The following is a 58725-nucleotide window of genomic DNA, read 5'->3' on the forward strand; positions in this document are numbered from 1 at the left end:
CATACGTGATAACCGCTATTCCACGGCAACTGAAATGACCGTGCCGAAATATCTATGTACATCTAGGTAGTAAGTGTTAGGTTATTTTCGTTACGGAATTTCTGGATTCGGTCTCCACGCTCAAGGCCCGCGATAGAAGCTATGCAATAGCTTAAAAAATGTCTTTCTCACAGGTGTTATTACAACTTAAAACTTCAGAGTTCATATTGTATTTACAGTGGTGTCAGCGATATAGTAAATATTTTGCATATTCTTGGTTTATTCTCAGATATAACTTTATACCAAGTTTATTTGTAAGGACGTAGCAGTAAATGAAAGATACACTGACAATATCAACATATTTTTTCATTTACATTACTTTTATTCCTGCCAAAGTATTTTTTTATTGGCGACTGAATCAAAATAAGTGTCTATCTAAAAAGTAACTGCCACGTCTGTCGCCGGTGATTATATTAATCGCCGTTGTTATTTTTACGATTGTGTAAATATTTATGACTTTGACAGTATATTTCAGACTTTATTTCAGCAAATATAAAAATCACTGTTTCATATTAGGTAATATTATTTATTTTAGAGTTAATCATTGCTCAAATGCAATCACAGAATGAAATACTTATTCACGTACAAGAAATAAACAATGCCCAATCTATTTTCAAATGTTGTGAATAAAAAAAAACTGTAAACAATCGTCTGTTTACTAAAAAAAATTAAATCAATTTGCATGAGGATAAAACTAATGATACGGTATTTGCGACAGCTCAAATAGCTACAATTTAACATTTGACAACACTGCTTGTAACAAAAATCCCAAAAGAACAACCAAGCACCGCTATTACCCGCTCTATGGTGCTTCAGTGGCTAGGAATCATATTGAAAATGAAAAATGCTTTACATTTTCGTTTCATTCTGCAATATAGGATACCGAAAGACCTTTTATAATTCCCCTATTCTTGTTGCTATTTCTAGCTTCTGTTAATACTGTAAATCTGCGTTATTTTAATAAGCAAAACTGTGTTAATATTTTCAATGGAGACTTGACTGCACTTCTTATAAATATTGTATAAAACCGCTATCGTATCTATTGTACTCCAGTTGAACTTATGCCTTCCCAAAGGCTCCTGAGTATATATTACTTTGAAGCCTACAGGTTTCCCATCCATGAGTCGTGCGAGGAGTTTGGTAACAGACAGCGCGACACGAGAATTTTATATTTAAGAAGTCAAAGTCGAATAAACATTATTCAAATAATTAGGCTTTAACTAAGGTCTTTTGTTTCGTCAATACATAGAATAATATTTAATTTAAATTACTGATTCTACCATACGTTCGAAAAAGCTCATGAGAAGAACATACGATAAACTCAACGGCCACTCGTTTAAATCTATGGACATTTTCGAAAAAGTAGAGCTGCTCGAATTGTTGGGGACCCAGTGCTCTGTGAACGGCTGGATCACTTGGCGCTGCGTAGAGACGTCGCTTCATTGTGTGTCCTCTACCGCATTTATCACGGGGAGTGTCCCGAAGAGATGTTTAATCTGATTTCTGCCGCCGAATTCCACCTTCGCATGACACGCCACAAGTTAGGATATCATCCCCACCATCTGGATGTGTGGCGGTCCTCGACAGTGCGGTTTTCAAGGAGCTTTCTTCCACGTTCTACAAAGCTGTGGAATGAACTTTCTTGTGCGGTGTTTCCGGGACGATACGACATGGGTACCTTCAAAAAAAGCGCGTACACCTTCCTTAAAGGCCGGCAACGCTCCTGTGATTCCTCTGGTGTTGCAAGAGATTGTGGGCGGCGGTGAACACTTAACAACAGGTGAAAAAGTATAGTTGAAATATACTTCTTCCACAACAAATTAGTTACTGAAGTGCTGGCAATATAATAATTATGTTCAAAGTTATAAAGTGTTTTATTCATCAAATATAACATAAAATGTAATAAAAAATAAACTGTATAAATATAAATTATTGTATATTGGATTCATCAGCATGGAGTAAAATATTTGAATTGCCTCTAAGTTGTACAACTTTAGATTTTTGTTTTAGGAAAGAACTTACTGTAGACCTCGACTGCACCTGAGTAGGTACAAAAGACATTTTGCTAGCATAGCAGCTGTCGCACCGACATCTGCAGCAAATACTTATATAGATGTATGAGTTACGTGTATTTTGTGTAAATATATTAAAATAAATAAGATTAAGTTGTAAATAGCACTAAGTACTTATATCAAATAATTTAAGTAATTATATTTGTGTATGTCCTTTATAGTCCTAACAGCATGTTTATTTGTTTCAGGTATAAGAAAATAAAACTTGTTTCAATCTTAAGCACCGATCACTACCATTAAAATTAGTAAAAGAATACTCTAAGCTTGGTGGTCTACCTTAACGTGGCAATTGGCAACCATTGGCAAACTTGTGGTATACCTTCCACAGGAGCCATAGTACTTAGGAAGAATAGAATATGAGTTACGTGGCCATTTCTTGTTAAGTGTTTTGAAATGGCATAGTAGGTACTGGATCGGTATTATTTCGTGTTCCTGTGGTATCTTCGTTTCCCATGGGCTCTTCTCCAAAGCACCTCTTCCGCAATAACGGAGTTTCAGATATTATCAGTAATGTGTTTCTTATAACAACAATACGTAAATTAATACTACTCGGAAATGCTCTAATAAGAACATTTTAATAAGTTTTATAATAATCTAGACTATTTAAAATAGTTTTTCTCAAGCGTTTAGTTTGAGCGCATTTCCGGGCAGAATTGCACTTGATGCTATATTTCAATAATAAAAGCTTTTCCGTTAAAGCGAGTAGTTTTGAGAAAGCCATTTCTGTTTTCACAATAGAATCTATAAGCGGCGCTTTATTATTTTTGTATGACTCGCTTTCTTATAATAGAAGAAAGTCGGAGCTGTACTATATTTTATAAAAGGTACTTATATATATATATAGATTTAACTTAGCCGCAATATTTAATTAAAAATATAAGTACACAAAGAACTAAAGGTAATTTTTGTTTTCGTAGAAAAAGTCAGTTAAGGTTATGCCGTGTATAATATGCAGCTTCAAAATACATAATATTTGGAATGTATGCTACTAGGGGCGAGCTGTCGCTAAGCCTCTAATATAGTTTATGAGTTCTGAATAATTGTCAGTGGAATTATTAAGAATGGCAATGTGTCTATTCGAAACATACTCATGACTGTGTTTTTAATTTGATAAGCACCTATATATATAACCTATAACCTGTACAGTATGAAGAGGAATGGCTTTTGCACAGGATGCCGGCTAAATTTTGCGTACAAGAACGGCGCCTATCTCTGCCTTGAAGCAGTAATGTGTAAGCGCCATAGCTAGTGAAATTACTGGGCAAATGAGACTTAACATCTTATGTCTCAAGGTAACAAACGCAATTGTAGTGCCGCTCAGAATTTTTGTTTTTTTTTTAGAAACCTGAGCGGCACTGTATAGTAATGAGCTGGGCGTATCAATTACCACCAGCTGAGCGTCCTGCTCGTCTCGTCACATACTGTCATACAAAAAGAATAAGGCATTACTTTCGATCAGCGGCGACCCTAGGTGAGACTGAGGGTTGCGGTAGACGCCAGGTAGTAAGAGCAAACGAAATACGAAAATAGAACGTATAATATAATTTTTATATCGCTTTTGTAAATGGCTATGGTATGTGGTGGACTGCCATCTCACCAAATTCTCCTGCTGCAATTGTACGGTTGTAATGTTCCACTTTCTCATATCGCATTACAACTCAAAATTGTTGTCACTTTTAGGGCAGATGATGCCTAACTTCATGTGAGTGTTAGTCATTAACTCAATTAAAAAAAGATAATACAACCTCTTGGATAACCAAACATAAAGAATATTATCGAATGTGATAAAAAAACAATGTTCTCCAAAATATACTAGATTAGCTGATAGCCCACGACTTCGTCCGCGTACACACAGTACTGAGCAAGTAGTAGCGACATTTCAATTAAAGAACACTTTAACATAATATGCTGTGGAGAAACTTTTTAACTAGCTAAGAAAATTGTAAATTTTCAAAAATGTGGGATGTTATTGGTTTTACCCCATTTTTCGTAAATCGAGTTTTCATCGGATCTTTTCATGTTCTCCAAAATATACTAGATTAGCTGATAGCCCACGACTTCGTCCGCGTACACACAGTACTGAGCAAGTAGTAGCGACATTTCAATTAAAGAACACTTTAACATAATATGCTGTGGAGAAACTTTTTAACTAGCTAAGAAAATTGTAAATTTTCAAAAATGTGGGATGTTATTGGTTTTACCCCATTTTTCGTAAATCGAGTTTTCATCGGATCTTTTCATGTTCTCCAAAATATACTAGATTAGCTGATAGCCCACGACTTCGTCCGCGTACACACAGTACTGAGCAAGTAGTAGCGACATTTCAATTAAAGAACACTTTAACATAATATGCTGTGGAGAAACTTTTTAACTAGCTAAGAAAATTGTAAATTTTCAAAAATGTGGGATGTTATTGGTTTTACCCCATTTTTCGTAAATCGAGTTTTCATCGGATCTCGACGTTTTAAGGTCCTAGGAAGCTTCTGTGAGTATACCCGCGATGGTATCTGTGCGTCTGTATGTATGTGTGTGTGTGTGTGTGTGTATGCATGTGTGTATGTATGTAAACCTCTTATAACTTTTGAACGGCTCGGCTTAGATTTTCAATACAATTCGAACCGATTCGGATCGGTAGCATTTAAGAAATCTCAAAAAAACTATGAAATTTTGTTTTTCATAAGTAATTTTTTTGGATTCACTTTTAAACGGCTTTACTCATCGATTCCAAAAATTAATCAGTTCTTAAGATCAATAAACCACATCGGTCACCACCAAGCCGGTCAAAAACGGGTTATTCGTTCGTGAGTTATCGTTGTCGAAATAAAATAAAACCGAAGTGTTTTTTTGAAATTACATACATCGAAATTTCGAGTTCGATCAATTGATACTCAAAGATTCTGAGTCGAATGCCGCATTCATTCAAAAGTTATTGCATTTGTAAGTTCAAAAAATAGTGTTTATTTGAACTTTTTTCAGACATTATTTTCAGAATGTTTTTTTTTTTCAAATTACTCCGAAATTTAATATCTGATCAAATACATGTTCTGAGTTCTTTTATTTTATAGAAAATAAAACCTAATAAATATACCGTTGCCTGTTTGGTCGAAATCGATAAATTTATTCAAGAGATATAAAGAAGAAGAAAAAACTTCTCAAAAAATTTCTAATATTCTATATCGAATCAAATTTGTATGTTTGGGTTTGCATTGCCAAACGGATTCACCAAACTGAGATTGTTAATACTATTTAAACCGGAAGAATTTGAGAAATCTGAAAACACGGTCCATGAAAAAAAAAACCCAAAATGTTTTTTTTTTTTGGAATAGGCTGATCGACTGAAAACTGCATGAAAATCGGTTTATTCATTCAAAAAGTAATTGTGGTTTAAAAATTTATATAATAGAGTTTTTTTGACTTTCATCAGACTTTTGTTGAGCTCGAGGAGCTCCATTAACACATTAACGCCATCTATACAATACCTTAAAAACATAATGAACACAAAAGTTGTATCTTATGTGGAACTAAGTGTAGTTAAGTTAGTCTTACAGATGTCGCTAGTAGTCTATTGTTATTTGTTAGCATGGTACATTTATTATTTGCAAACAGCTGGTAGATTATAATATCATTATTTATTATATTATTTAGTGTATTGTTTTTAATTATTAGTTATTATAAATAATTGTCTTGTTTACATATAAATGTAGTAACACTGTTCATAATAAGGCTTGCAATGAAACACCCTGATTATGTAACTAAATTTACATAACATTGTCCTGTTTAGTATCATTACATCACAATGTTTATATAACTGTTCAATGTCTGCAAGTTGTTATACACTTACATAAGCAGTTGAATATTATGATGACTAAACAAGATAATATTCAGTAAATTTACAGCAGCTAGGGTCAAATAAAAGAATTTGTTTTAAACAAAAAGTTTATTTTAATATTTAGAAGATTTAATCATAAAGTTTGAAGTAGAAAAATTTGGTGCAAGAATTAATGGTATAGGGGGCGCAGGTTGCCTTAAACTAGATATAGAAATATTGTAAATTAAACTTTAAATAGATCACAATACAATAATTTAATTGGTCACACAACTGTTGTTACATCATCTGTCACATCAGGTTTGAACTTCTTAGCTGGACTGTCTTCACTCTCCATGTTTGAATTGTCCTTACAAATTTCATGTAAATTATATTTTTTATATGTAAAGTAATCCTCAACAATACTGAGCAGACAGATTCCCTTGATTACTTCAACAATTATGCACAGTCCAGGATTCTTAAGGTCGGCTTTGTTATCACTATTCTTAAGAACAATCATTTCCGCCAGCTCTTTTATTATCAAATCTCTTGAAACACTGCTGTTGAATCTTTTGTTGAAAATAATCGCAAATGTTGATGACTTTTTCAAGAAAAATCTATCAAATAACTTTCCTGCACACTCCATTATATCAGGTAAATTGGCTTTGCAAGTTGCCATGATTGGTAAAAAGCGCAGAACATGCCTTGTCTTCTGCACTTTTGTGAGACACAAATCTTTGATAATAGCTGCAGTCAATTCTTCTGGATAGGACAAATTAGTTTTTATAAAGATGCAGTTTGATGCTCCAGTCTCTACTACCTGAAACCTTTTGTGCCTGAGAGCTTTTTGTGAGTCTTTCTTCATGTTATCCACCTCCCGCCTGAGCTGTTCTCCAATGTCAGTCATTTCACTTTCAGATTCACTTTCTGAGTGATCATTTTCGTCCTTTCTAGCTATCGGTGGTGCATTTTCCAGATCAGGGTACACTTTTACAGCATACTCATTTAATAAGTTGTACATCTCCTTTACACATTCTTTTTCTCGGAAGTTACACGTGCAAAAGAAACCTCTGAAGCCGGGTTCTAGAAAATATTTATTTCTTCCTTTCCGAAAGTAAAACTTTTTCTTCTTTCTTGTATCACCCATTGTATAACACTGAAGAACACGCCCTAGCTTGCGACGTAAAGGATAGGGTGTGAACTGTGATATAACAAATATTACGTGAATCCAATTATTATGAACTCGCTAGGTATAACAACAACAGCACGATTACAATTGCGCATGGCATGAAAATTGAAATCTGAAGTTGAAGGCAACAGTCACTACACACTACTATCACTTAGACGTTTGTCAGTTGACGTGTTTTTTTTTACTATTTCTTTGTCCGGCACTGTATGCGCATCCAGCAGACGTAATTAATTATTGTTATAATTAGTCAATCGTTGAAAAAGTTAGAGAAACTTTTATCTACATAAATTATGAATGCTTGAATGAATATACGTGGATTTAGTATATATTTAAATATAGATAACAATAAAAAGGCTCCCATACAGTAACTAAGTCAGAAATGAGACAGACTGTAATAAATGCATGTTACCTAGTATTATTATTTTTATATGTCATAAATGTCGAACTATTTTGTTGTGCGTTCACCCAACCATCTTCTATTTCTCAGTTTGCAATAATTCAAAACTAACGCGAAAAAGTATGTAACAGCTAAACATGATTAAAAAAATACCTACATTATTATCATGTGTCACCCATAACACGATTACCGCAAATTATATCTGATTTACAAAAACGTCTAAAATATGAGTTTTGTTTTATAACCATGTAAAAATTACTAAATATGAACAAAAAACTAGCAACATACAGTAGCCGTCCGTGACAGTAGCATACAATTTGCAGAAATTTTACCGGCATTAAGTAAGATTAAAGAAGTTTCATACGAGATTTGACTGCAGGTATTTCTAAGTAAGAACACTATTATTTAGGGTCTCGTTAGAGTAAATAAATTCTTTGACTTAGGGCTGCCACTAAATAGTTATGCCCGATGTTGCTAAATGTTTTATTTTAGTACATATGTAGGTACGATATGCAACATTAACGTGTCTTAATTATTATTAAATTTTAACATTTGGTCTTTAGTTTTATTCAATTAATAGCAGCAGCAGTATATTATAGGTACGTTATGTCGTAACTCATGACACATAATATGAGAGTCAAGTTTTGCTTTTTTTCTTTTGACATTTACCACCACTTGGGAAAAGGTTGAGGTACACTATAATTATGTAAAGCGATTCAACGAAAATACTCATAGGTACGTCAAATACTGAAGAAAAAAAACACGTCAATTGTCAAGCGTATATTATGTGATAGTGACAGCCTTCAACTTTCATGCCAAAGCTAACATATAAATTATAATACGAACCGTTTGCCCTTAATAAAAACAAATCTTAAAAATAATCTTTGGGGAGTTTCGTCGTGTTGGCTTTGGTTGACACACGTGTGATGTTTTTCGGAATGTTTTTTTTTGTTGAAAAGTGTCCGGTTTTTGTGTTTACCTATTGTTTGTTGGTGGTGATATAATTCAGTGAGTTGGGAATGGAAGGCAGCTCCTTCCGGTTCCACCATACTCCGATGGATCTAGAAATACGCGTCGACAGGCGGCATCCTCTCGTAAGCGGCATGTCGAATCCGATGAGCCCGCTACAGAAAGCGGAAAAAAAACAGGGTCCTAAGGTCCCCCCAAAGAGTCCGTACAAACCATGTACACGCATCCTTCTTTCGCGAAAGGCCCTAAAGGTTACAGTAAAGATGACCAAGGTCCGTTTATAGTTCGTGTGTCCAGGGAAGTCTCGGTCCCATCTGCAGGCAAATCCATCCGTGCATTGAAGTTTGGACTGTTCCTACATCAAAATAAATTCACGCACATTGTTAAGGACGGTGTTAAAAGTGTTGGCCGCAATAGAGTATGTGTCGAATTTTTAAACGCTCAAGCAGCTAATGACTTTATAACTAACTAGATTTTGACTTTCACAAAATACAAAGCAGTAATTCTGACTTTTAACATTACTCAGGTGGGCCTAGTCTGAGGTGTCCCTGTAGACTGGTCTATTGAGGACATTGTTGAATCCCTAGAACTACCAGTTGGCTATGGCGAGGTTTTGAAAGCTCGCCGCCTAAACCGCAAGAACATTATTGAAGGTATTGTCGAGTTGGTGCCCACTAAATCGGTTGTTTTGACTTTTAGAGGCCAGATGCATCCCTCAAAAATTTCTCATTTTATACGTCCCTCCCCATTGAAACCTATAACTTCCCGACTATTCAGCACCTGAATTGCTGTCGTTTTGGTCACGTAGGTCTAAGCCTAGGTATTACAGATGTGCCCAGCCCCACACAGGCGAGTCCTGCGATGTTCCAAAAGAAAAAGCTTCCTGCTTGCATTGCTCAGGCAGCCATTTTGCAACGGATAAGGACTGTCCAGAGTTTTTACGCCATCATTTGTCATCTCCGCGACAAGGGAGTTGTTCTCCTCTCCTACATTCTCACCTCGGCCCGTTAACTCTTCGATCGGGAATCTTAGATAAGATAAGATCTTATCGGGAGACAATTATTCGTTCTCCTCCTTAACTGGAGCTTTACACATATTTGTTAAATAATAATTAGTTGTACCTAAGAGACAACTAAAACAATTAATTTGAATCCATCGTTGTCTCAATTACCACAATCATATTAGGTATAACATTTTGCTTACTTACATCATGATGCATGGAAAAGAGCAATACTTGAATACAATCTTATAGATTTGATAAAATTAGATAAAATTTATTTCGATACAATTATATCGATATGTACATGCATGCACTTGTTGGGTAGCAAGATATTTTTATGCCGTCGTGCGTTGTGAAAAAGTGTAAAAACGATACTATAAAAGTATTTTTGGCCATATATGATTATTTAAGGGAGAAAAAATTGTGTAACTAGTATCCCCCGTAACCGCACACACACTAGCATAACGGTGCTTCACTTGTTAATATCACGGCGCGGAGTCCTTCTTTTTTTACTCGTCCGTGCGTTGGACATATTTTTTTTGCGGCTATGATTTCTACAGTCAAAAATGGCACAATAAGGCATTTTGTATTTTTTAAAGAGATAATTATGCTTCAATTGACATCAAATGACTGGTCTCACTTGAGCCTCGAGTAGGTACATTTGTACACAATAGTGGCGACACGGTAATGACCACATGCCACTTCCACTAGTTTTTTGTGTTCCGTGGTGATCCCAGTGTCTTTCCTATTTGTTGTCGTATTATTTTTACAAAGTTTTAGTACGTAACCCGACATTTTAGTTTCAATTATTAGCAGTTTAACAAAACATGTGGCACGTCAACGTCACAGATTGTGCGAGACTGGCTCGAGTACGCCCTCTTGGGCGTAGTATGAGTTGCCGCACTATTCAACTTCGCCTGTGGTATCTTGTTGGAGCGCAGCGGAGACCAATCCTTAAAATAAGACGTAGATATTCTTTTTATATAATTGTCCTCAATTTATATTATTGTGAGTCAGTTTATGATGATTTATCTCCTGCAATACCAAGTTATTACAAAATTGTTGCCATCTTAAGTTTGTGCACCCTTTTACAGAATGTTCTATGTCATATAAACCGTAGGCGTTGCGTATAGACGTCGCTTCATTGTGTGTCTTCTACCGCATTTATCACGGGGAGTGTTCCGAAGAGCTGTTTAACCTGATTCCTTCCGCCGAATTCCACCTTCGCACGACACGCCACAAGTTAGGATATCATCCCCACCATCTGGATGTGTGGCGGTCCTTCACAGTGTGGTTTTCAAGGAGCTATCTTCCACGTACTACAAAGCTGTGGAATGAACTTCCTTGTGCGGTGTTTCCAGGACGATACGACATGGGTACCTCTAAAAAAAGCCCGTACACTCCTTGAAGGCCGGCAACGCTCCTGTGATTCCTCTGGTGTTGCAAGAGATTGTGGGCGGCGGTGATCACTTAACAACAGGTGACCCGTACGATCGTTTGTCCTCCTATTCCATAAAAAAAACTTGAAACACCATTGAAGTTATAGGTTTCATAACAGGAATGGAAATAAAAATGCCTGTGTAGGTATTTACTGAAGAAAAACTTTAAACGGTAGAACAATTAAAAGTCTTAACATTTTATTAATATTTAATTTTCTTAATATATAATTAATATGTATACAATTAATATTTACTTATGTTAATAAAGTATTTACAAATATATTTTAATAATTTTAGTACACATAGCTTATTTAATAAAGAAATACTATAAGAATACTTTTGGTAAATAAATTGCATTGTTATAAAGGCTGTTTTAGTACACCATGTTAACGTATTATGTGTGAACACAATATTTGGGTTTCATAATGGTTGCCAAGTTGGTGACAGCTGGTTTCTTTAGTTTTGGACATATGGTTATCCTGTGAAAAAATACAACATTATAATGTTATCTGAAGTAATTAGAAATACGCATGACTCAATCGATTTCTGGTTTTAAAGTGTTGTTCCGAAGTCCTATTTCGCTTTGAACTTATAATAAAATGAAGACGAATAATGTAGGTATAGTTTTAAATAGGTAGATTCGAACACTCTTGAAGTCTAACTCCCTTATTAAAAATAGTCTGCTAACTTAAAGCATTGCTAATTCTCACTCTGTCTTCTTCTATTGATCTAAGTCAGAATAAGAAATAACACTCTTTAGCAGCTGTTTTAAGTTAGCGGACCATTATGAATAAGGGGGTAAAAGTTTACAAAAAATTGCGGGAACGTAACAGTACTTGCCGTACGCCATATTGAATAGTTAACTAAATTATGCGTCATAATAATATTTTTATTGGTTTTACCTATACCTTCTTTATTACATTATTATTCTTTCTACAAACGGAAAATACGCCGACGAAAATTGTTTATAAGGTCTTTTGTTTAATTCCACCAAAGAACTATGACTTCTTGCGTGCCCAACTAAGTACACATATCCTTTTTTTAATTGTAACAGTATTTATGGCCAGACTAAATGTAGAGTTGAGTGGTGCAAATATGCAAATATAGTTAAGTTTCAATTCGTTGCAAAACGTTAACCAATACATAAATAGAAACGTCCATATTCTCCAGATACTTACTCAGTGTTGTACTCGATCGAAGATATCTTTATATACTCGATGTAAATGCTAGAAGACTTCAACAGCCGCCAAGTAAGCGGGTTCAACAAATCTGTTTCATATTTCCACTCAACAATTGCTGCAACAGGTGGGTGTCCTGTGTCCTTGAATGCAATCAATCCTTTCTCTGTATAGCCAGGCCTATAGTATTTCCTGGAAAATAAATTATTTGCAATTACCTTCTATGGATCTAACTAAGCCTTCTTATGGCCTGTACGGTATCTTATGTCCTGTAGGGTCTTAACCCTGTAATCGACACAACGTAATATCTCAGTTTTTTTATGGAAGAGCGTACGGGTCACCTGGTGTACAGTGATCAACGCCGCCTACATTCTGATCAATCACAGGAGCATTGCCGGCCCTTGGGCAACCAGTCGCGCCTCCGTGATGTCCCGATGAAATATATCCCTTAAAGAAGGTGTACGCGCTTCTTTTGAAGGAAAACATGTCGTATCATCATGGAATCACTGCACAAGGAAGCAATGATAAATTATTGCATACTAGGTCACATGATAATCGTAGGTTGTATGTAGGATATTTAATTTAAATACCGTGTGACTTTACGGAACAAACAGAACAGCTAACAATCCGAAGGGATTCTGATAATTTCATGGTACGACTTCGTAGATTAGGATCATCAATATTATATATTTGGGTGGAGCGTTCATTGCAACAGTGCAATGGAAAAGAATGGAGAGCCTCAAACATGGGTTAGTGGGATCGCCACAATCCGACAGCAGATTTTGATCTAAATAGCAGTGGATTTGTAAGGACTGGTGAAAGCAGTACATAATGGCATCCCGGAAATGTTTATAACACAACTAAGCCAGCCTGGCTACGAGCGGTCATAACATCAAAACATATACTAACTGAAACGGAGCACTGCCAAAGCCCAACAATGGAGTATCAATGATGAAGGATCCCTCACCCATCTTAAGGATAGGCCCCTGGAGTCGAGTAACTTCATATTTTAATTGAAATTACTCCTAATAAACATCTGGCCTAAGAAAGATTGAATACTGATCAATCAATATCAAATAGCTGCATTTATCAGTTTTATATTTATTAGCTAATAAAACGTTATTTGAATTTTTTGTAAATGGCAGAATGAATGTTTAAATAGAGATTTCACGGCGAAAAATGTTGTGGACATGAGGTCTTAAGCTATATAGCTTATATTCTATAACTGTCCAATTATACAACAACTATTAAAACCCCATGGGTACCTTAAAAAAAAGCGCGTACACTCCTGTGATTTTTCTGGTGTTGCAAGAGAATGTGAGCGGCGGTGATCACTTAACACCAGGTGACCCGTACGCTCGTTTGTCCTCCTTTTTCCATAAAAAAAGCGGCACTTATGATTGTTGATTTTGGAAGTGTGACAATATGACGTCACTAAGATGGCGGCATCACCCATTCTGAGCACGCGTGGACTATGCGGACTACAATTAGCTGGATTATTAGATAAAAGTAATGGAATACTCACTGTTCAGTATTGAGGAACTTATGATCACTTTTATTGTTGTTTCTGTCGAGCAGCGTCAGAGACACTCTCCCGACATCCGGTCCATGTATCCTACTCTCGCTGGAGTTCGACACCTTCAATGTTACTTCATAGTGTACCCCTAAAATATATACCGACTAGATGTACCCGCCAAAAACTAACATCAAATTGCACACTGGCATAAATATTATCCTCAGATGGATACGTCACGTCCTTTTCTAATTTCTACGACGCATAATTAAACTGAGGGATGAATTACCTAACATGGTATTACCACGTCGATACGACATACAGCTCGACAACACGCTGGTTTAATCTCTTGCAAAAAAAAAACATGGGAAGAGGTCGACCTTTTTAAATTACCTAATACGGGAGAACTAACCTCAAATCAAATCGTCAGTGAATTAATGTAAATTCAAAACTATTCATTGGATTCTAGACATATAAGCTTCGTTATAAAGTTATAAGTGATTTCACAATTGACTTAACCTCGGTTTCCGAACGGCTAGATCAACGTTATGTTCGAGTAACACGTCTGTCAATTTAATAGAACGGTCGAATAAATTCTGGTTTCGCAACCGATAATTAAGGGAAAAATTAACTAATTAATGATCATTTTTATTTGGCAAGTAGGTAATTTATTTTTTATTCCTGCCACTGCGTTGAAATTGTTCATCAGATATAGGTATTATGTCAGATATGCCAACTGACATATCTGACATAATATATTTGATCGATATATTGATCTAACAATTCGATGGATATAACATCTCACCGAGTTATGTCTCAAAATTACGCGATTAGAAAACAGGGATGTGCTGATTCTTATTTTCTAATGACCTCAAGGGGGGGGGGGGGGGCTCAAATTTTTCAGGAAAAGTTTAGTTTAGCTTTTGAGGTTGGTACTCCCGTGCATACATATATGCGGTAGAAGATGCATAAAGAACCCACTGCAGGCGGTATTGCAAATAACTGTCTATAAGAGATAACTTACTACAATAAGGTTTGTTGCCTCCAGTCAGAGCAAACAAAGCTATGTTGGAATTTGTATCGACCAGCTCTCCCATTTGTAACCTCCTGTAGACATTTAAAGAGTGGTAGCCCATGGGTATACAAAGATGTTTGTTGTCGCATGTGGAACAGTTACCCGCCAAAAAACTCTGCAAAATAACATAAAAAGTGAGCTACAAAAAATAGAATCATTAAAAAAAGGTGATTTCACTTTAGCACTAACTGCCGAGCTAATATTATAAACAGCAAACCACACTAATATTTTATATTTTACAGAGCTAAAGATCGTTAGTTTGGATGAAGGACTAAAGTAATGTATAAATAGCTAACTGACCTCACAGACGTTGTTCTGTACATAATACATAAAATACTGTTTATTTTTAATAATTTGTCAATAATATTTCATTACATCAAAAAGTTATTTCGTAAAATATGCTCCCTGTTATTATAATGAAACTATTTCACAGCAGAACTGTCAAACCGTACGTCAATAAATTCTCTCATAGAAAATATGTCCATACAAAACAAATATCTATATATTATATAAAAATGAATTGCTTTTCGTTAGTCTCGCTAAAACTCGACAACGGCTGGACCGATTTGGCTAATTTTGGTCTTGAATTATTTGTGGAAGTCCAGAGAAGGTTTAAAAGGTGATTAATAGGAAAATGCTTCTAAATTCAATAAAAACAACAAATTTGTTTTTCCTTTGATGTGTCCATACATAATTTCTATGAGAGAATTTATTGACGCACGGTTTGACAGTTCTGCTGTGAAACAATTTCATTACGACAGCAGGGTGCATATTTTATGAAGTAATTTTTGATGTTATGATAAATTATTGACAAATTCATATAAAAACATTATTGTATTTATTATATACAGAACGTCTCTCGGGTCAGCTAGTTGGAAATAAAAATAATTTTGGATCCCAAATCGAATTAGAAAGTATCTCTTAAGTTGGACGATACTGCACTCCATGAAGTAATCCCCATTCAAATCCGTTAATTAGTTTAGGAGTTCACTGGAAACAAACATCAGGACACTGGATTTATATATATTAAGATTAAAACGGTTTTTTAACTTGGTTTATAGTTTTCAAAATAGGAATATCGCCGTATTGCTTAAACTTTATTTATTTTCCTGAGTCAGAAATATTCTAACAGTTTGTAGAAGGTACTACATAAATCCCGGTTCATAAAATTGTAACCGTATGGAACATATGGTCCTCGAATGCCGGCTAGATTATGGATACCACAATGGCGCCTATTTCTGCCATGAAGCAGTAATTTTTAAGCATTATTGTGTTTCGGTCTGAAGAGCGCCGTAGCTAGTAAATTACTGGGCAAATGAGACTTAACACCTTATGTACTAATTTTTAGGTTCTTCAAGAATCCTGAGCGGCTCTGCATTCTAATGGGCAGGGCGTATCAATTACCTACTATTATGTAATGCAGCGCTGTACCTGTGGTGCCATAAAAAAATATTGACTATTTACTCGTATTCTTAATTATGAAATCTGTGGTATAGCAAGGGGAATGGGCGGAGTAATAACTTATTTTCATTCAATTAGTAAAATTTGAGGTTGTTATATATATTATGCAGATTGAGCGTTTCGGTAGCAGAATTGAAAAAAAAAATTATGAATGAACAGAAGCGATTATATACGATATAGTAAGCTCCTATCGTCCTAGTTGTTAGCTGACGTATAGAAAGTACCTCATAAGACTTGCACTGTATGGCAATAAACGGGCAGTTGGGTGCAATGCTCTCAGTGAAGTACTCATAGCTCCTCTCGTGGTTGCAGCCTACGAACTTGACGACCTGCATGTACATGTCGCTGTCACCCACACTGCGGTACCCTCCATCGTCTTTGCACCCGGGCTGCGTGGATCCGCCATTTGGATAGAAGTCCACGTGGCCTATGGGTTCCGATATTCCAAAACCTGGAATTTTAAATCGAATTTAAAAAAAAAGACCTAGAATATTGCTTCAAGGTAGATGCTTTCATCGAGTTCTTTGCAAAATCCTCAATATTTACGAGACCATAAAAGTTGTAAGTCATATTTGTTTTACTGATCACTCTGTAGAGCAAACGCCTAATTAAACGTTCAGCGCCTGACGTGAGAATTACTCTCTAAGTCATTCTGCCAGTTGTTTTACACGTGTCAGCTTTGGACTAATTATTCTAAGAAGTCGCATGATGGCATACGAGTCGCCTACAATAGCATTTTTAGATTCCTCATGGGCCTGAAACGCTGCTATAGCGCCTCAGAAATGTACGCGCTGGCTAGGGTTGATTCGTTTAATTCTATTCAGCGTAAAAGAATTGCATCTTTCATGTCCAGGGTTGAGACGTGTAATAACGGCATTATCAGAAGTCTGTCTGACAGGCTGATGCTTTCAGAAATGTAAATATACGCTGGGTAAATATTGCAACCTAGTATTAATGTGCGCTTAGTATTAATTTGTAATTTATATTTTTGACTTTATTTTAATTACATATTTTATACTGTGTCTGTACTATGGATCAAGGGTCTGAAATAAAGTATTATTATTTTTATTAAAGCTGGATAGATCCCGCCGAAAGAATTCCAATTGACTTGAAATCGACAAATCAAGGGCTACTGGAAATAACTCGTATAACATACATACATACACTATCGCCCTTTTCCCGTTGGAATAGACATAGACAACAGAGCGCCATACAAACTTCACGCGCATCACGCACATAGTGTTGAGCTTATCAAGAATATTTTTGATGCCTGGGGGGAATCGCAGAATGCACTTGGCATCTTCTGTGATTCATCTTAGGCTTTTGATTGTGTTTAACATTCAACGCTGGTTAGAAAGCTATATCACTATGGCATAAAAGGAACTGTGCTCGATCTTCATTTAGATCGAATTCAGAAGGTCGACGTGAATGGCAGGAGATCTCCTGGGACTCCTCTCAGTATGGGGGTACCACAAGGGTCTATTCTCGGACCGTTCCTCTTCCTTATTTATATGAATGATCTTTGTTATCTTATAGAGAAAAAATTTAAGGTAGTATTGTTTGCGGACGACACTTCACTGATTTTCAAAGTGAAAAGAAACCAAGCTATGTATGACGAAGTGAACGATATTCTATCTGACATCGTGTACTGGTTTAGCGCTAATAACATATTATTGTAGCAAGAAAACGAAATTTATAAAATTTACCGTACCAAATGTCAAAAATGTTGATGCTAGTGTTATGTTAAACGGAGAGGTGATAAAACCGGTGGAATCTGCTATATTCCTTGGCATTACTCTGGATTCCAAATTACAATGGGTGGGGGCCCATATTGAAGGATTGGCGAACAGACTTAGTTCTGCAGCATACGCGGTTAAAAAGGTTAGACAACTGACATAGATACGGCGCGACTAGTATACTTTAGTTATTTCCATTGTATTATGTCCTATGGTATATTGCTATGGGGCAGCGCTGCCGATATTAATACAATATTTGTGCTGCAGAAGAGGGCTATTCGCGCTATTTATAACCTAGGTCCTAAAGAATCATTGAGAGCAAAGTTCAAAGAAATTAACATCTTGAATGTTGCTTCTCAATATATTCTTGATAATGTAATGTATGTTCATAGGCACATAAGTGAATTTGCTAGAAACTGTTATAACCATAATGTTAACACCAGGAACAGACATAAGCTTATAATGCCTACGACTCGGCTAAGTCGAGTTAGTAAGTCTTTTGTGGGGGGCGATGTATGCTTTTACAACAAGATCCCTGAAAATGTTCAAAACAAAAGTATTACGTTATTCAAAAGAATTGTTAAAAAACGTTTGTGTGGTGAAGGTTACAATAACATTTAAAATGACTTTCTTAATTCTTTCTTAATGATAAAATTTTTATAGTGTGAAGGTTTTTTTAATTTTAAGTAAACTTTTTGCATGCTAATTTAAATTATCCGAATAGAAGACACTTCAATAAATTTAAGATCTATAATGTATACTGTATTCGACGCAATAAATACATTTCATTTCAATGATAGCACAGATTGGGAATGGAGCGAACGCCCTCAGGCTATTAAATAATAAGTTTAATTGTACAATGTTACTTTGTAAACATATTTTTTGATAAAAAGGCCCGCTGAGTTTGTTGCGCCCGATCTTCTCAGGGCTGTGGCATTCGTTTTGGAATGGGTGGTAGTTTTTTTAACTTTCAAAAAGTGATGTCACATCCTATTTTGAATAAAAATATTTGAATTTGAATCTTCTACATTCGTAACTATTTTCATACATGCAAGCCGGTTCCGGGTGCTTCGGACCTTCACTTAACTTTTTCCAAAACGTTTCCAAATTGTTCGATGAATGTCCTACGAGGTCCATAGTTATACTCTGCCTCGGTGAAGGCTTAAGTAAAATCATCAAAGAACAACGATAATTTGATGAGTTCTAGTTATATAATGAAGTACATACACCTTCTTCACGAATATTTGAAGGTGCCCGTAGTAATGCGATATAGTATTATCTTAGCTCACCTGAGTAGTAGAGGGGCATGGCATTGCTGTGTATGATATCGACATAGTGCGCGTCGGAACGATCCAGGCGCACCAACGTAACGGTGTTGCTGAAATATGGCGCAGCCGGGTCTAGCCCGGTTATTCGACCCAGCTTTAGGTTAAACTCCTGGAAATTAACGCAAATATTAGCAAACAAAACAATAAAAAGAAGAATCTTAAGGAGAGTTCTTTTTATGAAAATAAGGGACAAGACGAGCAGCTGATCATAATTGATACGCCCTGCCCATAATCAGTGCCGTTCAGGATTCTTGAAAAACCCAAATTTCTGAGCTGCACTACAATTGTGCTCGCCACCTTGAGACATAAGATTTTAGTTCTAAATTGCCTAGTGATTTACTAGCTCCGGCGCCCTTCAAACCGAAAAAGAATAATGCTTACAGATTACTGCTTCACAGCCGAAAAAGGCGCCGTTGTGGTACCTATAATCTAGCCGGCATCCAGTGCAAAGGAGTCTCCCACTGGTAACTGAAAAACCACGGAAACTGGCCCTTGGTCGCCTCTTACGACACCCATAGGCCTGGTACTTCCCTATTTTCTTTATGCCCCGCAGAAGCACAGGGCGAAGTTCACCGGTTCGCACCTCACCAAGTACAGTATTTTCGATTTCCTAATTCATACATTCCTTATTCGACGCTCTACAGTGAATTATATCTTCGTGAGGAACGAACAATTCTGGCTTGGTCGGCTAAAAAATACAAGTCAGCATCGAACGAATCCAGTGCTGTAAAACAGTCTTAAATTAAAAAAAAGTTAGGGTCACTACCAGCCTATTCAGACCGAAACACAGGAATGCTTACACATTACTACTTCACGGCACAAATAGGCGACGTTGTGGTACGCATAATCTAGCCGGCATCCGGTGCAAAGGAGCCTCCCATTGGTATGAGATGAATGTCGATTTTTTTGTGGATTCGATAAAAGTTAGTTTAGGTACTTAAGACCCATACTCTCGATGAACGCTTTGTACTGATGCTATACCGGAATTCGTAGAGAAAAAACAAAGAAGACGTCTGCGACACATGGAATATGTTCAAATAGACCGATATATTATACTTAGTTTCACTTTAATTTTATTTAATTTATTTTAGACATACTTTGGTCCATCTACAAAAAATATTATCATTATGATTTTTTGAATTTGCCAAATATAAATATGCCAAATCCAATTATAAATAAATTATAGTAAAAAAAACTAAAAAGCACGCTTTATATAAAATTCAACTAAAAACGCTTTTTTTACCATAAAATATATTTTTTTACACTATTTTCAATTTAAATTTATTTTCTATTTTTTAGTTGAATTTTATATATAGCGTGCTTTTTAGTTTTTTTTAACTATTATTTATTTTTCATTTTTTAGTCAAATTAGTGTAATGTCGTCGGTCCTCGATAAATCTACAAAATTTGAACGAAATCTAGCCGTTTAAAGTGGGTCAAAATCGCGCCCAAAGAAGTCGGTTACAAACATACAAACATACAGGTGAAGCTAATATAAAGCGTATAAAAAGCTTAGCTACATAGGTACATATAGAATCTTTTATATGCCGTCCTAACGACTAATCGACCTATCAACCCGGATACTCATGAATTATTATTATATCTTACAATAACAATCACTTTGAATCACATCATTAAAAATAATATTGGCCTATATTTGATAAGTAGATTTAATTAATACTCCACCGATTGTTGATATATAGATAAGATTTTGTTGTTTCCGCATCTCAATTAATTTAAGGTGAGTTTCTAAAAACTTCAGATTCCTGTTGAATAATATTGCACAAACGGCGGTATCAGATATTATGATATGCTTTATACGAAAATTGCATAAAGTTAAAAGAAATTGCCTCATTTTGTCAATTTTCGCTGAGTAACCCCAAAAAGTTACTAACGATAAGCATAGATCCAAGGTTAGCCATGATGTATGTTGTCCATGGTATATTTTCTATTCTTTCTATTATGGCTTTTACGGAAGGGTCCCCAGAACTTAGCCAATGTCAGGACATCGAACTTCGTTCATGGTAATTTTAATGACAATCTATTTAACACTTGTATTAAATGAATAAGAGATCACATTTTTGTATTGTGATAATCTAATCTATGTATATACAAGAGAATGTTTGTATGTGATGAAATCTTTTGTAATAGATTTGTTGAAGCTCAAGGAAGGTTTATATAAATAATTTATATGGCAAAACAACGTTTGCCAGGTCAGCTAGTTTAACAAAAAAGAATGTACTTTGCCATTTTTATGTTCCATGCACCGCACGCAACGAGCCTTATAATTTAATTACAAATGTATTTATCATATAGGTACCTTCTGCAAAGCATGTCCACAATAGCCAGCCAGATGTGCCCCGAGTGAATGACCAATGAAATGGAAGTTTTCCAGATTCCGCAACCTTAAATTATTCTGAAAAAAAATTGAGTATATTGTCAACTGAAAAATTATTTTAATTCTAGGAACAAAAGTAAACTAGCTTTGTAATAATGTACGCTTAGTAATAATTAATTTATTAATACACATATACAAACATATTCAAATTTCCAAGTGAACAGCAAAAGCTGCAGTGTCTGTAATTTTTGGGCGCCTTGGTAGGGATATGGCGGGAAGCATGCACAAAATAAAGCATTTAATGCTTTTAAACATAGAATTATAACGCTCAGAACGATGGTTTAGTTCATAGTTCCTGTCATTATAGAAGTAACATTATAATTATTAATGTGTGCGTGAGCGTCACATACTTACATTCGCCAAAACGCACACAGACAGCCAAATAATGTTGCAAGTGAATAGACATTTCCCTAAATCAGTAAATTGTAAGAAATACTGGGTTGTATGTAATAAGAAAGAAGAAATAAAATACAAATTAAGAATTGAATAAAAACAGCACGTATTTAATTATTGTTGCAACAAATTTTTGAAGTGCAAGTTAAGAATTCTTTAGAATCTTAGAAAAGAGTTCTTTAGAATCGTTGTTTTTTGAAACTCGATGAAACGAAAAAGCAAGACGATAGAGGCGCCGTTCCATGCTATATCCGAGGTTCTCGAGGGAGCAGAGAACGAATTTGGGATAATTTTTGAAATCCAAGATGGCCGCCGTGCAAAATTATTTTTGGGCTATGCGTATGTGTGGTGGTTATAATGATAACCCTAATGCCAAACAACTTGTAGGCAATCAGAAATTGTTGTGCCACATGGAACTAAAATCGTTGATATCGTAAATTTGCACGGCAGCCATCTTGGATTTCAAAAATGATACCAAATTCGTTCTCTGCACTCTCGAGAACCTCGGATTCGATATCAATATTGTTGAAATCATAACTTTGCGCGGCTGCCATCTTGGATTTAACAAAACAAAATGGCGCGTAACCGAAAATGGTGACGATTTGCTATAAAATTTCTCTCATACGTCGATAAAGAAGATTCACTTACAAAACATACGTCGGGTATTGAAAACCTCCTCCTTTTTTGAAATCGGTTAAAAGAGTGGCCGGTAGTTCTCACGAGCTCACCTTTTTCCGAACATATGATAAAGTCAGTAATTTAAAAGAAATATTTATAGTGACTATTCAAAGCGCATAGTTTAAGCCTAATTGAATTAAGATTATTTGACTTTGACTTTGAATACTTGTAACATCATGTGGAGTCGTACATTTTAGCCTCCTATCAATATCTACCAATAAACACAAAAAACTATCCCAGCAGAGGAATTCGGGGTACTTATATAGTACTTTCATAGCTGGCAGCATATTTTTTATTTTGCTGTTTTGATGAATGTATTAAAAGTAGTGAAATAGTATTTAGGTGTGAAATGTGATTTTCTTATCATAATGTTTATTATAAGACGCTTTGTGACACTCTGTCATTGCACAGTAAGTCATTTTTCAATTAAATTTTGCACTGATTGTCCTGGAAGTTGACAGAATGACACTGACGCGGCGGGAAACGTATGTGCTCATAAACGACCACATTAAAACTGCTTCATTTCGCTTGGGCCTACTCACGTTCTGAGCTTTTAAATGTGAAAGTGTTTCACAAATACCATGGCGTTTTCCAGAATCCCTATTATAGGTGTGAAAATCTACAAGAATGTGATATGAGCACCAACTAAACCGAAATAACAAAAAATAGTAAAATAAATAGTAGCTATAACGTTACAATGAGTAACGACGGACATAATAATAAAGCGATTTTTTATGAAAAGTACACTGCCCCTACAATAATAAAAATTAATTGTTTCTTAAGGTTCTTCCAAATTACGCGCGGAAAACCATCGAATACAATATTAAAGGCGCGCGACAGCCCGCGCATATAAACGGTCTATATTGCTCGCATCGCATCAAACACACGGTACCTTTGTACATATCTACTATAAAATATTATAAAGCTGCGGTGTTTGTTTGTTTGAACGCGCTAATCTCTGGTACTACTGGTCCGATTTGAATGATTCTTTCAGTGTTGGGTAGTCCATTTATCGAGGATAGGCTATGTTTTTTTTTTCAAAATTAGGGATCCGTAATAAAATTGCTATTTTGTAACACAAGGTGTAAAATCGAAAACCTATTTTTGCGTGCGCTGCAAAAACTATTGACAATAGAACAAAATGATGTACAGGCTATAATATAGGCAATATTTTATTACTTATAAAACTATCGCGTGAATTATACTTTATATGGCAAAACAACGTTTGCCGGGTCAGCTAGTCTACTATAAATGGAGCTTCTGTCGCTCGCTCACGCGCAGTTGGGACTTTGACTTGTCAAAACTACAAGTTTTTACTCTCACGGCGAATACGTAGAAATGAACAATTGATAATGAAATTGACTGCTTTGATACTCGAAAAAGGTATTGCAGGCTAGAATCGGCGTCTCCAGCTGCCAGAAGTTTTAAAATTATTGCTAATTTGGTTTACAAGAATGAACTGGTATGTCCAGTTGCCGCGGGCTGTTCAATTTCGATAACAACGACAAATAAAATTCTCGCACTCAATGTACGCACGTAATTTTAAAATGGACAAACGGCTCTTTTTCAACCGCAACAGCGAGAACCAAGATATTACTTTTCCCGCGTGAGTAATACAAATGAAGTTATGATTATTTAACGTTATTTCATGAAATGAAAACGTTAAAACGGCCATCATAGTGTCGAAATTAGTAAATGAGAGTACTTACATAAATGTTATACATAAGATGTGCAGTCATAACGCCCACTAGCCGTATGTTGGCCACAGCCTGTCCGTACGGGGGCTGCGAGCCTCTCCTCCAGTCCACCACAATCACAGACGCTGCGTCATTGCCTTCCAAATTTAACAAAGCATCTGCCATATTCTGTATCTGTTCAATCAAAATTGGCCTTTACATAATTGCTTCGGCATTTGCTAACTACTGTTGAATTTATACTTTTAAAAAGTCTTAGTAAAATTAAAAATGAATTAAATATTTACTTATTCACATTGAGTTACACTGTCCGAAATTATTGAAATTATATTTCTTTTGGCGCGTTAGGGAAAAAATATTAGAGTGAATTTTGCGATGCGCGCGCACACCGTCACGAAATTTCGACACCCTAACGTTAGCTGGTCAAGTGTACTATTTGTTTCATATTATTGTATGATATTACAGCTACCATAAGCCTCTTGTAACTCATATGTCAACAGACAGTAGCCAATGGACGAGAATAATTAAATAAATTTCAATTTGTATAAATCGTAAAAAACCAATCTTTCTTATTGTATAAGAACTTGAAATTAATGGTATTTTAAAGAATCTTTAAATGAACTGTATTTTACTAAATTATGTGGTATAATCATTTTTTCATTGGTTGTATTTAATACTTTCTTTGTAGAAAGAAAATAGCACGAGGAATAAACATATTTAAGATTTTTTTATTATGCCAAAGAAGTAAAATTAAGGTTAAAGATTATACCCATATTTTATGTCCTCCTTCCAGAAATCCATGAGATATAAAATAAAATGGTCCCTTCGGGTCAATATTAGCATTTTGTATTTTTTCTGTGTCATCTGTTTTTAATAAGACGGGCAGCTTTCTATTTCTTCTAGTAAACACCGCATACCTGAAACAAATGATAACATCACACTAATTTCTTAAGTCAACTCAAAGAATTTCATATTTTTCCCCATTTGTTCTTCGTAATGGGATCATCAGTGACGAAAGAAGCACACTGCCCACACAATAGATCGTAAACCATCACGGACGATTTAGGCGCTAACACCGATGGATGGAGTGTTTTATTGTGCCTCTCATTGCAAACTGGGACACCAATGTAAGTTTACCTTTGGGATCATCGACGATCAAGTGCCGTGTTTTTGGTTGGTTTTACCAGTGGGAGGCTCCTTTGCACAGGATGCCGGCTAGATTATGGGTACCTTAACGGCACCTATTTCTGCCGTGAACCAGTAATGGGTAAACATTACTGTGTTTCGGTCTGAAGGGCGCCGTAGCTAGTGAAATTACTGGGCAAATGAGACTTAACATCTTATGTCTCAAGGTGACAAGCGCAGTTGTAGTGCCGCTCAGAATTTTTAGGGTTTATCAAGAATTCTGAGCGGCACAGCATTGTAATGGGCAGGGCGTATCAATTACCAGCAGTTGAACGTCCTGCTCGTCTCATCCCTTATTTTCATAAAAAAAAGTAACCTCCGATTAGCTTATTTACAGCGTAGAGGTGTATGGTCTCTCTACATAATATATTGATGCATGTCTACAGCAGCCGATTTCCGCCGACGGACATTTGGTCGAAATGCGGAATTCGCGCATCATGTTGTAGACACCACAACCATTTTGTACAATGATCTGACGGCTGGCAGCTGTATTCCCGATACGACAATATTGCAGATATCCAAGGGCGTCTGATATTTACATTCTATCGGGTGAATACAATGAAGTTCTACATAGAACGTCAATGGGTGAATAGGTAACTTGCCACTTTTCCTATCTAATATAAAAATTTTGTAACAGAAATAGATGATAGTATCACTGTCCCACTGTCTTGTTTTATGGAAGATAGGACAAACAAGCGTACGGGTCACCTGATCTTAAGTGATGACCGCCGCCCACATTCTCTTGCAACACTAGAAGAATCACAAGAGCATGTGTACGTGCTTTTATTGCAGGTACCTACCCATGTCGTATCATCCTGGAAACACTGCACAAGGAAGTTGTAATAATAGTAGGTTTTCTACCCAACCAGTTACACATTATTATTCTAATTCCCATGAGCGTTATGCCTCAAAATGACAAGGTATCGTTGGAAGTGACACATTCTCAAAATATTTTCTTTCTCTCTTCTTGGAAGAGGAGGACAAACGAGGGTATGGATCACCTGATCCGCCGCCTACATTATCTAAAAACATCAGAGAAATCACAAGAGCGTTTCCGGCGTTTTAGAAAAGTGTATGTATTTTTAGACCCCCATGCGGTATCGTCCTGGAAACACCAACACAAGGGAGTTCATTCCACAGCTTTTTTTGCACTCGGAAGAAAGTTCCTTAAAAACTGTACAATAGAGGAACGCGAGATATCCAGATGGTGGAGATGATATCCTAATTTGTGACGTGCGAAGGGGAATTCGGCGGCAGAAAAGGTCAAACAGCTCTTCGGAATATTGCCCGTAAAAAATTGGTAGAAGATACAATGAAGCGACGTCCCTACTCAACGCCAAGTGTTCACAGAGAGATTAGAGATTCCCGACAATTCAAACAGGAGATCTACTCGCAAAATCGAGAACGATATATTCCGAACGAAACGATAATGCTCCGAATATATCGCAACTACACTACTCTAATAAATGTTCGTATTCCTTATCGTTTATCGTAACAACATCGTAACCATAGACTAATATTTTGATTTTTTTACGATGTTAGAGTGAATGAATTTATTATATATATATATTAATATAGTTTAGGCGCTAAGGACCATGCCAGACTCTGCACCACAAATTTGCATCATTTACAAAAAATGTAAATATTTAAAAATTATGTAATGAATATAATATAATGACCATTTTAAATTGAATGAATAATACAAAACTTGCAGATAATAAAATGTAAAAAAACGTAACACGACCCTTCTCGTCGACTTCCTATTTCTCAGGCGGCCCTGAATACGATGTAACTAAGAGTAGGATTCGACACGACTAATGCCACGATATATTTTAGGAGTAGGCAGGGGGCATTGCACTTCGATACTTCGGTGCTGTGGCTCGACCTGTGCTTTGTAGAGCGCTAGAATGTTCGCCGGCTGAAACAACTGCCGTAAACTATTTATGACCTCCAGCTTCTTGGAAGCCAATTTGGCTTTGCCTACAAGATGACCGCGACTTCGATACTAGGCGAAGTATAAAGGAAATTTCTTAACATTTTAAAATGACATATGCACTGGCTTCTAGACTTTTATAATCACACAGAGTCGTCATATATTAAACTTTAATTCTAATCATTGCGATACCAAAAACTGATTGCACAAGGGCGACCCCTATTTATTATGACAAAAACAACAGATAGCGATAACGTTCCTCACACATCCAGAAATATCGGTACAAAGGTCGAAGCCGTTGAGACAAAAGCACGTTGCAACCGATTCGTTAATATAATTATCTTGAATACGTCACAATGCAATCACAGAATGTTAATATTTGTTTAGTCTCTGTATTGATATATGGGTGTCATGGACGAGCCCCCGCGCCTTATCTGAATAAAGAACGTTAATTGGAATTTCGTTTTAAACATAGGAACCGTTTCAAGTGTTAGATAATTTATACGTCTAGACTGAGCCTCTTGCTGCTGCCGATGAAAGCAGGCCATGTTTATTACTTTAGCGCGCGTGAGAATCTATGTCTTCAAACTATCAACCTCATTTTTTTTTCGACGGTTTCACAGCTGTCACACTATATGTAGACGTATAATTAATGATCTAAGATTCAAGTATTTAAGAATAGTTTATTAATATAATATATATGTATATATTCTATAAGAATAGATTAAAAAGCATGTAATCATAACTGAATTATAAAATTAAATATTTTCCATTAGTTCCATCTTCCAAAGTTTCGCTTACTTTGCAGATATCATGGTCACAGTCTATCGCATTCTAGTCAAATTGTTTTAATATTTAAAAAAAAAGCATAACATTTAATGAAGGTAGTTTTAAAAATGCGTTGTTATTATGTTACTTATGGTTCCTACATATCAATCAGTCAGTACTCTCATTAAATAAATAGAGAATTAAAATAAATATATTTTGTTCTTTTCTAAAGATACATATAAATCACGGACTAGAAAAAAAATTCCTCTCCGTGTCACTTACACTACTACATGCCGATAGGCGGCCATTATGAGAATTGTCATCGTCTGTGACAGATCAGTTTGCGTCTCAATAAAATATTTTAAAAATGCCGTCGTGCGTTGTGAAAAAGTGTAAAAACGATACTATAATATAAGTATTTGTTGCCATAAATGATTATTTAAGGGAGAAAAAATTGTGTAACTAGTATCCCCCGTAACCGCACACACACTAGCATAACGGTGCTTCACTTGCTAATATCACGGCGCGGAGTCCTTCTTTTTTTGCTCGTCTGTGATATAAATGTGTAAAAATCTTCAGCGTGACTTACACCGGCACTTATGTTACCGAGGAGAAAAATCACTTTTGAGATATTAGTCTGTGGAGGATAAAAACGTCTCTGTACTCTTCGCACCAGTGGACAGCCTGCTGGCTTTCAGTGTTTTGAGTTTTTGTACCAGCTGGTACTCGATAATAGGACAGTCTCGTCCATACAGACCTTTGACGCAGTTGATACAAGATTGATAGAATTGTATTCGCGTTTACAATCGGCAACATTAAATCAACACAAACGATTGAGTTTTATCGTTTCATTGTTTCATTTCAAGCGTTAGGTATCAAACTTATCAGTTTTATGCCCTAAGTGGCGCATTTCATATATCATTAAAAGGCATTTATTTTCTCAAAATTGATTCCTTTAGAATTCTTTTTGATGTCATTTCTAATAACTACTAGATACTACTACCGCTTCGGAAACAAATGGCGCTCTGAGAGAGAAGAAGCGGCGCAAGAAACTCTCCCAGCATTCTTTTTTTGCGCTCTTTTCAATAAAAATATACAATATCGTACAGTCATTTCTATCGCTATAAAATAATCATAATCTAGTCCCAGGCTGTCCGATCATTTAGATATTCAGCAGTGGAGTAATAGGATTTACGACAAAGCCATTTTTATATAAAACATTTAAATTTATTTATAGATAATGCCTGAACAGTGGCTGGGAACTTTATTATAGAAGTGTATACATTTACCCTTAAAGCTATTATGTATCTTATGAAGCCTACTAGAATAAGTTACAAGCAATCCCTTATTTCTAGTGTTATAATAATGAAAATCACTATTAAGAGCAAAAAGATGACGATTTTTGTGAACGTAAAATGTACCAGCAAACATGTACCAGCAATAGATTATAGATGCAAGGGTATATCTTATTAATTCTTTTTTAAACCGGGCTAGCCTTTAATATCCTTGCACAAAATGATCGACTCTAACTTAACTACATCTTTAGTAACTTAAGAGGTGATGAGTTGCAAATTCTCACAGGAAAAAAAGCATTTTTTTTTTTTATGGAATAGGGGACAAACGAGCGTACGGGTCACCTGGTGTTAAGTGATCACCGCCGCCCACATTCTCTTGCAACACCAGAGGAATCACAAGAGCGTTGCCGGCCTTTAAGGAAGGTGTACGCGCTTTTTTTGAAGGTACCCATGTCGTATCGTCCCGGAAACACCGTACAAGGAAGCTCATTCCACAGCTTTGTAGTACGAGGGAGAAAGCTTCTTGAAAACCGCACTGTGGAGGACCGCCACACATCCAGATGGTGGGGATGATATCCTAACTTGTGGCGTGTCGTGCGATGGTGCGTGGTCGCTGCCCACGGTGACGTCACTACACTACACACAGTAATAGCAGCGCGCGGTGTACCTGTCAGTCATGAGGGCTTTTCGCACCTTTTCAAATATTTAACTGAATCTCAATTACTTAGGTTGTTAAACCGGGATTTCCACTGTCAGAGTATACTCTGAAGACTACTCGGACTGTTGGTAGAGAAAAATGTTGATTCATTGAGATTCAACAAATACCGCGTCAGAATGCTAACATGTCCATGGTTTATATCATAAGTACCTATATCGAGGCCTAAAAACCTTATATAGTTGCCAATGATAACTCGACTTGACGACTTAACATGAACCGAGTCTAACAGATCTCTTCAGGATGTTCCAAAACGACCCGTAAAGCTGAAAGGAGGTTAAATGGGGCCTTATAAAGAGCCCACAATATTTAAGAACCTTAGTTATGCTGTGTAGCATACCCCAAAAAAATAAAAAAAATATTAATTATTTTCACTGATGTGCAAACCCTATTTCAGTAAAATTAAAGACAAAACTACGCAGAATGTACCTAAATGTCTACCTAATTTAAAATTAAAATGGTTCAAAGTGTGCTCCGCCTTGCTCACACAACCTCGCTCGTCGGGAGCGTTGTGTCTTGCGTGTCATGTCGCCCCATGGTAGGTGTTTTTGATGCGAAAACCCGATCCAACACGCTGTCTTTAACATAATAAATTTTAGAAGCCTGTACTTGAGTATAATGATACTCTTGTATTGAGGTAGCAAATATTTACGAATGAAAAATAGAAAAACTATTAAAGTAGACACTTATTAGGTAAAATAGGTACGTAGGCTTTTCTGTTTAATTATATGATTCCCTAGCATAACAGCTTACTACGGTTGACAAAATTTTTGGCTTTGATAATTAATTATATTTTTACAGGGTTTTTGTAGCACGTTGTATAAACTATCAATTTCAACTGCATATTATTCGACGATTTTTTTAAATATAATCTAAAATGATCGTAAAGATCCAATATCCAACTGGTACTTTTATCTACAAAATAATTCCACTTTATGCTAAGTACTTAAAAAAATTTGTCTATAAACAAACACTATAAATAACCAACTTTCACAATTTAATTTTGATAGATGAAACTGACCTATTATATATTATGTTGTCCAGCTAAATAATATGCCTTTACCATAATAGTAATAAAAAATAAAAAGAGTGCCGGCAGAAGTGAGAATAATTTTGCACGAATTTCCTTATTTATCAGTATAAAAGTACTAGCAATTATGTGGTTAAATACAATATTTATTTATTCCGCTATCGTACACAAAAATGACAATTTATATTACATAAAAATTTAACACTTTAGAACTATTACAATTATTTTACATTAAAAAGTTTATCTCTCAGAAAAATCAACTTTCGTCCAAAATTTCAACGACTCTCACCATCTTCATTACCAGCATCATCATCACCAATCTCTAACTATATTTATGGTAGCTGAAGTAAGAAAAAAAAATTATACAAAATAATATAATAATATTCCACCTTCGCACGACACGCCACAAGTTAGGATATCCTCCCCACCATCTGGACGTGTGACGGTCCTCCACAGTGCGGTTTTCAAGGAGCTTTCTTCCACGTATTACAAAGCTCTGGAATGAGCTTCCTTGTGCGGAGTTTCCGGGACGATACGACATGGGCATCATTTGACATCAAAAAAAGCGCGTACACCTTCCTTAAAGGCCGGCAACGCTCTTGTGCAACGCCGTACGCTCGTTTGTCCTCCTATTCAATAAAAAAAAATAAGAAACAGAAATACAAGTATAACGATAGCGAAGACTCTCCCTAAGGCGATAGCCTTAGGGAGAGTCTTCGCTAATGACAAAGCTTAAAAACCCAAATACTTAATTAAACCGTAAAATATTTCACGGCTGATATTCGATCCCTCGATCTCGCGGTGTTTCGGCTTCGCAATCACAATGATTCAACCACTGGTCGAATGAACGTATGATCATTAAGTTGAAATAGCCGAACTATAATTATTAGAAGTATAAATCTTTCATCTATTATTTCAACGACTGTCTTACGAATTCACGATCAGGCCACGTGTCCTGATACGAGTTTAACATTTTATACCCATCCCAAGAAAAGCGTTACTCTTGAAATCACTTGTTCTTTTTTTGAAGACTGTTCGTTTTAAAAAAAAACATACCTATTTAAATTTATTATTTCATTATAATTTAACCTGTCTAAAAAGAAATTTATAATTTAACCTGTCTGTCAAAGAAACTTTGTAAAATAGGCAATAGGCGTAATGTATATAGTTTATAGTATTAATTTGAAAACTAGAAATGTTGTAAAGTTTCCTAAATAAATAAATAAATAAATGTTGTGTGTGATTTGAATAATATTAAATTCGCGATTACACGACGATACACACAAAGCTTATCCAGTACAAAATTAACTATCATACGCTGGTCATAAGTGTACGTATCAGATTGCAAGTTCATTAAGTACAGTCAGTGGGCGTGTTGTAAACAATATGGATTCTGGACTTTGATCCAAGATAAGCAGAAGGCTTTGCCAGACTTCTTTGAAGTTTGATAACGTGTTGATGCACTGACTGCAAACATACGGACGTAAATCGTTTAATATGTATTATTCAAAATCAATATTTATTTATGTATATTTCTATTTTTTATGAAAACAAGGGACGAGACGAGCAGGACGTTCAGCTGATGGTAAAGGCATAAAAGGCAATTATTTTCTCAAAATTGATTCATTTAGAATTCTTTTTGATGTCATTAATGATACGATGAATGATACGATGTAAATGATACGCCCTGATTATTGCAATGCAGTGCCGCTCAAGATGATTGAAAAGCCCAAAAATTCTGAGCGGCATTACAACTGCGCTCGTCACCTTGAGACATAAGATGTCAAGTCTCATTTACCTAGTAATTTGACTAGCTACGGCGCCCTTCAGACCGAAGCACAGTATGGTTACACATTACTGCGTCACGGCAGAAATAGGCGCCGTTGTGTTAACCATAATCTGGCCGGCAGCCGGTGCAAAGGAGCCTGGTAAATTTGAGATATAATATTTGATAAGATGAGTATTTTCTTTGATTAACGCGAATGTTACACATTGAAATATTTTTTTTAAAGGTTTAAAACGCGTGTAACTGTGCTTTTACATTAGTTTTTGCATACCTAAAAGTTACATTTTTATTACAATTTTATTTAACCTGACGTTTCGTGACCTTTTCAGAGCTCGTATTCAGGGGGCACGTTTTGTTTTAATCATTTAAAAAGTATTTTATTTATATGTGAGATATCGAAATATTTTAAATTAGGTACTATAAAAATAAGCAATCCGTGTTGAAATATAAAACTTCTATTTTTGGAGTGGAAAGACAATCAACTGTAACCTGATAGTAAATCATGACCGCTGCTCCTTCTCTGTTGCAAGAGAAGATACATAGAAGACACGAAGAAGACGCCACAAATTATCATATCATCCCCACCATCTGGATTTGTGGCGCTCCACCACAGTGCGGTTTTCAAGGAACTTTCTCCTACGTACAACCAAGCTGTGAAATGAGCTTCCTTGTGCGGTAGTGCTTCCAGGTCGATACGACATGTACCTATGAAATAAAGCGGCATACACTTTTCTAAAGGGTGGGCAACGCTCCTGTGTTTCCTCTGGTGTTGCAAGAGAATGTGGGCGGCGGTGATCACTTAACATCAGGTGACCTGTACGCTCGTTTGTCCTCTTCTACCATAAAAAAAGACATCCTCGTTATATCGAGCTGGAATCACAGTGAAAGGAAGTTCACTCCAAAGAGTATGTTGGAAAAAACTTGGATAATAGTGACACAACCAGTTGGAACAAAAAGACACAGAGAAGCAGAAGACGATTGTCTACATGGTATATTGTGTCAATCTTTCAGTTGCACAGATGACGAATTCGATCTATAAATATGTGATGATAATATTACAACGATCCTTACCTCACTCCTAGAGATTCAGGCGGAGCTGGAAAGTTATTATCAGGTCGATGCTCGGTCCAGGGATACGCCTTCGAGAAACATCCAAACTTATCATAGCAGCGCTCGATCTCCGCATCCTCTTGTGAAATAAAAAAATTATTAATTTATATTACTTATAATTTAAAAAAAAAATGTTAATTTTCATACCGATAGGCCAAGAAGCAGTAATAAGGAGTCCAAAACTACGTTCATTTCGAACCTAAAGCTATCGACCAACTAGCAAAACTTCGTCAACAAATATCGTGAAATTATAATAGGTAGGCCATTATATTAGTATTCATAGCACATATAAAAATCCACTAACCATAAAACGTGCCGGGGAAGTTGGTGACATCCGTCAAGTTCTGCTTCTCCATTAGCACCATTATGGTCTGCAACATTAGAGTCGCACTTGTTCTGTTGTACATTTTTGTTACGAATCACGCGTAACTTGAGAGCACACCACGTTGCTTGTAACACGATGCTTGGAAGCGGGCGCGACAGTTCGCTTGTCAGTAAAATGTATCAAAGTGGACACTTGTTTATATAGACTTCTAAATGCAGTAAACTGGCGCTATACCGCTGTAGTTACCTAACACATAGACGATAGATCCGTATTGTTCAAAGCTTGCAGACGTTCCGGGATATGCGATAACAAGGGTTATAGCGTTATCATTATTTGTGGCGATTGACGCACGAGATGTCTACACGATTGTGTCCGAGCAATTGTTTTAATTACTCTGGGGACATCTGAATTGAAATAACACAACTCTGAGCAAAACTCGATTCAGAATGTTTATCGACTATCAGCGATCTGTTTAAATATTACCAATTATTGTAATAGATATATATTATAATTAAAATATTTTTTTTTCGCAATCAACTTGACAGCATAATATCAGCCTCAGCCCTCACCTATCTGGTTTTTTATTTAAATACCCGAGTACCTTTTCTGAATTAAAATAAAGATTCTAAAAGAGCGAATAGTGCATTTTTTTTAATAGTTTATATAGCTTTATAAGATCAAGAAGTATAAGTATCACTAAAGAAGTAATATATTTTGTCTTTGCCGAGCTTGGTGCGCATGTACTATGAGTTATGACCTTATAGTTCATAACAATAAACAAATAAGGTTGGGTTGCATCATACTAGCTGTTATACTTAAGGTTTAAGTCAAATTTAACGTTAACAGTAACGCTGACTTTAACATAGACTGCGGAATGTGTTGCACTGTCGTATTCCTTGGCATAGTTAAAAATAAAGTTAATAAAATAAATACCTAAGGTAAAATTAAATTAATACCTAGGTAACACTGAAAATGTTTAGAAAATGAAAAACGGCTTAATGTAGAAAGTTGGCAATTCTTTTATTGTTTTTCAAAGTAATCTCCGTTCCTCTCTACACATCGTCGCATTTGATGGAATCACAGAGAAAAGCAGTTGGCCCATTCTTCCTTAGGGGTCTCTTCTATTTTTTTATGGCATTTTCGTACGCTTTCACCGCATTTTCAGGGCTCGTAAAGCGAAAACCTTGAATTTTATCTTTAGTTCTTGGGAATAAATAAAAGTCGCAGGGCGCCAGGTCAGGACTGTATGACAGATGACTCATTATCTCCACACCAGTCCTGCTATAGTCAAATATTCTACAGTCCGTTTTGCGGAGTGCGCTAAAGTATTGTCGTGGTGACGGAGCCTCCTTCAAGGAGGATCCTGCTTCGAGGACTTTTTCCTTTTTCCTTTCTATATCTTAGTTGGCCGATCCTCTAAAGGAAACACCCACTGAGCTCATTGTCTTTTGGTTTCGGGTTCGTAGCAATATATCCAGCTTTCATCACCTTTGACGATGTCAAATACAGCTTTTGAGTCACCGCTGTTGAACTTATCTAACATTTGGCGACACCAGTTCATGCGAAGGTGTTTCTGGTCGTCGGTTAAAGTATGGAGAATCCATTTGATACAAAGCTTCCTGACGCCTAAATGTTCGTGTTATAAAGGACGTCCCACACGCGGATCATCATTGAGATTGCTACGTCCACGCTTAAACTCGTTAAACCAATTGTAAATAGTGACACGAGTTGGGGCTTCATTAAAAAATGCTAATCGCATCCTATCATCGCTTTGTTGTTGAGTAAGCACACAACAAAAGTCATAATAAATCATAGACTGAAAATTTTCTCGCGTTAGGTTCATTTTCACTTCTGTTTTTTTGTTTGAGTTTTAGATTTGCCGCCAATTCACAAAAACAAATGAATGCAATAGACTACATTAGGTTACCAAAGAGTTCTAAAATTGAAATTCAAAAAAAGTTTTCATTGGCAATGTTTCTAAGTGGCCAAGTTCTAAATATTTTCAGTGTTACCCACGTATCAAGTCAATATTGAATATTTATTTGAAACTATTAGCAGATGGAAGGTTATACGGTTAACAGTTAAAGGTATGACGTAGTCTGAAAATTGTTAAATGATGCAACTAATTTTTTGCCTAACATGTTTGTTATTCAAATAAAACCTGAAAAACAAAATTTTATGAACGATGCGGGACTTGAACCCACCTCTGGCGTTCCGTGCCGGTGCTATTACCAACTGAACCAACCGTTCGAGTAACGTATCGTTATAAAATCTTGTTTGCTCCGTTCAACTCTTAGGTTGTGGCTTCATCTACAGGATCTACTTTACAGTTGATAACCTGCTCAACCACAATATTTGCATATTAGGAAATTGACTTGGGATGTCGCTCTTGTAAATCTAATCAATATGTTATGTTTTTAAGTGATAACCCTCACTTCTAGGATTGATACACAAATAAAACCTGAAAAGCAAAATCTTGATTTACAAGAACGACATCTCAAGTCAATTTCCTAATATGCAAATATTAGGATTGAGCAGGATAGGATAGATCCTATAGAGTGTAGATGAAGCCACAACCTGAGAGTTGAACAAAGCATACAAGATTTTATAACGATACGTTACTCGAACGGTTGGCTCAGTTGGTTAGAGCACCGGCACGGAACGCCGGAGGTCGTGGGTTCGAGTCCCGCATCGTTCATAAGCTTTTGTTTTTCAGGTTTTATTTGTGTATTAATCCTAGAAGTGAGGGTTATCACTTTAAAAACAAAACATATGTTTGTTTTGCTAAAGTTAGTTAGTGCAACCCAGCCTCAGTGTAAGATTAGATTGGAAATTGGATTAAAAATATTTTAATTGTTTTTATACCATTACGTCACAGTCACTCTGAGCACTAGCCAACTTTAATTTTTTTATTTTTATTTTCAATTTACTTAAGTATACCTTGTTCAAAAACAATTTTTAGAAATTTTATATTTTATAAACTGTAATAATGGTATTAATTATATGAAATAAAACGATGCTTTTTTCAGACCACAAGTTGTTAATAATGCAACATTAGCTACAACTGCATATTTTTATTACCTAGGTACTTATTATTTTATTATTAAATATTAACTCAAACTTCAAGTCAGGTAAATTATGCTCCGACTGATCGCGCTCCTTTAGTCGAATCAAGCTGACTATACCGGAACAAGCGTTACATATACGAGCGTGGCAGCTCCGCCTCACTCACTACCCAAAAAATTTCACTTCAAAAATTTAACTCTTATTTCTTTTATCTATAATTTATAACCTATTCTCACTTTACGACAATTAATCGTTGATCGTACACGCACTAGTAGCACTGTTGAAATATATATGATTATAGTGTTGCGTAGCAACCCTTCAAAGTATATGACGAGAGTTGTCAAACTTCAAGACATTGTTAATTTCAACAGCTCCGTCAACAATACTTGTAGCTCAGCGGAAAAGTGTTTACTTTAGACGCTGTAGACCCGGGTTCGATACACCTACCAGTGTATGGATTTTTTTGGGTTTTGTAAAGTTAAAGGAAATTTCTAGTAAGTTCAGGATCAAATCGAACAGAAAAAAAGGGATGGAAAATGTGTAAGCAGGATAAAAATAGTTAAAAGAATTTTCTAGTACAATTTAAATTTAAAGATGGAATGGGAGAATCATTTTGAATATAGAACGGATCCCGGGGTATATAAGCCGTACTAAGCGTGGCCTACGGCAGTTCTAGTTCTGACTCGAAAGTGTAAAGAAGAAGAAGAAGAAAAGAAGAAGTAGTGAAAAGTGGAAGTGTTCCAAGAGGAAGAACATAGAAGAGACTTAGTGTTCGGTGCGGTGTGAAGCGTTGAAGGTACCGCCGCCCACAAGAGGAACAGCGGCAGACCGGCGAAGTGCAAGTTCAGAAAAAGTGAACGTAAATAAAGACTCGTTCCTATAAGCGGAGTATTATTTCCAATCCCTTACCCACTCCCGTGTCAATATATTACTACATGGCAACTGTTGGTCAAAGTTCGAACGGTCTAGTGGGCGTAAACTCAAACTTAACTATGTTTATTTATCCAACACTAGCTGACCCGGCAAACGTTGTTTTGCCATATAAAGTATAATTCACGCGATAGTTTTATAAGTAATAAAATATTGCCTATATTATAGCCTGTACATCATTATGTTCTATTGTCAATAGTTTTTGAAGCGCACGCAAAAATAGGTTTTCGATTTTACACCTTGTGTTACAAAATAGCAATTTTATTACGGATCCCTAATTTTGAAAAAAAAAACATAGCCTTCCTCGATAAATGGACTACCCAACACTGAAAGAATCATTCAAATCGGACCAGTAGTACCAGAGATTAGCGCGTTTAAACAAACAAACACTGCAGCTTTATAATATTATAGTATAGATGATCCTAGCGCGCTCATAATAGACCGTATAAAACATAAGAGTGGGCAGAAGCACAATACAAGTTAAAGAACAGTAGCGTAACTCAGCGATCTCCTTGAAATGTATACTTACGTCTGGGCGGACCGCTAGAGTTGGTACATACAAATAATAGTTAAAAAAAACTAAAAAGCACGCTTTATATAAAATTCAACTAAAAAATAAAAAATAAATTTAAATTGAACATAGTGTAAAAAAAAAATATTTTATTGTAAAAGAAAGCGTGGGGTGTAGAAGAATTATAATTTTAATAATATCTTAAAAAGCGTGCTTTTTAGTTTTTTTTAACTATTATTTATTTTTCATTTTTTAGTCCAATTAGTGTAATATCATCGGTCCTCGGTAAATCTACAAAGTTTGAACGAAATCTAGCCGTTTAAAGTGGGTCAAAATCGCGCCCAAAGAAGTCGGCTACAAACATACAAACATACAGGTGAAGCTAATATAAAGCGTATAAAAAAGATTGACGGCGCGGCGCAGATAATTTAACTCGGACAGCGACAAGTCTCCACCGCGTACGGCGTGCCATTGAATAGTTTTGTCGTCCCAAGATTGCTTAGCAGATGTGTAAATCATGTGAATGTGTGCGTGCGTTGATCTGCGACAGGCGATGTAATTAAAGTAGATAGCGCTTTTCTAGTACTGTGTTGTGGCAGAAGCCTTTAAAAATAATATGAATTTATTAATTTCCTTACATAGGGCATTCCTTACATTCTTTAGGCAAATTTGGGCTCACTTGACGGGAATCACCCGGGCCACGCCCATTACATCGATGGTAAGTCATCAAAAATATTGACTTGAAGACATGGCGATGCAAAACCAACTGTGTTATTAATAAACGAGAATTTAAAAATTTTAAACTATTTGTCTTACCTTTCTCACTTTTGTCACTACAGAATTACATGACAGGGAGAAGTAATTTTAAACTTGGAGTAACTTTACACTGTATTATTAAGACAGCAAGTGTCAAAGTACAAGAGATAGCATACACACAAAGCCGCATTCATTTCGCATTTCACAACTCAGCTGCGAGTAATAACATCGAGATAAATAATAAAAAGATAATGGCGTAAATATAACCTTTAATGATTAAACAAATCAATAACAAAACAGATAGACTTTGTTTGCAAAGAGTATTCGATAAACTTTAATTAGCTATTGCTGTGTTTACACAATTCCGAAAGAAACACATGACAGTGCAAACTTGTCTCAATTATTCTTAATTAATGACAGCTTTTCTCGTTGGATAAGACAATAATATTTAATCTGCTAAACGAACACTAATATCATCATGCTAAGTTTACTTGATTTGTTAAATAATTAAACCTACGTGCTTAATATGTGGTTTTTTTCTATACCTAATGAATAGGTACATTCACTTTTTTATTAAATTTAGAAGTGTAAAATTATACCTTAGTGAATTAAATTAATTTAGATTACATCTAGTACAGACAGTTCAGTATATTTATCTATTAAAATTAATGAATTATTTAATGAGCTTTACGAGCAAAAAAACAATAAAATAACTCTTTCAATTTATACGCATAGATAGATAGTCATTTCAGTTAATGACATGTTTCAGATCTCATTTAAAGGAAGTTGGGCGGAGCTTCGGGAGATATAAAATTGTACAAAGAAGGTTGCATTAGGTCAATTGAAGAGGAAAATATAATCCACATTACCCTCAACTAGGTATGCCTACTGTTGTTAATGAAAATTATAATTAATATGTGATTTACATTGGTAAATAAGGTCTTTCATCACATCAAATAACATCAAGTTGACAACCTTATTATAGTGTATCAGCATGTTTATTTGTTTTAGGGATAAAAAAAGAAAATAAAATTTGTTACAATCTTTTTCACCGATCACTTTAAACAAAACACACCATTAAAATTAGAAAGCAAATACTCTAAGCTTGGAGTTCTACTTTTAATGTGATATTGGCTAAATTTTGATATATTATCCACAGAAGCCACAGCAGGAAGAATAGAATAGAACACAGCCATAAGACGGGTCTATATAAGGTACCTACTTATAGATTGCGACACTACTACTATATTTCACACTGTGTTGTTTTGTCAGTAGATTGTGGGTTAGAAATACGATTAAATAATCAGATACGGCAAAAAAAAAGATTTTCATGAAAATAAAGATTCGTTTGAATATCATATTTTGAATTTCATTGAACTATATTTTTGATACAGTTTAAACACCCTATTTAAGTACGTTACTTAAACGAAACAAATTAGAAATTCTGTCCATCACATTTTAGACGCAATAAGCTAGCAAAGAAAAGGGCAACTGAAAAAATCAACAGTTGCATACAAGACTTTATCTACACCCATAATATGAATCCTCTAAAGGTTCTGAAACAGTTAGCTTCCTGCTAACATTAAAACAGCCAGTTCTAGTAGTAACCTAATATCATCCAGTACTGATTATATAAGTACTTACAAATAAACTAAGTATTAATGCAAGAATTATTTATTTTAGTAGTAATTTACATTTTGTATAGTGCAATTATTAAAATTCACTTAAATATTACCTTTACGAAGATGGTACGCCCTCAGTAAGAACCGATGAGGTTCTATCCAAAAGCTTCCACCCCAGTGGAGGAGTCCGACAAGGATGTATAATTTCTCCATTACTGTTTAACATCTACACAGAACTGAGAGTTGCTTTGGAAGGTTGGACATACGGTATCACTATTGGAGGACAAAAAATATCGAACTTACGCTACGCGGAGGATACCACCCTCTTCGCAAGTAGCATCCCTCATATGGAAGAGCTATTACACAGGCTGGAAGACTTTAGTCTTGATTTTGACCTTAGAATAAATAGCAGCAAGACCAAAGTGATGATTGTCGACCGTGCTAAGAACAACTCACCCAAGGGTAAAAAAGTAGCAAATTGCGACACACCTGCTTACATATACCTGGGGACACTGATTTCAAATAATGGCGGCTGCATAGACGAAATCAAACGACGCACGGCAATCTCCAGATCAACTATGGATAAATTGAGGAAAATATGGAAGGATCGCAATATCACCAAAACCACCAAAATACGACTTGTAAGAGCTCTCATATTCCTCTACGCTGCTGAGACATGGACCCTACGAGAAAGTGAGAAGAAAGATCAATGCTCTTTTATCGTGGACGGAATTCCGAACCAATGAGTCCATTCTTCGGGAGCTCGGCATCAAACAGAGACTGTCTACTACCGTACAAGCTCGCATTCTCACTTTCTTCGGGACGCGATATATCGCGACGTGGAAGCGACTCCATAGAACGCTTAATAGTGCAGGGTAAGGTCGAGGGCACTAGACCACGAGGCAGGTCCCCGATGAGGTGGACGGACCAAGTCAAAGTCAAGGCAAGCAGTCGACGGTACTCTGCATGAATGCACGAGAAGAGCGGCAGTTCGCGACGAGTGGCGTCGCATTGTGAAACATTCCACTAACCTCGACGACCACAACCAGTCTGACAAGAGTGTAACGCCGAAGAAGAAGAATTATGCCCTTTTGCAGCGTTTAAAATATCTGGAGGTGTGCTGTCAAAACTTGAATCGTTCATCTTTTGTAAACAAAGCAATAAAAATATCGACGAAAAATGGCGGGGATTCGAATAACCTACTTTTTTCTCTTACGGCGCGCGACGTTCTGGTAGTGTGAAATACGACTAAACTAAAATGTTCTTTTTTTGAAATTCATACGGATACCACGCACCAGCAATAAGAATATGGCTGTCTCTCAAAACTCTTTGCGCATGAAGGGATCTAAAAAAACAATGGAGTGCTGTTAAGAAATTCAGTACAACAATACAACAAATATATACATTACTATGGTAAATATTCTCAGAAAATGCAATGGAACGAAAGAAACTCGAATCAGATTTTTTTTTCATGTAGGTACATTTTTATAATGTAAAAAGGATGATATTATTATCCGTTAATTCCATCCTTCAGCCACAAGTACCTACAGTGCACCTAACTGTCAATAGATCTGATCACCCCTCAGATGGAAGAACAATTCACATGGCCATCTTTGCCCTCCAACTCTTCAAGTTCTCTTGGGAGAACACAACTAAGCTCATTAGCTTAGTTGTATTTTTTCATACATTCGATGATATATTTTTTTAATTCGGAAGGTTAATGGTTACTATATCTCTATCTCTAGTTATTCAAGTAAAAAATATGCATACAAGTACCTAATTGAAAAAAAAATGTAATTATTAATGTTTTTAATTTTAATACCACTTTTCTAATAATCAACCCGGGCTAGGTTATTATTATTCTGAGTAGTTGGCCATAATTAAAATGGGTGCTCATAGTGTATCTTCCTTTAACCATCATCTCTTCTTGGCTATCACACAATGAAGTTTGGTATGTTATAGAAATATAATAATAAATCTGAGAAATTTATAAAAATTTATTCATGAATCATGAAAAAAGATCATTGAGGGCATAATGAGTCACCATTCTTTTTTAATTAAACTAAGTACATGCTACAAGACTATGCGAGGATAGTCACAATCTATTATATTAAATCTTTAAATGTTCAGTCTTAGAAATAAAAATGCTTAAAGAAATAAACACACAACTAGCAAATTAATCATAGGAATATGTAGCTGTGCTGAATTTTATCAAAGATCAATGTCAAACAATTTCATAAATGATCCAAAACTGAAACACGTCAAAAATAAATTGTGCCTAATTTTTTATATTATTCACTAATAAATGCATTGCAAACTCCTAAAAATTACCTATAAAATAAATGATACTACAAAATGACTTGGTGTGATTTATTCTTCGATGGTGTGGAAGAATAATTGCATGTAAAAGTCAAGTCTTCATTAAATGTGTCTGACATGAACATGCAGTCAACTTTATTGGGCTGCTTAACTGTGTTCATGTCGCCAGACATAACATTTTCTTTACCTTTAATCATACTTTCTGAACACTGCAGCCCTGTCTCTTTCATAATTTCACTATTCAGATAAAACTGCATACTATCTGAAGATGTTTCATCTTTAAAACCACTATCTAACCGCATCCAATTTACATTAGAAATTTCTTTAAGTGGAGTCTTACTTTTATCAGTCTTAGATATATTAGTTATAGTTAATTCGGAAGGTTTTATGGCACTTTCATAATAACTAGAAGCATTTGTGAAAATCGTGTTTTCATTAAAACCGCTGTCAAGACGCTTGAAGCTTGTAGAACAATCGCTGGACCTAACCATTACGTCATTAGACCTATTATAATTGTATTGTGCTTCATTGTCAGTCAAGAATTTGAGATCAACTTTGTTAAAGTCTATATTATTCTCCTCCATGCTAAGTGGTATGTCGAAATTCTCTAAACTATCATCTAATGACATGTGGGATGTGTCGCCAGCATCCCGTATTTTACTTATTTCATGTGCGACCTTTGTCCGCCGCTTGCCCTTAATTGGGGTTTCATCTAGTAAGTTAAAGTTAATATGAGTGGAAGACTGGATATCCTGTGATTGCTGTGTATTGACTTTAAGCATTTGCTGAACACTTGCATCTTCCATAATAGACCAGGTCACATGACTCTTCTCAGGGGACTCAATACTCTCCCAACCTAAAATAAAATTGGGATATTTTATATCAGTCATAAACAGATGGGAAAGAGACTCGTCTTATGGTGATTCTTCCTGCATATTGCATTAACATATATTTTACTTCCAGTACTGTCCACAGATTATATATAACTACCACTAAATTTCTCATACCGCTGTGTTTCCCTTTTCATAGCCCTCTCAAAAATTATTAATTATATTTATAATGGATACTATAATATTTCAATAAATTGATAAGAAAAATAATGTGAGTATGTATTACTAAGCTTTAATGGCATAGGTTGTGACAGAATTGTCTTGCCAGTTATTCATGTGTGAAATATAGCCTAAGGGATAACTGGTCTATGCCTCTATGATCATGAATGGGCATTAGTAGTGGCTGGACGGTCCTCATATCTCTCTCTACTTTTGTTGATGATTTTAAGGCTTTTTGTTTCTTAAAATTACTTTAAAAAGTCTTACTAAAATCTACAAGCACTACCTTAATTTATTTACAGGGTGTAGTTTGAGAGCATCTACTTTTGAAGGTTTATTATGATTTATTTATTTTCCTACTTTTCTAAGTGACTCAGGTAGCTAAATAAATTTTGAGTATTTTTGTAGCATCACTTTGAATACATTTAATATAAAATATATGATAAGTTACTTGCCACATATTCTCATTAGAGATTAATTTTTCCAAAGTGAAAGGAAATTATTACATGTAACTTGGAAATTCATAGGTCCTGTTCTTCTCACCTCAATAAATAAATTAATTTTGATTTGAATTTATGACTAAACATTAAAGTCAAAGTAAAAAATAAAGTAAGTACTACTTTTACTTTAGTATTAAGGCAATAACCAAACCTTTTTTCAAGATGCAATGTAAAATATCTATAAATTGTATTATAAATCATTATAATATGGTCCTTGTGATAATTTTCCAATAGCCGTAATATCATCAAATTAAAAATCCATAGTAATTATTATGACGGGTACTGACATATATTTTATTAATTTGATGCCAATATTTCGATCGGAATCAATCATGGTCACAGCGGAGGGATAATATGAATAAAATATACACAGAGTCATAATGATTACTATGAAGTTCCGCAATGATGAATATTTAAAAAGTAATAATCTAATTAATTAAATAGTAAATACCTTGAGATATATTATGAGTTGATCCATCCACACTCATATCCATGCTAAAATCTAATTTCTGGACTGATTTACTCCTCGTTAAACTTGACATGCTAAGACTCCGTTTACCGGACAATGAATAACCTTTCTTGTGTTGTTTAGGTGAATCTTTAAGGGACACACTTCTCTTCAAAATGGATTTGTTAGGTGTAGTTTTGTGGCAGCACACACCTGAACTGGTTTTTGCACATTCTAGACACATGCTGTCTGATTCTGGTGATGTAAAATCATTTTTCTGAAACATACAAAATAATGTAAAAATATCTCATCTTTGTGGTAATTTTTTATTAAGTTATAATTGATACCTATGATTAAAATAATTTCGTCAAAAGATTAAAACATTGCACGATGTGTTACATATTTAAATTAAATACTTTTAAAAGGATTAAAACACATTGTCCAAATGATAACATGCTCCTGCAAACATCACTAAAGGTCGCGCAGTCGCATTACATTACAAACATTACAAATTACAAACACTTTTACGCAGATACATTATGTAAAAAATACAGTTACAAGTACACAGCTTTAATCCTTTAAAATGTATTTTATTTAAAACAGCTTTCCTTAAAAAATACAATAAGCTTATTATTTTTAAAGGTAGATTAGAGATTTTATTGCAAGTAGGTCGTCTGAATTGTGTTAGGAACAATAGCTTAAGAGCTATCAAACATTGTGAGGTGTAAGAAAGATATAATTTATTAGGTACATCAAACTGAAGTATTATATGAGTGGATTATCATCTTATTACAAAGGTTCTGCATTAAAAGGAGGCCTTTTCCTCTTATGTTTTACTGCAAAAATTGTGACTGATAACAATGCCAAAATATTTGAAACCCAAAGTTGATCATTCGATAGAAATAACAATATCATTACAACATGTTTTCTTTCTTACCACACATTGGATCATAGAATTAGACATATGATGTTATATTTAGTAGTAGGCCTGAAGGCCGAGCATTCTTGCTTCAACCTAGTTCAGTATCTGTGTGATTTATGATTGTTATTCACATCATCTAAGTTTTAAATTCTAAAATAAAATTATTTTTGTGTTCTACAGTGTAACAATGAGATCTTACGTACGTAAGACATTAACTTTATTGTGAAAAATACAAGATTTTTGCTATAATTTATTTAAACACCAATATTTAGGATGACCATGTGAAAATAATAATAATAATATTGACACACTTTTTACACAACTTATCTTGCCCCAAGTTAAGCATATATAGCCTGTGTGGTTACAAGACAATGATATATTTAATACAATATACTTACTGAAAATGATTGTTGGTTTTGTAATACACATAATTTGTAACTTTGATAAAATTTTTGACTATTTCTTAATGGTTGAAGTGTTAGTTTTTTATGAAAACGGAGGGAAAAAAGTGTTTAGGTCACATGATGTAAAGTTATAACAAGGTGTACGTGTACACATTGTTACTATTTAACTCAGTAGAAGTTCTTTCCTTACAAAACTTACAGCTTCACATCCAAATGCTTTATATTATCATCAAAATTACATTACAGACATACCTCTCGACCACTCGCTTTGTTAATTGGTGATATCGATGAAGAAGCCAGAGAGGATGACGTAGCAGAACTATGTTCACCCTTCTTCGGTGTTCTGTATACAATTGGACTAAAACTTGCATCACCAAAATCAACAACATCTAGGATTTTGTTTCTAAATGGCTTGCTTGCAGATCGGTCTTTACGTAAAGGTGTCCCAAATGTTCGTTTCATGCCTTTAGTAAGAGCCCCACAACACTGAGAAAACATAATTATTTTATTAGTAATACATATATTAATATGCAATTGTAATACTTGAATAAAAACTTTATTTGGAACCTAATTAACCAAGTTAGGGCCAGAGTAGAAAAATATACTTTTTAATTAAAGTCTTAAATAAATATTACATCAGCTATAATTGTTGTTGCAGAAGTAGACTTTTTTTTTAAATATGAAATACTTTATCTACTACCAGTCCATTTGTTAATCCATAATCATTTTTATTAACTACTAAGCATTTTTTTAATGGCAATGAAAATGAGATTTATCTTCTTGAAAGACCTATTCAAATTTTGTCAAGCAAAAGCAGGCATAATGTTTCAAGTTATTTGATGGACTTAGTGCTAATCTCAATTGGGTGAATACCCAAAATTGTAAAAACCTCTGCTAATAATTGTGCTCAAAAATACATAAGTGATGATGTAAAATCTCAATAGCTCAGTAATGTCCCAAGCTGTGTCACCAGTTAAATCGAAACACACATACACATAGTGCTTGCTTGCACACTTGGCTTTGCCTGTTGTACTCTAGATATCCAATATCCTGTGAAAGCAGTCTCTCACTGATAATCTGACTTGGACTTTCTTTGAATCTGAGTAGCACTGCATTGTAACACCATTAGGTAAATGTCTTGCTCAACTTCGAAAAAAAAACGAAAAGGCCAAAGTTTATATCCAGACCAACAGCCATAGCTTAACACAGTGGTGAATTAGGTATGTTTATTTACTTTCCTTTTATTTTTAATAAAGTACAAACATACCAAATCAGGACTAAAAACGACGGGAGTGTGAGGCTCACACACTGATGGTGGTCTTTTTTCTGTTTGGATTTCATCATCGGTTTGTTCGGAGTCATCATGGTCACTCTCCTCAAAGAACAATATTCTTCTGAGTGAACCATTAGCAGTGACCTCATATTCATCAAACATTGCCTGTTCCTGAAAAAAACACCAAAGTATCAAAAGCTTCTCATGACTTGTAAGACTAGTGTTGATTACAATAACAAATCAATGAAATAATAAAAATGTATTTATGTATGTATATCACACAGAGTTTGGACTGTGGTGGTCATCTAATATATAAAATTCATGTGTTAAACATTGAACTCCTCCGAAACGGATTGACCGATTCTCATGAAATTTTAAGTGCATATTGGGTAGGTCCACACGAATTTTTTTTTTAATTTTTTTGACATTTTTTTTAATTTTTTTTACTATGAGTCAGCATTAAAAAATACATACAACGTCAAATTTTCACCCATCTACGATCAACAGTTACTTTTGTATCGAGATTTTGATATCGGCAATACAACATTTGCTGGGTCAGCTAGTAATGTATATAAAATTATATCCCAATGCCTATTACATTATTAAATAATCCACTGTCTGCATTTTGTAGATTACCATTATGTGAATAAACCTTAATTTGTAATTTTTCCTATCTATATGTTATAATCGAAGATCTTATTTCAAACAATATTGTCTAAGACATACGTAAAAAGTAGCTTGGGGAATTTACATGAGGAAAGTAATGTTTTTAAGTACCTTGCTTAAAAAACACTACTCGATTGAGTAGTGTTTTTTGTTTTTTGACGATTGTCAATATTTTGTCACGTCTGGTGGCCCTGGGATCTTGCTCTATTATAATATTATCAAAATGAACATAAAAATGTTAAATTACCTCATTATGTGTGCAATAATTTTCCAATATTTGTTCTACTTCAGGTGGCAAAACAGGAGGGAATGTAAGTGTTGTTTGAACTGAAACTGAAAGTTAAAATTATCTATTACTATATTATTACTAAAACTATCTATTAATAATTATTATCACAACTACGTGTATGTGTTATTTGACAAATTAGATTTGTTTAGCTCAAATTACTCATATAATCCAAATTATTTTCATTTCTCATTGTTATTTTCTTCATTTCAAAGCAGTACTCAATGGAGCTAATAAATGCATCAAATTAACAGATTTTTCTTTGGTGTGTGAGTTCAATTAATTTGAAATTTTAAAGCTTAAGCATTGTTAAAACTTAAACTGTCTTTATAAAATGGATAAAAAGTAACATGAAATGTCTTTTTTTAGAGGTAAAAGAAAGCAGCTGATTTGATTTGATAAAATATAAACAATTACTATAATTTAAATGAATTTCATGAGGATAAATATTGTTTATTATGAATAAGGAAACAGTGTTGTTATTTCTATACCTATTACCATAATAACTAAAAAAATATTCATCATTTAGAAATTAATCCCAAAATATAAATGCAACATACTCAATTTAATTATAACATTACACATACACAGATGTTTTTATGTGATAAGTATGAGCAGTTAAGTCAAAGGTTTAGGCATTTCTTTACACTTTTGGCTGCAACTAAATTAGTGTGGAATTAGGTTTAAACAGAAATAAGCAATCTCCTTTGGCAAAATTAATAGTATCTTGTAAAATTTGGCAGCATTTTATAAACAGTGCACCAAATTTTATCCAAACCACTCATTGAATTTAGCCATTTTTTGAGCAACATTTTTAATATTTCGTAAGGATGATAGTGTAACGTGTGCATCCTCCCTCACAAGCGGGATCAATTACAACAACCGAATACTTTCTAATTCGTCATATTCATTTCAAAACCTAATACATCTTATTGTTATATTTTATATTGGGTCGAAGGCCGACCGTTCTGACTTTACTTCATGATCAATATCATAGTTTCTCAACCTTATTTTGCTCACCACCCATGTTGAGAAAATATTTTTTTCCAGAGTATTATCGTGTATTTTTTTGCCTTTTTAGACTATATTTTTAAATCTACCCACGCCCCATCTGCGCCATCTCAATGCCCCCTAATTTTCACTGGGTCTTCTGCTGCCCCCCTATGACGATCACAATCACACCTACAAATGGTTCCACAGAAGCCATCAAACATATTGAATGTGCAGATTACAAACTTGCACAGACCCACTCTCCAGAATTCTTGATCCTGTGGCTTAGTGGGCACAGCAATTACATTTTGTAACATAAATTACATGATATATTAAACTAAATAAAATTATCTAAAATACAAGTATTTGATATTCAAATCATCAAAAAAATACAAGTATTTGATATTCAAATCGATCAAGTTTTAAATATTGCCATTACTCACCAGTTTTAGTAAAGCAAAGATTTTTAATTATACTAGATGTCTGAGAGCTAGAATTTGATGACAATTGATGTTTTTTAGATACTTCCATTGGGCTAGGTAACACAATTTCCTGAGAGAAAAACCTGAAAAGTTCAGAAATATTTGAACATTAAATGTAACAAATTATTCAGTTATAAGAAAGTGTACATTGCTGTGCCACCACCAGAGTTTAATTATTATAATTAAGCTGTGGTGGTGGCTGTGAAAACCCGTAAAGTATTTTTCTGTGACTTACATGATATAACAAAATATATTTATTTACCATAGGAAAGGACAATAATATGAATTATTGAAACAACACTTGTTGAATGTCAAATAAACTACATGTTACATATATTGTAAGTTTGTAAAGGAGCTTTGACTTGGAGAGAAGAACTGAAAAGAATCTCTCAGCCCACCTTTTAAATCAAAGGACAACTTAGTTAATATAATATTATACAATTTTAGGTGGCCTGTGCAGAACCAACCACGAACCATGCATCATTATTCTCTATATAATCAACCATACAATAGTAAGCCTTCTTTGTCAAAGAAGCTTTGATATAATTCTTGAATTTGTGCTCAGTCCTAGTATACTGTCTGGTATTTTATTGTAAAATTGAATACCAAGACCTAGCTCTAGCTAACTTATTAAGCTTCCCTATGGCTTCAAAACAGTAATCAGTATCATTTTTAGAGTAGATTAAGTGACTCATATTGTGAGAAAAAGCAATATGAGTAATTAAAATCTAAATATATATAAGAGATCTCCAGGTATATAGTCACTCATCATGATATCTCTGGAACCATTAGAGCTAAAGACTTGAAATTTGGTGGGAATATTATTTTCACCGAGTAGAGGTAAGCTAAGAACGGATTTTACGAAATTCCACCCGCAAGAGTTTTTTTATTATGAACAGAACAACGTCTGTTGGGTCAGCTAGTAAGTATTAAAATATTTTTTTTCGTCTTCTATCAAACATTCATTCACTCATTATTAACTTACTGATCTGTTGCTTCTTGAGCCATTTTTTCTAAATCTGGATCAGGAGAAGGCTCAAATTGACTATTACACACAACAATATCAGCAGGTGTCAATGTGCAAGCCTGGTCTATATCCCACTTGAATGATTCATTAGTCGTACTTTTGTAAATTTTACACATACCAGGGCTGCAAAATTACCATGAATTTAAAATAACTAAGAGATCTTATTTATTAATTCGGATAAATCAAATACCTACCTGCAAAGCGGTTTATGCAACTTTTCTACAAGGACTCTATCAAACGGATTCCGTACTTTGTTTTGTTTTTGAGGTGTGGATTTACAATGCACGATTGGGCCTTCATTTTGACCATCATTCATTTCGTTATGATTAATTGAAATTTGATATAAAAATAATAAAAATTTTAGTTTTGACAAAATAAATACAAATTCAAATATTACACACATAAAACGAAATAAGTACCGTCTAGTCTACCAAAGAGAAATTATACCTACACTAAGTTCAAGAGAAAGAGACGGGAGTGCCATAGAAAATAATGAGAAATGTCGCTTATATTGTACTAAATCTTGATACCAACATATTCAAGTAATGACGTAATAACAGAGCTGTCAATATAATAAGTATATAGGGTTGGAATCAATTCATAATTTTTATCGATAATTAACTATACTATACATATATTTATATTCTAACGAACTGACCCGACCGACGTTCTACTTTACATAATAAATAAAATACTATTTTTAATGTTTTTGTCAATAATTTTTCATAACATTAAGAATTATTTCGTAACGTATGCTCCTTGTTATTATAATGAAATTATTTCACAACAGAACTGTCAAACCGTGCTTCAATAAATTCTCTCACAGAAAATAAGTCCATACAAACAAAAATATTGGAAATAAAAATAATTATGGGTCCCAAATCAAAATAAAAAGTATCCTATCTCTCAAGTTGGACCTAACTGCACTCCATGAAGTAATCCGCATTTAAATTCGTTCATTAGTTTAGGAGTCCATCGCGGACAAACAACGTGTCACATAATTTATATATATTAAGATATCGACAGTTACATTAGTATAAATGTGATCTAATTTTAAGGTTCCCTTTGTTAGTTTTAAGATGGACCTAGACGTAACCAGTTTAGACTAGGGTCACGTTTTAGTTATCTCAAAGATAAAAACAATTTACATAATTAATATTTTTGGAGTTTACTCCTTAAGAATCGATTTTCATTTATGGGCCGGTATCGGTATGAGAAAAATATGGAGAGTAAAACCTACTCATCAAATGGGATTATAACGTTTTCGGTGCGGATGATTTCTCGTGCACCTTTCTCTTTTCAGTTGTGTGTGTGTGTGTACTTGTGTGTAGCCAGCATAAACAGTATACTGCGTGATAACTTAAGCATGTAGTATAATATACCTATAGATACTAAAATTTACGCTCGCATTAAGACTGAAATAGATTCAATAAACCTTCAGAGTGATTTAATCAGACTGTGTGACTATTAGCATAACAACCGTATTGGAGTCAATGTAACTAAATGTTTTCAAATCACCTTTACGCGAAAAAGAAATAAATTAGAATACCAATACACATTACTTGATGTTCCTTTAACAAGAACGAATAGCATTAGAGACTTAGGAATAGTGTTTGATACAAAAATGTCAATGTCAGATTACATTGCTGCAATAACTGAAAAAGCTTACAGGAATCTAGGTTTCGTCATACGTGTAAGTCAACCTTTTTCAGGTTTAGAGTGTATAAAAGTTTTTTATTTCTCATATGTTCGTAGCGTCTTAGAATACTGCTGTAATATCTGGAACCCATATTATAGGATATATATCGATGAAATAGAAAATATACAATCAAAATTTGTAAAGGTATTAGAATATCGCCTTCAGCATTATGGTTCTAGTTATGAGGAATCCTGACCGGCGAACTTTACTCGATATGTTATTTCTGTATAACGTGTGCAACAACAAAATTGACTGCCCCGAACTTACATCATCATTCATGCAATTTAGAATCCCGAATAAGCGTACAAGGCATACCAACCCAATGTCCCAATTACTCACTCTATTTATGCACAGAATTCGGTGGTCTGCCGTACCCTTAGCTGCTATAGTAAACATTTCTTACCAACAGATATATTCGTCGATACTAAAAGCTCTTTCAAAAAGGAAATCATTTTAAGTATACTGTAATCGAAGAGTTTAAAACGACTTAAGACATACGCACATACACTCATTCGCACATACACTCATACACTCATACACTCATACACACCTTTATATTTATTAGTTAATTTTTTTTATTTTTATTTAATACTAGTTTAATTAGAGCGTTAAATGTTATACCATAAATAGTGTGAACCTGTAATTGGCAGTCGGCCATCGCATAATATTTTTGTTATTAGTTAAATTTTTGTGTACTGTTAGTTCAATAATAATAAAAAAAAAATAGGATGTGCCAAAATGTAACTTTCTTCATGGACCTTTTAAAATTGGAATTTTGAGTTCCACTTTTAACAGGAGTTGTGTTTGGGCATTTCCTGACAAATTTTGAGCGTAAAGGATTTATTTGATTTTTATAGTATTTTTTAACAGGAGTTTTTTTTATTAATACGCTTTTATTAGCTTCTGCTGTATGTCTGTTTGTAACCGACACCAATGGACTTGAATTTGTTTAGAACCTGTTTTTAATAGTTTTGTTTTGCGTTGTGTAGTCGTTTCGTTTAAACAGTCTTTGGTATTCGGTTTTCAGATGTAGCAATGAATGTTTTTGAAGTCGTAAGCGTGGTGGTGCTGGGAAATTAGTTAACCCAAATTTTTTGTCTTAAATATTTTTTGCACATCATGTACTATAATATAATACAAACTTATAAACAAAAATTTAGATACCATAAAAATGAAACAAATAATAATTAAAATAAAATATCGATAATCGATAAAAAAAGGGTCAAACACTAGAGACAGATTATAATTTTACTCTAGAATTTAGTTGAATTAAATCAATACTCTATCACTTTTAATCACTTTAAGCATTTTTTATTAGCTTATTATTTGTTTTTAGTGCTTACCTTTCTTTATCCAAAACGAATTTAGCCATGAAAATTTTTAACCACAAATTTTACAACTTTTTTATTACATTGTATGGCTTAGAAATGTCTTACGCATTAATTATATAAATAATTAAGCAAATTTCTCTGAATAATAAACTAATAAAGTAAAAGAAAACGATAATTCGTAACAAAATTTGCTAACAGTCACTTTTTATTTTGAATGAATGACATGTCACATGAGACTCAAACCAAAACAAACAAAAGAGTCTCTTCCGAGTCCGTCGGTAGGTAAACGCTTAAGATCAGAAGTTGACGACAGCCCAAATCAATTTCAACAGCCGCCAATCTTTCGTTCGCACAGGGTATCACAGTTACGTTTGAGAATACCGATTTTCTCCACAGAATTGCCAGGCTACCGTACGGGCGCCCTCTAACAACTTTCGAGTCGTCAACAGAGGATGTAGCAAAACAACCGAAATCGTCGCTTACTTCATTCACAAAACTAAGACCCTCACGTGCTCAACAGATTTCTTTAAACCCCTATAGTTAAACGTAATCATTTTCACAATTTCTATTTTACTGTCCATTAAGTGTGTTGTTAGAGGCGGCTGTATTTCTACGTTCACTGTCCATTAAGTGTTTTGTTACAGGCGACTTTAGCACGCTGCGGTCGCGAGTCATTACGCACAATGTCTCTGTACGTCGGTGTAAATGTAGTCTCAACCGGCTCGCCTACGTCATAGATTACGTAAGTTGACTTGTCTTGTGGTGCGGGCGCAAGCGGTAGCGATTTCATGTTGCCGGGCTTGGGAGTTTCGGCCATTATGCTAACATCGGTACTTTTAGTCTTGTGTTGGTCCAGCACATTGCGCAACTCAATGAGTTCTATACTCAATCTCGTCTTGAAATCGGAAAGCTCAGTCTTCATACTTGTCATGTCTTTAAGAAGTCGCGTTACATCAACATGGTCAAAAGATACCGGTGGTAATTTATTCAGGTCTCTTGCAACGAAGGTTGGTTGCACGTCAGGGTCCACTTCTTTCATTAACTTGATGATGTCTTTAATGTTCTTTTTTTTCTTGTCATATCCTTTTCTATTTATGTTTCGCACCTTGTCACCACATGCGCTGTATAACGCTTGCTTTCCGTCCTCAATTTCCACATCCGAGAAGTTGGAAGCACAGATCTGTATAATACTTAACTCATCCAACACATCAATTTTGTTTTCGACGAAAGTTAAAAGCTCTTTAATTATTATTTGACCCGCCATCTCTTATGATCTTGGGCCAAGCAGCGTCTATGACATAATGCTTTATGTAGAATGTTTTACTCAGTCATTAACGTTAGTTTAGATGTAATAATTAATTTTTATAAAAACAGGGATATTAGCGATGAATTTTAGTCTGTTATTCAGTTAGTTAAATATTTTTCTTTAATTTATTTATTATTCTCATCTTGTCATATAGTTTTGGTATTGACATGTGTATGTATTAGATGGAAAAAGTACAGCAGTCAAGGTGTCTATTAAATTTTTTCCATGTTCCGTAGCCGTTTTAATAATAATAATAAATTTATTTATTTCAGGCAGCATTGCCCATATATTGTTAGTATTAACTTATTCTAGGATTAGTAATATTACAAAGATTTATTTTTAGATTTAAGAATAATATTTCATTTTCTATTAATAAAATTATGTACATTATTTAAGACTCTTAATATACTACTTTCATTTTTATTAATTCTATCCCTAATTGGAAAAATCTTTTTCCTCAGAATAGCATAAAATAAAGCAAACATATGAGATGCACTACAAAAACGTGGTAATCCCAAGAACATCCTAAAAGCATTATATTGAACTCTAAAAATGTTTATAGTTTTACGTGTATGCTTCACCCACAAGTTACTTGTATAAAAGGACTGACAGTAGGTGGTGAACAGTAGCTTTTTGACATTCCTACTGCACTTCTGAAATCTTCTAATTATCATGTTCGCCCTAACTGACAAATTTCTTCTCTCTCTCTATATCATCATCATCACTCAGAGTGCTGGTAACAATAACAGTAAAATTTTGATTAGTGTGATATTTAGCCAATAAATCATATTTGAATTGTTCTTGACCCATTTGACACTTTCTTAATGCGGATCGAAAGCTATTCCTTGACGACCGCATCAATTCATATAATGTACCACTACGAGGCTTATTAGCTGTAACCCATAATTTAAAATACGTCCTTACTTCATCATGGTATTTCTTGACATGAATATTCCACTTAAAAATACACTTATTCCTTTTTTGTTTCTTATTAATATATGTATATATGGCGCCTTGCTGCAAAATGTTAATTATTCTATTATATTCTGATATAATAAGACTTAAATGCGTTTTACTTAAACAATACGAGCTACAATTTTGACAATCAAGTTTTAATTCCTTATTTTTTAATTTACTTTCACAAAATTCAGTATATGATTTAATTTGCTGTAAAGATCTATAGCCCCAATGTATTTTATTAAGCGCATAATTATCACTCATAACGATTTTGAGTGGCGGAATATTCATGTCAAACTTACAGCACAACCGTAAAGGTAAATGGTCAGAACATGATACATCATAAAGGATTTCACATTTTACAATAGTGCGTGAGGCTGATATTGTACAAACACAGTGAACTAACCACTTCTGTGACCCATGCGCATCACTTATAAACGTAAACGTCGACTGCATATCCAACATATCAATGTCAGAGCAGCGCCAGTCCATCTCCTCACAGAAAGCCTTAAGTTCCCTCCCAAACAAAGAGTCTGGATGAGCATTGTAATCGCCTAACATATACACCATTTGCACGTCACAACTTTCGACGATAGCGCTCATTGCGCCTAGCGTACTTGTAAACTCCGGTAAGTAATCGCTACAATCACAAGGCATTTACACACTCATCGCAATAAATAATAAATTATTTATTTTAAACTTAATTGCCACTACACGGGAACTTTCATCATTTGTATCAATTATATATTTTGTTTGTTGAAAAGGTCTACCCCTTAAAATGCCTTCGGAAGCATTTACACCTGAGATCCCATGATGAAGGAAATTTTCGTCAATTTCAGATAAAAAGCCAAGGTTATGTGGCATAAGCCAAGTTTCTTGAAGAGCGACAATATCCGAAAGTTGACATAGCTGACGAATATGCTCTATAGATCTCTTTGCAGACTTACAATTGAAAGATGATATTCTTATGTTATAAGCCATTTTTGTTGGTTAGCTGAGTTCGGTTATTAATTCCGCGATATTTATTTTTATAAATAAATTTTCTATAAACTATGCGAGGCGGCCTAAATTCCTCGTTTAAAAAGATATTTAATTTATGCGCTTCCATAGTTACCACAAATGTATTAAAATTGGTTTGATTATTATATGATTGTAAATAATCAATTTTCATCACATTCTCTCCCTTTTTCCTATATATTCCTCTAGTTTGCCTGCGGAAATATCGCATCGAACACGAGATATATATAATGACGACGTAGTGGGAACAGCTTCTAATAAGTCGTCAGCGTGTCCCTTACCACGCATATTTCATTGAATATGTTTTTTTCCTTTTAGTAACTAATTGAAACCCATCGTTGTCCTTTAAATTAGTATTTTATTTTATTTATTTGGAAAACCAACAGCTTTAAAAACTTAAACGATACTTAAGATAATTACAGAGAGCCAATTATAGGTTTCCACAATTAGTGCTAGAGTAGAAAAATTTAACTGACAACGTGAGCATATACAATTTACATTATCATTAAAGTTAAAGTTAATTTAACAACTTAAGAAGATGTAGGGTTATTAGTAAAGAATTTATTGGCTAAGGCACGTCTTACAGAGTCTACGCTTGAACAGAAGAAATCTAAATTATTATCACTACTTGACAGATTGTTGAAGCTATTACT

The 58725-nt window shown here is 34.7% G+C and overlaps 3 protein-coding genes across 4 annotated transcripts; all 3 read right to left on the bottom strand.

Annotated features, from left to right (window-relative positions):
• Positions 1-6029: 6029 nt before the first annotated feature.
• LOC126968287 (THUMP domain-containing protein 1 homolog) lies at positions 6030-7218 on the bottom strand. The gene has a single exon (XM_050813186.1). The coding sequence runs from the start codon at positions 7061-7063 to the stop codon at positions 6203-6205; it is 861 nt and encodes a 286-aa protein (XP_050669143.1). The 5' UTR covers positions 7064-7218; the 3' UTR covers positions 6030-6202.
• Positions 7219-11106: 3888 nt separating this feature from the next.
• LOC126968286 (pancreatic lipase-related protein 2) lies at positions 11107-34894 on the bottom strand. 2 transcript variants are annotated; one of them, XM_050813184.1, is made up of 11 exons: positions 34491-34894; positions 34148-34265; positions 25134-25281; positions 24380-24541; positions 21522-21617; positions 19163-19310; positions 16362-16588; positions 14626-14791; positions 13614-13752; positions 12089-12280; positions 11107-11389 (listed from the first exon to the last, which is right to left on the bottom strand). In XM_050813184.1, the coding sequence occupies exons 1-11, from the start codon at positions 34591-34593 to the stop codon at positions 11305-11307; spliced, it is 1584 nt and encodes a 527-aa protein (XP_050669141.1). In that variant the 5' UTR covers positions 34594-34894; the 3' UTR covers positions 11107-11304. The 2 variants fall into 2 exon arrangements, with proteins under 2 accessions (XP_050669141.1, XP_050669142.1); XM_050813185.1 differs by lacking the exon at positions 34491-34894 and adding an exon at positions 34334-34384.
• An 8485-nt stretch (positions 34895-43379) lies between these two features.
• On the bottom strand, positions 43380-52197 carry LOC126968159 (protein aurora borealis). Its single transcript, XM_050813018.1, has 8 exons — positions 51957-52197; positions 51721-51885; positions 50697-50818; positions 49225-49310; positions 48306-48482; positions 47291-47524; positions 45716-45989; positions 43380-44571 (listed from the first exon to the last, which is right to left on the bottom strand). Exons 1-8 carry the CDS (start codon positions 52163-52165, stop codon positions 43745-43747), a joined length of 2094 nt encoding a protein of 697 aa, XP_050668975.1. The 5' UTR covers positions 52166-52197; the 3' UTR covers positions 43380-43744.
• Between the last annotated feature and the right edge of the window lie 6528 nt (positions 52198-58725).

This window comes from Leptidea sinapis, chromosome 15, assembly GCF_905404315.1.
Source record: "Leptidea sinapis chromosome 15, ilLepSina1.1, whole genome shotgun sequence".
Lineage (NCBI taxonomy): Eukaryota > Metazoa > Arthropoda > Insecta > Lepidoptera > Pieridae > Leptidea > Leptidea sinapis.

What these genes read in the sequence shown, in the direction of transcription:
- LOC126968287 (XM_050813186.1), bottom strand. Translation starts at nt 7,063, where the DNA reads ATGGGTGATACAAGAAAGAAGAAAAAGTTTTACTTTCGGAAAGGAAGA.
- LOC126968286 (XM_050813184.1), bottom strand. Translation starts at nt 34,593, where the DNA reads ATGTACAACAGAACAAGTGCGACTCTAATGTTGCAGACCATAATGGTG. An exon ending in CCTGAATCTCTAGGAGTGAG is followed by an intron (nt 25,282 to 34,147) that starts GTAAGGATCGTT and finishes CATTTGTTTCAG; the next exon opens with GTATGCGGTGTTTACTAGAA. An exon ending in GTGGACATGCTTTGCAGAAG is followed by an intron (nt 19,311 to 21,521) that starts GTACCTATATGA and finishes GTTAATTTCCAG; the next exon opens with GAGTTTAACCTAAAGCTGGG.
- LOC126968159 (XM_050813018.1), bottom strand. Translation starts at nt 52,165, where the DNA reads ATGTGTGTAATATTTGAATTTGTATTTATTTTGTCAAAACTAAAATTT. An exon ending in ATTATTGCACACATAATGAG is followed by an intron (nt 48,483 to 49,224) that starts GTAATTTAACAT and finishes TGTTTTTTTCAG; the next exon opens with GAACAGGCAATGTTTGATGA. An exon ending in ACAAAGCGAGTGGTCGAGAG is followed by an intron (nt 45,990 to 47,290) that starts GTATGTCTGTAA and finishes TGTATGTTTCAG; the next exon opens with AAAAATGATTTTACATCACC.